Source organism: Corylus avellana, chromosome ca4 (genome assembly GCF_901000735.1).
Source record: "Corylus avellana chromosome ca4, CavTom2PMs-1.0".
NCBI lineage: Eukaryota > Viridiplantae > Streptophyta > Magnoliopsida > Fagales > Betulaceae > Corylus > Corylus avellana.
In genome coordinates, this window is record NC_081544.1 from 10,394,933 (window position 1) to 10,467,021 (window position 72,089).

At 37.0% G+C, this 72,089-nt stretch overlaps 3 protein-coding genes across 3 annotated transcripts; all 3 read left to right on the plus strand.

Moving 5' to 3' along the window:
- The first annotated feature begins 7,727 nt into the window (after positions 1–7,727).
- Positions 7,728–8,918, plus strand: LOC132178042 (uncharacterized mitochondrial protein AtMg00810-like). The gene is made up of 2 exons (XM_059590506.1): positions 7,728–7,874; positions 8,238–8,918. Exons 1-2 carry the CDS (start codon positions 7,728–7,730, stop codon positions 8,916–8,918), a joined length of 828 nt encoding a protein of 275 aa, XP_059446489.1.
- Positions 8,919–30,348: 21,430 nt separating this feature from the next.
- Positions 30,349–31,902, plus strand: LOC132179282 (7-deoxyloganetin glucosyltransferase-like). The gene is made up of 2 exons (XM_059591983.1): positions 30,349–30,886; positions 30,962–31,902. Exons 1-2 carry the CDS (start codon positions 30,370–30,372, stop codon positions 31,900–31,902), a joined length of 1,458 nt encoding a protein of 485 aa, XP_059447966.1. The 5' UTR covers positions 30,349–30,369.
- A 1,478-nt stretch (positions 31,903–33,380) lies between these two features.
- LOC132179003 (uncharacterized) lies at positions 33,381–41,040 on the plus strand. The gene is made up of 4 exons (XM_059591609.1): positions 33,381–34,345; positions 37,837–37,975; positions 38,048–39,247; positions 40,423–41,040. The coding sequence occupies exons 1-4, from the start codon at positions 33,504–33,506 to the stop codon at positions 40,825–40,827; spliced, it is 2,586 nt and encodes an 861-aa protein (XP_059447592.1). The 5' UTR covers positions 33,381–33,503; the 3' UTR covers positions 40,828–41,040.
- Positions 41,041–72,089: the final 31,049 nt, after the last annotated feature.

Genomic DNA, 72,089 nt, shown 5'->3' on the forward strand with positions numbered 1-72,089 from the left:
TTCTTTTTTTTTTTTTTTTTTTCTTTTTTTGAGTTTTATGAACTCCATCGCTTGTGAAGGATTTGTTATAATGGGATAAGACTGGGTTACCATGTGCAAAATATTTAATTACTTTCTTAATCGACACAAGCACCTTTCTATACAATGATTCATCAAAAGAGTAAACCAATTATTTATATAGATCTGACTATGATTGTTATGCTAAAATCTTATGATCAATATTTTTAAAAAATAAATAAGTTTATATGATTAATCTCACGAAAGGTAGATACAGAACTCTTCCATGTGTGTACTAGCTAGCAAATTTAAATTAATGGGGGTGGGATGCTTCCAAGTGAAATTTCTTGCTAAATTCAATGAGGCTTCATGTTTCCCATTGGTGTGTATATAAATTTTGCATTACTTTAAAAAATGGCATAGCCTAGCTTCACATGCAAATGAATAAATAAATGCATGATTACTTTTTATAAATAATAGGAGTGATCATCACACGGGCATACACGAACAGTCATACACACTCATATAATTTAATATTTTAATTAAAAAAAAAAAAAAAAAATAAACACAGGTGTGCATAACACTCATAATAACGTATATCATCGCTCCAAATAATATATTTTATGAGTGCAGGTGCATTAATGTATTCCAGCTCCCATACTGTATACGTGGCCCACACACTGACAGATCATGTGGTGGGACAGAGCTTGAGACGGGTCTCAACTAATCAATTCCCAAGCAGCATAACTTTTGTCATTGGGATTCATTGCACCTTATTATTATGTCTATGTACGTGATTGGTAAACAGTATGATGAATGTGATACCGAAGAATTAGATGTTCAATGTTAATTTGAATTAGACATTATTCAGTTAGTTATAGTGAGGGTATTTTTGTTTCATTAAAAAATAAAAACACATAATATATTTTTAAGTATAACTAACTGGATATTATCTCATTCATTTAAACATTTAAACTAGGGAGCATCCTGTTCTACAAATAAGATTGATTTGCCTATTCATTCATGACCACAAAATCATATATTGATTTTAAAAGAAAATTATAATTATTACACAAAATTCTTTAATTTTAAAAGAAATGCATATATATATATATATATATAAGCTACAATATTTTGTTAGGGATACTCTGATAAATCTCAATTATTCTGTAAGACATTTTGATTTAAATTGAATAAGGTTGTTTATTCACTAATATATTTATGACTTATGAGCATTAGGCATATAACATATTTTACATGTAAATGGTCCATATATTGTATTAAATATGGTTTATGGTTTAAGTAATGAGATTATCACATAATATATCTTAAACCAAAAGCCTTGTAGTTTACAATTTAATGTTCATAGTCAGCAATGAAATTGGACATTTCATTTGATGCTGTAAGACATCAATTGTGATGATCTATTTTGATCTTGTAAAGTAGTAATTTCGGATTGATGTGTTAGTGCAGATACAATACACTAATCGAACCGCTGGAGTTATCATTCCTTTAGAACACTGTCATTAGTAATGACGTGAAACTTTGAGACGTCTTATGACATTAATTCTAAATCTTGAGAAGATCTTGGACTCAAATGTAAAGTAAAGATCAAGCATTTTGGGAACTCCATCTTCAAGGAGGAATTCAAGTGTTTTAAGTACATCAAAGAAATAAGAAATTTCATAATAAGATAAATTTAATGGAATGATTATTCTTAGTCTTTGGCCAAGGCATTTTGTAAGATAAATTTAACACTAACTTGTGCCAAGTCATGAGATGACCAGTGTCACAACCATATTGAAACTGATTATATTCTTCTTTGGTTCTCTCTTCAAGTAGTCGAAAGCCTATAAATAAATAGAGGAATCTGTGAGGCATAATATGTACTCTCACTCACAATTAGAGAATTGATTTTTCATTCTCTTGATGACCCACTCTCCTTTGATCATCTTCAATCATTGAAGAGAAAATTCAAAGTTATTTAAGAATCCTAGATACAGTTGTGTGGTTGAAGGAAGAAGAAGAAAAAGATTTTTTTGTTTTTTTTGCTCTTAATTATCCAATGAGTGGTCGATTGCTACGTGTAAATGCTTCTCTTGTTTTTTTTTTTTTTTTTTAGTTAATAATTTTTTTTGGTTACTTGAGTTTTAATGTTTTTATTTTTTTTTCTAAATTTTAAAACATGATAAAACCAGTACCTTAGGTTTTGAAAAAGGTAGAATCCCCACCTCCGTTAATTTCCATCAATCCCCCTACTAACAGAAATTCACGTCATCACCACGTAATATCGCAACGCATGCCCACTTTTTTTTTGAAAAAAAAATCCACGGTAAATCCACGTCGGTTCGGTATAACATTAAACTTAAACAAAATATTAAAATAATTGAAAAATGTTAAATGCACAACTATTTTGTCCAACTTTGGGTCAACTTTTATCTTATTTTTTAATTTAAAAAAATAACAAAATAAAAAATAAAAAAAGGTTATGAAGCAATAATTTTTATTTTGGTATTTTTTAAAAAATAAAAACTATATTTTGCTTTAAAATCTTTTTCTTATTTTTTAATTTAAAAAATAAGAAATTAAAGTTGGCTCCAAGTTGGAAAAGTCCAGTTGGTGAGTAGGGGAAAGGTAAGGGCATTTATGATGGCTTTGCCGTTTTCGATTCAAAATGAAAAACTAAAATCTATTTTTGCTATTTTAATTAACTAATTTTCGAAATCTTATTCCTCAGCTTATCTAAATTTTTCAATATTTTATGAAAATAATATGTTTTTTTTTTTTTATCATTTTAATTAAAACTCATCTCCATCAAAAACACCGAATTAAGCAAAATGAGTAACCAAACTCATAACCTTTTCAACCTTTTTAAATTGAGTTGACTTAAGCCCCCTGATCCTAATGCAGTTCTCAAAAATATTGCAAAAGAAGAACAGAAAGATACTCAGAAATCCATACACAAAACCCACAAAAGCACCTAAAGCCACGACAAAAATGGAAAACAGAGGTAGAAAAAGAAAACCCAAAAGAAATCATTTCATGGGTCTATCAATTGAACCTACAAATTCCATGGGTATCGACAATAAGGCAACCAAATTTTCACCCATTAATACAAGAAGCAAAACAGAGGAAAGACTTTGAAAGAGAGAGAAATTACAGTACCGAAACAGATGTTCTTTTTTTTTTTTTTATGATCGTAGCTTCGTGTTGGTGGCGGAGGGCTGGACTGCAAACCTCTCGTTGGCCACCCCAACAGGACCAATCTGTCCCCTTTCAATTTCCAATCTTTTCGCTTGGTTTGCCTTGAGCCTCTTGATCAAAATCTTCCCTTTCAATTTTCCAACTCGAAGTCGTCGATGATCGCAACAACGCTTAAATAATTGAGATCAACTACCAACCGTCCAAGTGAGCATAATAGTATTGTTGACTCAAGTCCTCAAAAATCCCTCCCTTTAACATTTAACATGAGACTCTCCTTGACCGAAACCTAAAACTGTGGTCTTGATATTATTTGTTGGATTATGCTTTTGATCATTTTATTTAAAAATTAACTGGTATAGGATAAAGAAAGTCAAATTCTTTTATAATATTCAAAATTACACCTTATAAGACATATTCTAAGTGAGCAAAGCAGTATTATTAAACCTCAACAGAAATATGAACTTTATTATGGCAATAAATAAATAAACCAACCAATAAATAAAAAATATATTATTCTAAGATAATTTTCAAAATTCCGTATGTAAACAAGTATTTGATAACTCAGATGCTACTTGCTACCCTGTTCGTCTCTGTCCCCATAAGCACCTGTCCCCCTCACAAGTGGTTTTCCCTTTTCTGGTCCACACCATAAGGCGATAATTCAAGGACCGTATTGCATTTAATGGCCGGCCATGCACTGGAACGACTTGTAAACTGTTCGGTAGCGACAAGTCGTCCACGTTTGTAGGATGCACGTTGCGACGACTTGACTATTTGCCCCAGCAGCCTTAGCAAATTTTAGTCACCAAAATAATTAAAAGCATAAGTTTCTCTATTTTAACTACCTACCTTTTTAAAGCAACCTTAGCACTATCACTATTTTAAATATCAAATTTCACCATTTCATTTAAATATCCTTTTTCAAATACTTATTTATATATATTTTTTACTTTTTCAAAGAATATGAAATGAGAGAAAAAATTTATATTATTTTTTATTTATTTGGTGTGTGGAATAGTATTCACTAAAGATAGTGAGTACTGTTCACTCACCATTTATTTTGGGTTAAAATAGTGAGGCTCAAAATGAAGGATTTGTTAAAGCATTTCACGCTTTCATAGGATCGAGCGTAGGTCGAGTGTGCTCGAGCACAGGCTTGAGCACAATACTTGAGAAGGTTGCAGTTCAAGTGCTGCGCTTGATCACAGTCTCGAGTGCAGTACTAGAGAAGTTTGACACTCAAGTGCGATCGATCACAGGATCGGTTGCAATACCCGAGAAGAAAGTTAAGAATCAGGTTAATCTGCGCTCGAGCGTAAGCCTGATGCGATCGAGCGCAGATAGGCATACAAGGCAATCTCATAGCTGCAGAAAAGCTGAAACTCAATATGGAAAGATTCTCTATATCCCTCAACCTCCTATGACAGCATGTAAAGTAGGTTTGTGAGTATTAGCTGGCTATGATCAAATCGTTTCTAAAAGGAAAAAAGTTCAAGTATTGAAAGACTTGGAGACCAAGCTGGCCAATGAGAAGATCTCCTTTTCCTTGTAGTATTTGATTTGTTGTAGATTCTGATTTTAGGGTTAGCTGTGTCTTATGTCCAATTGTATATATATTACACCAATGTAATTGTAAAAGTTATCAACTTTGAATATACCTTTTACAAAGTTATTCATAGTATCAGAGCCACACTAGGCTAACGCCAATTCCAAAAGTTTTATATTTTCAATGGCCTCAAACACTGAATCATTCACACCACCAAATACCACTCTAAACTCCATTGTTAAGCTTGATGCTGGGAATTATACCAGCTGGGTAACGCAGATACACCCTATTTTGCGCACCTATGACCTTATGGGCATCATTGATGACTCAAAAAAAGTCCTCCAAAGATGACTACAGATGATCAAGGAAAGGAGATACTCAATTCAGAATACCTTACCTGGAACAAGAAGGATCAATACCTGCTTTGTGTCATAACAGCCTCTCTTTTAGAAAAGGTACTAGCCATGGTCTATGGTCTCAACACATCAAACCAGGCGTGGACAGCCTTTACCACTAAGTTTGCCTCAAAATCCAAATCCAGAATTTCAATTCTCAAAAAGCAACTCCAAAGTCTATCACAAGGACCCAAGTCATGTTCAGATTATATGCAATCTACAAAACTCATTACAAATCAACTTGGAGCTGTAGGTAACCCTATCTTTGAAGAAGAGTTAATCTTTTCTATCCTTAATGGATTGAATTCCAACTTTACTCACTTTATCACAACCTACAAGTTGCACACTAGAGCTAATGAGTTTAGCTATGAAGATTTTCAAGATGAACTAATTAGTCATGAGATGTTGCTGAACCAACACCAAAACCACACTCCAGATCAGTCCACCTTTGCACTCACAGCAAACAGATCCTGCCAACAGTTTAGAGGAAGACCCCATATGCATTCCAGATTTCCATAGAAAAAATTTTCTCCAAGGACTGCCCATGGGTTCTCCACACCAAGACCATCCTTTCAACAATACAACCGTGGGCCTTCACAGTATCATAAAGGACCTCTTCAAGGTCATTCTACCTTCACCAACCGTGGCTCCACTACACACAATCAAGGGAACTCCTTCAACAGACAACAACCTCAAAATCCTCTGATGCAAGGTAGCAACTTTTCTCATGGTTCAAGAGCCCATGCCAGATTTGTGGTAGGTCAAGCCATCTGGCCATTAACTGTTACCATAGGATGGACTATTCCTTTCAAGGTAGAAATCCACCTACACAACTTGCAGCAATGGTTGCCCAAACCAATTCTACCATATGAAGAGCAACAATGGCTAGTGGATAGTCGAGCCAATGCCCACATTACTAATCAACTAGAGAACCTGCAGATTCAGTAGCCCTTTCAACAAACAGAGTAGGTGGCAGTAGGCAATGGGATTGGTCTACAAATAGAGAACACTAGTTTAACTCTCTTACACTCTCCTACTTCATTTCAACTCAAAAATATATTTCATTGTCCCCAAGCTTCTACTAATCTGATTTCTATACAAAAGTTTTGCCATGACAATTCTTGCTATTTTATCCTAACCTATTCTCATTATTATATCAAGGACCTACTGACCCATGCAACACTCTTGGAGGGGAGGAGTGAAAATGGCCTATATCCACTTCGGCTAGGAAGGAATCTTCTCAAAGGCATCAAGACTTTTACAGCTTTGATAGGAATAAGAACCACAACTCTAGTGTAGCATTTTAGGTTAGGTCATCCATCACTTGATGTTGTTAACCATGTTGTTAAGGGTAAATCCCTTCCCGTTTCCAAGTTTGATTTCAATAAAACTTCTGCTTGTGCTTCTTGTCAATTAGGCAAGAGCAAAAAGCAGCCATTTTCTACTTCTACTCATGTATCTATTCAACCTTTAGAGCTAATTCACACTGACATTTGGACCTCTCCAGTGCAGTCCATTAGTGGCTATAAATATCATGTTATCTTTGTTGATGATTACTCACGTTTCACCTAAATTTACCCCCTATATAACAAATCTGGAGTGTTTGAGAATTTTGTTAAGTTTAAGCTTCTTACAGAAAATCAATTCTCCTCTAAAATCAAACAAATTCAATCAGATAGAGGAGGAGAATACACCTCAACTCAGTTTCAAACCTTTCTCGCTAATCATGTCATACTTCATAGAAAATCTTGTCCTTATACATCTCAACAAAATGGACTTGCAAAACGCAAATTGAGACACATACTAGAAACTGGACTCACACTTCTAGCTCACTCTCACCTGTCCAATAAATACTAGGTTGATGCTTTTCTAACTGTTGTCTATATCATTAATAGGTTACCCACTCCTACTTTAGATCACAAGTCACCCTATTTCAAGCTCTATCATAGAGAACCTGATTATGAAAAACTTAGGGTTTTTGGTTGTCTCTGCTATCCACTTCTTCAACCCTATGGTTTGCACAAGTTAGAGTATAGGTCCAAACCATGCATTTTCCTAGGATACAATTATGTTGGCTACAAGTGTTTGGATCCTGTTACTAACAAAGCTTATTTGTCTAGACATGTCATATTTGATGAAGATTCTTTCCCTGCCAAGGATCAAGCTACTACACACCTTTCATCCAAGATAAATGCTCAAGGTGAAGCTCCTTTCCCTCTCTCTATGTTCCTTTTTCACTACCTAGTGCATTGCCTGTTAGTACTAATCCTAATGCAGCTACCATCCCTTTTGAGCCTGTTTCACCCCCTAGTTCACCACCTAGTTCATCACCTAGTTCAGCCCCCACTCTTAGTTCCACACCAAATTCAACTGAAAATCCCATTGCCCTACCTATAGGATCACCAAATGTCATCCTTACAGCATCATCTCCTTTACTACCCACCCACTCCATGATCACCAGGTCCAGAATAGGCTCCCTACGACCCAAAGCCTTCCCAGACTTTTAGCTCTACCATACTAGTGTCTCTAATTGTGAACCAGGAACCTATAAGCAAGCTGCCACTGACTCTAGATGGATGGAAGTAATGCAGCAAGAGTATGATGCCTTGATCTCGAATGGAACATGGACTCTCTGTCCAAGACCTCTCCACCACAATGTAATTTGTAACAAATGGGTGTTCAAGATTAAGAGAAAGGCTGATGGCACAGTGGAAAGGTTCAAAGCTAGGCTAGTAGCTAAGGGCTTTAATCAGCAGAGTTGAATAGACTATACAGAGACTTTTAGTCCAGTTATTAAACCCTCAACCACAAGAGTTGTCCTTACACTTGTAGTACATTTTGACTGGGTCATTCGGCAACTAGATTTCTCAAATGCCTTCTTGCAGGGTCATCTAAGTGAAGATGTTTTTATGGAACAACCCCCAGGGTTTATAGACAAGTCACATCCTAATCAGATATGCAAACTACACAAGGCTATATATGGCCTCAAGCAAGCACCAAGAGCTTGGTATACTAGGCTATCTATCTTTTTGCTTGAGCTAGGCTTTCAAGGCTCTTTGGTTGATACATCTTTATTTATCTATCTTCATGGTTAGATTCAGATCTACGTGTTGGTTTATGTGGATGATATTATCATCACAGGCACTCATCCTCATATAATCACTAATATTATTGTTAAACTGCAATCTGAATTTCCACTAAAAGACCTTGGTCCTTTGAGCTACTTTCTTGGTATACAGGTTACTAGAGATGCATCTGGTCTACACATTTGTCAAACCAAGTACATCACAGAGTTACTACACAAGACACAAATGAATGGAGCCAAACCCTCAAAATCTCCCTGCACCCTTGGATCCAAACTCTCCAGATTAGATGGTGAGACATTGTCAGATCCTACACCTTATAGACAAGGGGTTGGGGCACTACAGAAATACACACTTACCAGACCAAAAATAGCCTATTCAATCAACCAATTGTGTCAACATATGCATGCACCATCAACCACTCACTGGACTACTGCCAAACGAGTACTGAGATATCTCCAAGGCACAACTGATCATGGACTTTACTACAACAAGGGCAATCTCCAACTCAATGCTTTTTGTGACTCTGATTGGGCAGGATGTCCGGATGATCGCAGGTCTACCATGGGGTTTACTGCATTCTTAGGAGAATGTCTAATAGCCTGGAGTGCCAAGAAGCAGGCTGTAGTCTCCAGGTCAAGCACTGAAGCTGAATACCGCTCTCTTTCCATCACCACTGCAGAATTGTTTTAGATATGCATGTTGTTCAAACAACTTAGAATTTGTCTTACAATACCTCCAGTCTTGTGGTGTGATAATATTGGAGCATTAGCCTTGCCATCCAATCCTGTGTTCCATGTTAGAACTAAACACATTGAGGTAGACTATCACTTTCTTAGAGAGAAAGTACTCAATGGTGATAACTTGATTAAGTTCATCTCCACAAATGATCAAATTGTTAATATTCTTACGAAAGGTTTGCCCTCAGCTCGATTCATCATTCTTAAGAACAAGTTGTTGGTGTTAAAGCATGTCGCAGCTCTCATGGGATCGAGCGTAGGTCGAGTGCGCTTGAGCGCAAGCTCAAGCACAGTACCAAAGAAGGTTGCAGTTCAAGTGCTGCGCTCGATCATAGTCTCAAGCGTAGTACCAAAGAAGTTTGACACTCAAGTGTGATCGATCGCAGGATCAGTCGCAGTACCCGAGAAGAAAGTTAAGAATCAGGTTAATCTGCGCTCGAGCACAAGCCTGATGTGATCGAGCGCAGATAGGCGTACAAGGCAATCTCACAACTGCAGGAAAGTTGAAACTCAATATGGAAAGATTCTCTATATCCTTCAACCTCCTATGATAGCATGTAAAGTAGGTTTGGGAGTATTAGCTGGCTGTGATCAAATCATTTGTAAAATGAAAGAAGTTCAAGTATTAAAAGACTTGGAGACCAAGCTAGCCAATGATAAGATCTCATTTTCCTTGTAGTAAATTGATTTGTTGTAGATTCTAATTTTAGGGCTAGCCGTGTCTTATGTCCAGTTGTATATATATTACACCAATGTAATTGTAAAAGTTATCAATTTTGAATATACCTTTTACAAAGTTTTTCAGGATTTTAGTCACTTTTGTTGAATTGCCTCACCAAAAAAACCAAAAAAAAAAAAAATGGTTTTGATGAGGCTGCAATGAATGATCTTAGGCGCCTAAAAGTGCCTTCCCATTTTTCAACGGATTATAAATTGGATTGTAAAAAAAAAAAAAAAATTAACTGTGTCATTTGTTTTTTCACTGTCGAATTATAATTCTCTCCAATTTATTTGAACAATGGATATCTAGTTAGTTCAATTTGAGAGGTATTTTTTTTTATTCCCTCAAAAACTTAAAAGACAAAAATACTCTTCAAATATAACTAATTGAATACTGTCTAGTTTATTTGAACGGAAGAGAATCCAATTGCAGCAACGTGAATTTGCAACTTTGTAATGCATTCTATTGGCAATCAATAAATCAGAACCATTTTTCAAGGCAAACAATGAACAAATGAACCAACCACTTTAATTTAATACATTCGCACCATTTATTTAAGACTCAGTTTAGAATTGGCATAAAATTGATTTCAGCTTGTCTTTTTCTTGGCAATTTGTAATCCAAAAGCCTTCACTTTCGATCTTTGTTTTCTTTCTATGGATTGTTCTCTTGTTCATAAAATATTTCTTATCGAGTCAGACTCTGAAGAAGAGTTGGATATAATTGCAAAACATGTTATGAAAAAAGAAATATCAACATCACATAGTCGTTCCAAAAAAAAATAATAATAATAAAAAAAAAAACCTAATTTACAATCAAACCCAACCAAAGATGAAACAAGAAATAAATAATGGCAATTTGAAGCAAGCGTGCTATACTTGAAGAAAGTTGTGGATGGTTGACAACAGACAGAAGAAAAGAACAATTCTCTCTTTGTGGCTTCTCTCTTGACTCGCTCCATGGTTGTTTGACGAAAAGAAAAATGGAAGGGAAGAAAAAGTAAAAGGGGAGGGGATGAAACTTATGGAGGGAAAATAAATAAAAAATGAGAGAAAAAATAAATAAAAAATAGAACTTGTGCCATTGAAATAAAATAATCTGAAAAAATAAATAACTTTTGTTTTTGGTGTCTTTATATTTGGAGCGGGTGCCTAACATATGTTAAATTTAATTTTGGATAAAAAATTTGATAAATAATACTTTTTGTAGATTTTGTTAAAATTTTAGAAATAAAAAGTTGGAAGGTCTAACTACCAAAATCTTTCGCCACACCGTTCACTCTTCTTTTTCTAAGATATGTCTAATAAAAAGGATAAAAGCTCATTACCCAATATGATTATGCCTTCATTTTTTTTTTTTTTTTTTTTTTTTCACTTAAGTTTCAATTCGTATTGTAAATGATATTTTCTTTATGGCTAAAAGCAAAAATAGTACTTCCTTCTATAAATTGATGGTCCACTTCAATCCAATAAAAGACATGACAAGCGGCAATGTGTAATAATAAAAATTAAAAAAATATACAGAATATTAAAAATATTAAATAATTAAAAAATTAAAATTAAAAAAAAAAAAAAAAAAAAAAAAAAAAAAAGAAGAAGAAGAAGAAGAAGAAGAAGAAGAAGCTAAGGGCCACTCATTTGGGCAGAGGGCCAACCACCCCTAAAAAGCAAAATGGAGGTGATCGAAACCACCTATAGGCCTTGGTGGTGGCTCAACTATAATATTACATTATATTAGATAATGTTTTATGCACACCTCTAATTTATTATTTATTTTTCTAGAAAATAATGTATGGTAATGTTGGGAGAATACATAGTACTATTAAGGCTATAATATAATATGTTGGAACATTAATTAGGTTTCGCTTATTTGGTGTAAAATATTTTTCGTGTGTTTTGGTGTTTGCTCCGATAATAAATAATAGTTAAATACAAAAATCTTATGGAGTACCATCCATATTTTCTTAATTTTCATTAAATACTTTTTCTCCATTGCCTGTTTTGTGGAGCTACCCGGCTGCGAAGGCTATATGAAGTATGTGTGGTAGTAAAATCTATAAAAGAAGCATCGATAATGAGGAATTTGTGTTTATCTTGGTGGAGCTTTTTCAATTTCTGAGTAAGGAGGATATAGACCTCATGGCAGTGGTTGCAAGAATGTTATGGCTTCGATGGAATGCCCTTTTTTATGGGAAAAATGTTAGTCATTCTACAACAGTGATAGGGTATGCCTCAGAATCTTCGGAGACATTTCAATTAGCGAAGTCTCAGACAGATGTTGAGACTGAAAAATAAAAGAAAAATGGGTATTGGTGTGGTAGTTAGAAATGGTGTGGGAGAGGTGATGGCAACTTTCCTAGCACCAAAAGATTACAACATCGCCTGATATTACAGAGGCAACTGCGGCATTAAGGGCCATTAACTTTTTTCAGGAATTGGGTTTTTACATGGTGATTCTGGAAGTTGATGCCCTCCAAGTGGTGCAGACACTTAATAAAGATTGTAGAAGCTGAAGCCAATATGGACATCTTATTGAGGACGCTCGAGGAGTTTTAACTTGTTTGCTGTTGGAAATAATTTTGGATGATACACAAATTCTCATTCATATAAAATAATTACAATTTGAAATTAACAATAAAATAAATAAAATACAAGAGATGAAAAGTAGAGTATAGAAAGATCTCACAATATGCTATAGAATCACGCAAGAGTGTTGTCCTTAAAGGTTGATTTGTGCCTCCCGAAGTATATAACTCGGTACAATCGGATCTCTTGACACACAACCTTTCAGGATTAGACTATAGCATCTACCTTCGTTAAGAACATACTTTTAAGAACGAAGACTAATTTAGAACATCCCAAATCTTTTCTTGAAGAATAACAATTCAGTAATTGAAAACATAGAAGTAACATATATATATATATATATATATACACACCTTTTTTGTGACACACACAAACAAGAAAGTTGGCTTAATATATATAAAGGAAGCCCACGTTTTTTTCTATCCAAAAGTCTAGAAAGACTTTAGGACCAAATGGTCAAAATGGTTAAAGAAAACCCATAAAAGCTTTAAGCATACGTAGAATAAATAAGTAGGAACTTAATGAATCATCGTAGAGTTAGACTCTTTTAACCAAACTCACAAGTTGACCAAACTTATCACCCTCATAACTTTCTCCTAAAAAAAATAATCAAATCAATCAAATCAAAGAAATTTGGCGTGTTCCTGATGGATACCACCTATATGAGTGTAGAGATGCTATCTCCTATGAGACTTGGGTAGGTCTCTAGAGCAATGTTGGAAGGTTAACTATGTTTGACGGCATGGTTAATCGTATTAGTTTTTTACATATTTTCCATGTTGGAAAATATATTCCTTATTAGACTAGAAAATAAAAACAGAAAAGAAATGGAGATTTACTCCTTATTAGTTTCTACTTGAGCCCTAAGAAAGGAATATATCATTCCCATCCCCTAATAACACTCTTGTCCTCAAGGTGGAAATTGCTACAAGATGTATTCTTTGCCCTTTTCATCTCCATCATCATCTTTCCCCAAACATGCCTCTATCATAAAGAGATGTTTGCAACGATGACTTGGGCTGTATTTGTCATTGCACTTGAAACAAAGCCCATTTTCCTGCCTCTCATATAGTTCCTCGATGGTTAATTTCTTAATTAGCAAAGCTTGTCGTGGTTGGAGATGGTTATTTGGGGTTGGCAACAAGTCACATGGTGTCACCCTCCTTAAGGCTTCATTCCTAACTTCATAGACTCTTGCCAAACCAATGGCTGACAAGAGATTATTTGTCCTTCCTGCTAGTACCTCCGCATTTATAGATTCCTCCAACCCACTAACAAAGCAACTAACCTGTTGAACTGGAGATAATGTACCTACTTTGGAGAGTAAGGATTCAAATTTGACTTGGTACTCCTTGATACTCCCTTCTAGCTGCAATTTTGTCAATTCCCCAAATGGATCATAGAACTGATTTGGCCTGAAGCGAACAAATAAGCCCTCCTTAAATTCTGCCCAAGTTATCTCCCGCCCTTCTCGCAATGAAATTTGGTACCACAATTCTGCTTTTCCTTCTAGGTGAAAAGAAGCTACTGATGTCTTTTCTTCTTCTCGAGTCCCATGGAACCTAAAAAACAGTTTAGCTCGACAAAAATCCAATTTGACATGTCGGTGAGTGAAGGGTGGTCATTCTCTAGTTTTGATGTGAGATTTTTCTCCCTCAATCTCACAATTTTTTTTTCCTGTGAGGTCTCACATTGTTCGAGCTGGGTCACTCGGTCGTCCATCTCTTCTTGTTGTTAATGGCGCAAAAATTGTCTTGTAGTAAGGCGTCGGGTCACAGAAAAATCCATGTAAGCAGTGGATTTTTTCTTGAACCTCCCTATGTTGATGCAAGTGAGTGGGCGATGCAAGAGAATAATAATAATAATAAAGTATATTATTATTTATGCTTTAGTTTTCATTTTTCCATAAGGATTGGGTTTTTCCTTTCCTATTAGGATTGTTTTCTTATTAAGATTTGTTTTCATTTTCCTATAAGGTTTGTTTTTCATTTTCCTTGTTAATTTAGGAGGTGCCTAGCCTATATAAATGCATCTAGTTTTTGTTATTTTTCAATTTAGTTTATACTATAAATTAAATTTAAGTCTCTTTGTTTGCTTATTTGGGGCACTTAGGAATTTTCTCTTCTCCGTTTCTTATTTTCTCTCTTCTTGAATTTCCTTTTCTATCTTCAATTCTTAGTTTATATTGCTTTTATACGCTGCCAGAACAATCTTAGTTCTGCTTGGCATCAGTTGGTATCAGCTTGGCATCTTCTTGTGGTGAATTTTTCATCAGATTTTATGGCTGGTGGTCGGCGTGGGCAGGTTCTGAATGAGGAAGTTCCTTACCATGAACGCAATGTATGAGACGTGACGATTGAAGATTTGGAGAGGCAGGTTGCGGAGTTAACCCAGTGTCTAGTGGCGCAAAACTTGGAGAGGGATTGCAAGATGGATGATCACGGTTCAAAATCCAATTTTGAGAACCCATATCACAATCATGTTTTGGTCAGGAACAACGCGTTCGAGATTGGCGGCATGGAGACTTAGGCTTCAAAATTGAGCTTACAGAATTTGTAGGCACTTTGCAAGCCGAAGGCTTCATTGATTGGTTGTATGAGGTAGAGAGGATCTTTGATTATAAGGAGGTTCTAGATCGTATGAAGGTGAAGCTTGTCGCCATTATGTTCTGGGTCGGGAACAACGTGTTCGAGATTGGCGGCATGGAGACTTAGGCTTCAAAATTGAGCTTACAGAATTTGTAGGCACTTTGCAAGCCGAAGGCTTCATTGATTGGTTGTATGAGGTAGAGAGGATCTTTGATTATAAGGAGGTTCTAGATCGTATGAAGGTGAAGCTTGTCGCCATCAGACTAAAGGGTCGTGCATCCGCTTGGTGTGAGCAACTAAAGAGATCGCGAGATAGACAAGGCAAGCCAAAGATTTGTGATTGGGAGAAGATGAAGAAGAAGATGAAGGGATACACGCAGACGTTATTTCAGTGGCTTCATACGCTGAGACAAGGTGCAAGATCTGTTGATGATTAAATTGAAGAGTTCTACCAGTTAGTTGCTTGGAACGACTTGTCAGAGACTAAGGAGTAGTTGGTGGCATTGTTTCTAGGCGGTTTGCGGCAGTTCCTACAAGACGTCCTTAGTCTCCACTCAATTTGGACAGTTTATGAAGCCCACCAACGTGCCTTGACTTTAAAAAAGCAGCAAGCCAGGAATACTACTAGATCTACACCAAGAGGAGATCAAAATACACGAGGAACCCGTCCTCAAGAGCCTTGTCCTAATCCTCAGTCTACGCAAGGTTAAAGTTCCCATTCCAACATCTGTTGTTTTAGATGTGGGGTGCTCGGTCATCGATCGATAGATTGCCAAAAATTTGCTAGCAGAACGGGTAAGAATCTCTTGATTGAGGATGAGACAGTAGAAGAGCAAGTCGACATCGGAGATCCTGTTTTTAATGAAGGTAATGACGGGGATATTTTGTATGGAGATAGGAATGAAACTCTTGTTGTCAGAAAAAGCTTGCTTACTCCAAAAGATGATTATGAAGAAGACTGGTTAAGAATCAATATTTTTCATACCACATGCACAATCGCAAAGCAAGTTTGCAAGCTTATTATTGACAGTGGGAGTTGTGAGAATGTGGTGTCAGCGGAAGCAATTAAGAAGCTTTAGCTGAAGACTGATCGCCATCCAAAAGCATACAAATTGTCATGGTTGAAAAAAAGGGAGTGAGGTAACAGTAGATAAGAGGTGTTTGATCTCTTTTTCAATTGGTAGAAAATATTTTGATAATGCATGGTGCGATGTAGTGTCTATGGATGCATGTCATTTATTATTAGGCAGGCCTTGGCAATATGATCGAGGTGTTATCTATGATGGGCGACAGAATACCTATACCTTGAGCATCAATAGAAAGAAGGTGGTGCTAGCACCTCAACGAGAAGGAGTCATTCATGCACTAGTGATTGAAAAGGGCACTAATCTCCTATCAATGTCTTGATTCCTGGAGGAAGCAGAAGAAAAGGGAATTGTATATGCCTTGATGCCATGTGAAGAAGGTGCCAACGTAGATGATGAAGTGTTAGTAGAGTTACAAGAGGTGCTTACAGAGTTTGATGATTTAATGCCAAAGAATCTATCCCCTGGTTTACCACCCATGAGGGATATATAGCACCTCATTGACCTCGTGTCGGGGTCAAGCTTGCCAAATCAACCAGCTTTTTGCCTTAGCCCTAAGGAATCTGAAGGCCAAGTGACAGAGTTGCTAAAAAGAGCTTACATCCGTGAGAGCATGAGTCCATATGCAGTTCTTGCTCTCTTAGTTCCAAAGAAGGATGGGTCATGGCGTATGTGTGTCGATAGCCAAGCCATCACTCGAATCACGGTGAAGTATAGATTCCTGATTCCTCGCTTAGATGACATGCTAGATCAGTTAGCATGTTCTAAAGTTTTTTCCAAAATTGACCTTAGAAGGGGGTATCACCAGATCAGAATCTGGCCTAAAGATGAGTGGAAAACAACGTTCACAAAGCATCATGGGTTGTACGAGTGGATTGTCATGCTTCTGGGCCATCCAACGCTCTCAGTACATTGATGAGGTTCATGCATCTGGTGTTGGCCTTACATGGGAAAGTTCGTTGTTGTGTACTTTGACTATATTCTCATCTCTAGCTCCTCGCAGGAGACATACCTAAAACACCTCAGAGAGGTTCTTGACACACTACGAAAAGACTATCTATATGTCAATCGGAAGAAGTGTTCCTTTCTTACTACCACTGTCACTTTCCTTGGATATGTTGTGTCTATTGATGGTGTTCATGTAGATTAGTCTAAGGTGACAGAAATTCTAGAATGGCCAACACCCAAGAGTCTACATGAGTTTTCACGGATTGGTGTCATTCTATCGATGGGTCATCTGAAATTTCAATACATTGATTGCACCAATCACGAAGTGCTTAAAGGGTTGGACTTTCCAGTGGACTGAAGAAGCTGATGCAAGCTTTCAATTGGTGAAAAAGAATGACAGAAGCACCTGTTCTCGCTCTTCCAGACTTCGAGAAGATTTTTGAAGTTAATTGTGATGCATCTAGCATTGGCTTTGGTGGTTCCCTAAGCCAAGAAGGACGTCCAATTGCCTTTTTCAGTGAAAAATTGTCGGGGTCCAAGAAGAACTATTCCACCTATGACTTGGAGTTTTATGCCATTGTACAATCTTTAAAACATTGGCATCGTTACTTGGTGCAGAAGGAGTTCATCCTTATCACTGATCATGAGGCCCTTAAGTATATCAATGGCCAACAGAAGCTTAGTCGCAGACATGCCAAATGGGTTGCTTACCTTCAGGAGTTCACTTTTTCTTTACGGCACCAATCAGGGAATTTGAATCGAGTTGTTGATACTTTGAGTATGAGGGTTGCACTCCCTACTACTATGCATACCAAAGTTGTGGGTTTTGACACTTTCCAAGAGTTGTATATGAAAGATCCTTCATTCAAGAAGATATTTGCTAAGTTGTCTGTAGGGAAGCGTCATGATAATGTTACTCTTAATGGTTATATATTTCGAGGTTTACAACTATGCATTCCAGATAGTTCGTTGAGGGAGCAAATAATACGAGAGTTGAATGGAGAAGGTCACTTTGGGCGAGACAAAACATTGGCCTTGGTCTCATTAGACTATTATTGGCCCAAGCTAACTAGTGTTGTAACACGTTACGTGGAACGATGTTTTATTTGTCAAAGGTCTAAGGGGACCCTCACAAATGCGGGTATATACACCCCATTACCAGTGCCCAATGGCCCATGGCTTGACGTCAGCATGGATTTTGTTTTGGGGTTACCTCGCACTCAGAGGAGCATGGATTATATTCTTGTGATGGTTGATTGATTTTCCAAGATGGCCCATTTTGTAACTTACAGGAAGACGATGGACGCCGCCCGAATTGCTCACTTGTATTTTCAGGAGATTGTTCGCTTGCACGGGGTTTCAAGATCTATTACATCGGACCAAGATATAAAATTCATGAGCCATTTTTGGAAGAGTGAGTGGGAAAAGATGGGGACCAAGGTCAATTTTAGCAGTTACCACCCCCAAACAAATGGTCAAATTGAGGTGGTAAACTGAAGCTTGGGAAATCTTTTAAGGTGTTTAGCTGGAAATAAGCCAAAGTAGTGGGACATGGCTTTGGCATAGGTAGAGTTTGCTTACAACCAGTCCAAGAATAGAACGACTTAGTTGAGCCCTTTTGAGATCGTGTATGGGCAAAACCCATCAGAAGTGCTTGACCTAGCACCTATTCCCCGTATTGATCAATTGAGTATTAAGGCTAATGAGATGACGAATTAACTCTGAGGAGTTCATGACCAGGTCAAGAAAGTGATAGAAGATAGCAATGTCAAGTACAAAGCACAATTCGATAGCCATAGACGCAAGGTAACTTTTGAGGTTGGTGATTTAGTTTGTGCTGTACTCACACATGATTGTTTCCCTGTCGATAAGTATAACAAGCTACGGGAGAGGAAGATTGGGCCTTGTGAGATTTTGCAGAAGATAAATGATAATGCATACCGACTACATCTTTCAAGTCATTTAATGATCTCCGATGTGTTCAATGTGAAGCATTTGACTCCATATTTTGTTGATGCGGACAAAGACGACTTGAAGACGAGGGAGAGTTATGTCCAACCCGAGGAGACTAATGCAGGAGAATAATAATAATAATAAAGTATATTTATTATTTATGCTTTAGTTTTCATTTTTCAGTAAGGATTGTGTTTTCCTTTCCTATTAGGATTTGTTTTCTTTTCCAATTAGGTTTGTTTTTCCTTTTCCTTGTTAATTTAGGAGGTGCCTAGCCTATATAAAGGCATCTAGTCTTAATTATTTTTCAATTCAGTTTATATTATCAATTAAATTTAAGTCTTTTAGAATTATTTCCATGTTCGCTTATTTGGGGCACTTAGGAATTTTATTTTTCCTATTTGTTATTTTCTCTCTTCCTGAATTCCCTTTTCTACCTTCAATTCTTAGTTTCTGTTGTTTTTATAAGCTGTCATAACAATATTAGTTGTGCCCGGCGTCAGTGGGACAACAACGTGTTGTTTGGAGAGAATTATGGCTGGATCCCAAGTTGTTGTTGGACGCTGCAGTTACTTGAAAGCTTCAAGAGAATGGTTTGTTAGAGGGAAACCAAACCTCTACCATAGCTCTGATACCACTTGATGCGAACTAACTAATAACAAAACATAGGAAAAGATAAATCGGCTACTTCAAGAGTGTCATGATCTCCAATGGTGAAGACCTAATTGTAAATTGTATTCTAAAACAATAATCAAATCATACTTGTTTATTGATAGCTTCTCCTTTAAATATAAGAATAGTTACACAGAGCAATAGAAGACCTAATTTGACTAAGACTATGATTCTATTTTATTTCATACTAAGACCTTTCCATATTGGATTTAGATTTGTAAAGAATCAAAATCAACCTAGGACTGTGAGATTTACTCTCCTTATTCGACTTGGAAAATATATTCCTTATTTGACTAGAAAATAAAGACAGAAACTAAATAGAGATTTACTCCTTATTAGTTTCTACTTGAGCCCTAAGAAAGGAATATACCATATTATTTTTATTTATTTTTTTAATCTCAGGGAAGCTTCTCTTAATGTTATTGAACTTCCATTGTTTTTGCAGTTACCCTCCTTAAAGTTAAAAAACCCTCAATTTAGAATATTAAACTTTTAAAGGTTTTCAGTTTTATCCATTTCGTTAGTGTTTGAGGTTAAATTAGAGAGCAAAGGGTGAGGGTTTATACTCTTGTAAAATTTATAAAATTACAAAATTACCTTAATATATATATTTTTTTTTAAAAAGGCGAAAACTTCACTTTAGACCCTGAACTATCGCCGTTTTGAGAAGACCCCCAATTTCAAAACTCTTCATTTAACCCCTAAACTTTCAATTTGATTCAATTAACCTCCTCGATTAGATTCGATTAGAGCTGGCAAAACGTGTTGGCATGTTGGGTTCATGTCAACCCGTTTATGACACGATCTTGTTTATGCCAAACCCGAACGCGATACGTTTAACTAAATGTGTCAAACACCCAAACCTGAACATGACACGTTTTCTTAACGGGTAACACGACATGACACGTGTAACCCGTTTAGATAAACGTGTTGTGTCAGGTTGACACGACACGACCCGTGAACATGTTTAATTTAGATGTTAATAGGTTCCAACCCAACACGACCCATGAACATGTTTAAAGTCATTTTAATGTTTATAGCCAAACCAAAATGGCAAAATTTTAGTGATCCAAATAATTAACTAAGTTTAGGTAGCTTAGTTAGAGGGTTAATTTGGGTTTTGGGTCGCTAGGAATAACTGGAAGGGTATTTCGAGAATTTCAGACTGTACGTACGCCCCAATAGTATTGTACATATGCTCTTGTCTTTAGTGAGGATGTACGCAGGGGGACTACCATATGTACACTCTTGTCTTTAGTGAGGATGTATGCAGGGGGACCACCGTACGTACACTCTTGTCTTTAGTTAGGACATATGCAGGGGACCACCGTATGTATGCTAACTTTTGGATAACCCCTAGTTAATACCCGTATGTACGATGTAGCCTTTGGTCCGCTGGGTAAACAATACCATACGTACGCTACTTCTCAGAAAAACTCTTCAGCGCTCACAATTTTTCTCACTTATAAATACCCCTTACTCCCTCGCCCTTTATGACCCATTTCCGGCCTTGTGCTCTCTGGAAATCCTATGTGAGTGTTTTGTGAGTTTTGTGTGTTCTTGGAAAATGAGAGGTAATTCTTGGAGGTTTCGCTTCAAGGAGGTCATATTCTAAAGCCTAGCTTGTTGCTTAGTTGTTATGCTGTTTAAGTGTTTTTCATAGTTAGCTTAATTGGTAGTTTGTAGCTTCTAGTTATGTTGTTGTCCTTAATCTTAGTTTAAGCATGTGTTAGCATTTAATTCTTGTTGGGCATATTTCCTTTTGTAAGGAGATGTTGTTTTGAGCTAGGAGATCCTAGGAATCCTTTTGGTAGCTTTGAAACTAGTTTGGGAGGATAGGAGGATGGTTGAACCAAATGAGGCTCTACCTGAACCTTCTAGGTGGACGTACGGCCACGAGACTGAACATACAAGCCATTTGGGTGGATGTACGGCCACGAACCCGGACGTACAATTAGAAGTGTTCCAGGGAACACCACTTTGGTCAGTCGTCCGATAGACTCTATTTTCATGTTTTAGCTTCATTTTAGTTGGATTTAGAACTAATGATAGGTCTTTTCTCAATAATTCAAGGTTATGGAGCCTCAAGGGGATTTTATGGAGGAGTCTTACGACCTAGGTGAGTACAAAATCACATGGATGCTTGTCGTTACCTTTCCCGCGTTGCACGTCTATTTTATATATATCAAACATGCATTTTTGCAACTCTCATGAAATACATTTTAGAACTACTGTGAACCCTCTTTTGCGAAAACACATGTTGATTAACAAGATAATGATAAAACTTGTAAAACCATGCATATAAAAGATGGATAAGATTAATTGTATCGTATAACATGGTACACCGGTATGTGTGGGATAACGGCCATGGGCTTACTATATATGTTAACTTTATGGTCAAATATGTGTGTGTGTGGGCTTTGGATCCAATAGTTTCGTGACCGGCGCAGCCATTCCCAAATGGTTGGTCATTATAGGACATATATTATTAGTGGTGTGGGCCACCCGAGGTCGGACTCGGTCATGCCACTAATGTTATAGACGGTAGCGTTCAATGGTCGAGGCAGTGACATTGTATTATAGGTCCCTCAGGACAGCGCCAACCTTATTGAGAAGATGTAATATCTCGAGTAGACCATATTGTTGAACTATGACATGATTCTTATATGCATATATTATATCTATATTGCATTCCTGATAAACTATCATCTCATAATGATGCATGTCCTTTATGAACAATTGAGTTCACCATTTAATGACGAGTACGTCATGTGCATTTATACTCACTAAGTCGTCGGACTTACCCTTGTATTATTTTATTTTATTTTATTTTATTTTTATATGTACAACTATGTTGTTATAGATGGTTTAGCAGAAGATAGATATCACAAAGCATTCGGTTATTTTGGAGGACTTGATCCAGGTGACGCTTAAAGACTTATTGCGAGCTTAGGCGGGTACTCATGGTAACTAGTACTTTTGAATTATGCTGTAGACTTAAGAGCTTTGATGCATGCTTACATATTAAGGTATAGCATGAATCCCTTGTAAAGATGACTTGTATAGTGTGATTTTAGCTACTTTGATATTCTTTCGTAGATGCTCTGGTTGTAACGATTAATTTTTATAGAACTTTAATACTTTTCGCTGCTAAGTATCCTCTCTTTTCTAGGAGTAGAGGTCCTTGAGTTTTATCCCGTGAGGGATGAGACTAGGAGACGAACTGTGGAGTTAATTAATTTCTGGGGCGTTACAAAAATTCTAGCAACCAAGCAAAAAAAATAAAAATATATACAGGTCAAACATGTCAACCCACGAACCTGCGAGTTGACACGACCTGACACGTTTATTAAACGTTTCATAAACAGGTGACCTGTTTATGACTCGAACCTATTTAACCTAAACCCTAACCCTAAAATAACATGTCGTGTTCAAGTGTCGTGGGTTAAATTACCAGCCCTAGATTCATTTGTTAACTCCTAACATAAATGCAAAAAAAGATGAAAATATCCTTCGTTTTTTTTTTAAAAAAGGAAAAACATGGGTTAGCCCAGACCCACGCTAGGTCTCGGCCAAAGCCTCATCGTGGTTTAGGTTGTGACCCACATTGGGTCACAACTGCGACCTAGCGTGGGTCACAACCTAACCCACACGTGGTCACAACTTGACCCGCTCTGGTAACGATCGCGACGCAGCGTGGGTCAGAAGACCCACACGGGTCACGGTCGTGACCCAGCGTGGGTCTTTGGCTGAGACCTGCCTGGATCACTAGGTGACCTGTCATGGGTCAATTTTTTTTAAAATAATTTTATTATTATTATTTTTTTAATTTTTAATTTGAAATTAAGGGTAAATTTGAAATTTTATAAAAAATTCAAGGGTATAAATATTATTTTATCACTTTTAAATTTTGAAATTTTAAAAATATAAAATGGCCCCCCAAACTACCAGCCATTTGTAATTTAGCCCCCCAATGTTCAAAATGTAATAAAGTAGCCCCTCAAACTACCAATTAGTTGCAATTTGGCCACTCTGTTAGTTAACACCGTCAAAATGGATGAAAAATGCAAAAAAACGTCGTTTTGTTGATGTTAAGTTACTAAAATACCCTTTTTTAAAAATTAAAAAAAAAAATTTAAAAACAAATCCAACTAAACATTGTCGTTTTGCTTTAAAAAAATCTATTGCAGGACAACATATCATACTTCCATCCATACTGTTTCTCACTTCGTTTTCTTCGTCTTCTTCATTCTAGTTCGTCACTTCCAGCTCAAAACCTTCTCCTCTCTGGGTCACAGCTCGTCAACGATGGTTTTAAAAATTAGGAGTTTTATGAAATAAGTTTCTTAGGGTTTGTTTGTGAATCGTGGCCGTTCAGTCTCTCGATTTCAGGTATCTCTCTATCCATCTCTTCTATCTCTCATCTCTTGCCCTATATCTGTATTTCTATCTCTCATCTCTCTGTTTCTGTTTTCATTTTTCCCTTTTTGTATTTCTATCTCTCATCTCTCGGTTTGTTTTGGAAAAAGATAGGGTTTCATTTGATGTGTTTTGTGATTTGGTACTTATTTCTTTGTAGGTCTTATATTGACATGTATTGTGATTTAGATTCGTTATTTCGGTCTCTGTTTCATATTGATTTCGGGTGATAGTGGTTGATGAAGCTCAAATCAATTTGGGTATTTGTTTCGGTGATTGAAGGGTTGATTAGGTGTTCTTGTTCAGTTGTAGTTGATTAATTGATTGCAAATTTTGGGGTTTGATTTTGGAGGTTTTGTGGTTGAATTGAAATGTTCTGGGCTGTCAAACCAATTGGGTTTCGAGAGGAGTTTTGATTTTGTGATTTTTGGGGGATGGCCGAAAACCTCAAATCTTCAGCCATAATGCTATGGGAGAGATTGGAGAGGATATTGATATGGGAATAGAACTCTGAGTTCGTACACTCCAATCAAGAAGATAAATGATTTCAGCATCTGATGGTACACTCCAATCAGTTGATTAAATATTTACAAAAAACAAAAAGAAAAAAAAAGTAGATTAAAAAGATAAGTCAAAGAAGAAGGATTAAAAGTCCAATTAGTTGACGAAAAATTCAAAGAAGTAGAAAAATGGTTTCAGCATCTGATGGAACACTGCAATCAGTTGATCAAATTCTTATGAAAAAAAAAGGGTTTATCAAAAAGATAAGTCATTATTATTATTATTATTATTATTATTATTATTATTATTATTTTGGGTACTCAGTCGTGACTAGTGTGCTAAGAGTCCCATTGCAAAAGAATAGTCATTTGTCAAATCCAAATCTTCTCAGAACCCCAACAAGATGAAAAAGAAGTAAGAAGTTACTATTTTTTCTTGTATTTATTTATTTATTCTTCATGTGTAATGTAGGAACAATTTTGCAATGCTTGAAGTTTATTCCACCTCACTTGCTTGGTTTTGTTGTCAAGAATGATAGAAGATAGAAGTGAAATTGCATTCATGAGCATTGCCATTTTGTTATGTTTTCACATTTCTTAAAGAGTTTTTTGTACTCTCTCTTTTAAATGAGATTGAGAACATTCAAGTAGTGTATTTTGAGGGGATTTTTTTTTTAGTAGGTTTGTTGTCAATTTTGACCGTATAAAGTTTGATTTTGTCAATTTAGTTCATAGACTTTTAGATTACATTTATTGTGATCCCTCCCTCCTCTTCAATGTCAATATTCAACACTAAAAGCAAATATTTTCATTTTTTTTTCCAGTTTATATTTTTAACCACAAAAAGGGAGAGTGATAAAGCATAGAAGTGAAATTGGATTTTCTCAGGACCATATCATGTTTCACATGTGCTTTTCTTATTTTATCCAACTGTACATCAAAATTAAGAAAAATATTCAATTGCGGCTGCGAGGGAGTGGCAATGGGGGCTTTATGCTTAAATTCTTAATAGGTCAACATTTATTCAGTTTCTGTCACCCACAGTATCTTATGAAGTTTTTTCATTAGTGTGTGATTGTCCTTAACCGAGTTCATCCTTATCCTGTTTACTTGAAACTTTAACTTTAAGTTCTTGTGGTGCATGGAAGGATAGTATATGAGGAGCAAAATGTAAATTTGTTGTTTACATCTTAGAATAGGGGAACCTTTATTCTTTCCATAAAGATTATAGATAGGTACTGTTCTAGTTTTTGAGTTTAGAAGCTGGATGTTTTATTCAGGTTCTTTAAATATATAGAACGAACAATTGGTGACTAATTCTCATTTATGAAATATGCAGAACGAAGGTGATCATGGTTGTGTGATTATTTTATCTGGGTTGACGAAGAAGCTATGCTCCCTGTATCATAGTTCAATGCCCAAATAGCTGACACTACAAAAAAAAACCATATTTACTAATGCTTGATATAGGGGCATGTTAATTAAACGCCTTCATATGGGGGTGTTTTACAGTGCGAACGACCCTAAAAAAAATTAGAGACGCTTGCCCAATAAAATGCCTCCAATAATAATAGGTGTTACAGCAAAGCACGCCCCAATTTTGCAAGCGCCCCAATATATTGTTGTCATATTGTTGATAAGGTGTGTTAGTGTCTTTACTTGTGATTTTCAGAACATGATTGGTTAAGCATTCTAAGCCAAGGCCCACTTCTTCATATTTTGTTGCCTTCATAACACAATACATGTAGCAACGAACAAGAAAAAGGAAATGCAATGCTGTTTTGTGTTTGGTTCAACTTATGGAATATGAAAAGAGTACCAAACTTCTGAACAAACGATTTATGCCTATACTAATTTAGTTTCTTGTTCTTTTTCTTGACTCAGGGGGTGAAGAGGTGCTTGAATGAAGGAGGAATTGGATTTATGATGGCTCCAAGATATCACCCAGCAATGAAGACTGTTAGCCCCGTGAGGAAAAAGCTGAAAGTGAAAACTGTGTTCAACATCTACCTACCCAATGTTGAATCCAGCAAGAGTACCCTGTTATTTGTTTCTGCAAGTTCCATTAGCAATAAAACTCTTGGTGGCTGCATGGGTGATCGTATGCATGATTAATAATCCAAGCTTTATGGCTTTGGCTGTATACTATTTCCTTAGATTCTTGGGTCTATGAAAATTGCTTTGATCCTTTTGGTTTGATGATTGCAGAAATCAAAAAAAGATGCATCAATTAAAAGGCATATGAGGTTTTGTTTTATAGTGAGAGTGGCTTGTATTGTGAGGTTTGGTTTTAGAGTGAGAGTTTTGAATGTAATTATAAGACTTGTATTTTGTAAGGAATTGTAATTTATTGGGAGCAATTGAGATTGTATTTGAATAAATTTTTGATTCAAAATATATATTATGGGATTATATGGTATTGAATTTGGACTTATTATCTATTTTTCAAACAGGGGAAAAAAAAAACACAATGAAAAGGCATATGAGAAAAAAAAATATATATATATATATATATGTTATGGGATTGCAGTGAAAACTACCCCATATATGCCGTTAAGATTTTGGTCGGCTCAGATTTAATCTATGCTTTTTTAACTCAAAAACTCACGCCATTCCAAACAACAAACGTCTCTATTTTTCCGTGATATTTTCTTCCATCAAACAAAGTAACCCTCTATTTGCGAAACGTCTCCTTTGATTTGCAATGGGAATTGTTGGCATTCTGTGGTTTCCAATCAGAGATAGAGCAAAACATGTCTTACTCTTCTAGTCTCTCTTTCCCTTATATTTGTGAGATTTTTATTATATATATATATATATATATATATATATATATATATAAAGATTGTTCTTTACCGCCTTTTAGCATATCCAAAAAAACCGATTGTTGCTTTCACAAGGTAAATGTGTTTACTATTAACCATATATATTACACATTGAACATGACAAAGTGTTGCTCTCACAATCACTTTCTTTGGATCTAATATTTTTGCCAATCTGGTTTCTTCTTTTTTTTCTTGTCAGCCTCCATTACTGCAATTGCCTTATCCACGATTGGTACAATAATTTTACCTCTTCAGGCAGCAGTTGATGTACATGCAGTAGTTAGCCCCAATTGTGGTTGAGGAGGCTGAGAAGATTCAATTGGTTGAGCAGACCTTTCTGGTTGCGATGTCCCATGTTCCTGCGTCAACAAGTGTGTGCTCACATTAACCAACCATCAAATTCAAAATAAAATAAAATAAAATAAACACTTAGTATATGAAGTACTCACAGTAGTACTAGCATTGCTCACACTAGCATTGCTTTGAGACTGTGTGGACTGTGTTTGAGGAGGTCCATATAACCGTACTGTGTTGACAGTACCCTGAAACTATGTAAAATTAAAATACTAACTTTCATTCAAAAGTAAGAATTTGATCAAATGATTGGAGTGTTCCATTAGATGCTGAAACCATTTTTCTACCTCTTTGAATTTTTCGTCAACTAATTGGACTTTTAATCTTTCTTCTTTGGCTTATCTTTTTAATCTACCTTTTTTTTTTGTAAGTATTTGATCAACTGATTGGAGTGTACCATCAGATGCTGAAATCATTTATCTTCTTGATTGGAGTATACGAACTCAGAGTTCTATTCCCATATCAATATCCTCTCCAATCTCTCTCATAGCATTATGGCTGAAGATTTGAGGTTTTTGGCCATCCCCCAAAAATCACAAAATCAAAACTCCTCTCGAAACCCAATTGGTTTGACAGCCCAGAACATTTCAATTCAACCACAAAACCTCCAAAATCAAACCCCAAAATTTGCAATCAATTAATCAACTACAACTGAACAAGAACACCTAATCAACCCTTCAATCACCGAAACAAATACCCAAATTGATTTGAGCTTCATCAACCACAATCACCCGAAATCAATATGAAACAGAGACCGAAATAATGAATCTAAATCACAATACATGTCAATATAAGACCTACAAAGAAATAAGTACCAAATCACAAAACACATCAAATGAAACCCTATCTTCTTCCAAAACAAACCGAGAGATGAGAGATAGAAATACCAAAAGGGAAAAATGAAAACAGAAATAGAGAGATGAGAGATAGAAATACAGATATAGGGCGAGAGATGAGAGATAGAAGAGATGGATAGAGAGATACCTGGAATCGAGAGACTGAACGGCCGCGATTCACAAACAAACCCTACGAAACTTATTTCGTAAAACCCCTAATTTTTAAAACCATCGTTGACGAGCTGTGAGAGGGAGAGGAGAAGGTTTTGAGCTGGAAGTGATGAACTGGAATGAAGAAGACGAAGAAAACAAAGTGAGAAACATTATGGACGGAAGTATGATATGTTGTCGTGCAATAGATTTTTTTAAAGCAAAATGACAATGTTTAGTTGGATTTGTTTTTAATTTTTTTTTTTTTTTAAAAAAAAGAGTATTTTAGTAACTTAACATCAACAAAACGATGTCGTTTTGCATTTTCCATCCATTTTGACGGTGTTAACTAACGGAGTGGCCAAATTGCAACTAATTGGTAGTTTAAAGGGTTACTTTATTACATTTTGAATATTTGGGGGCTAAATTATAAATGGCTGGTAGTTTGGGAGGCCATTTTATATTTTTTCCTTTTTTTTTTTTTAATAATTTGAGGGTCTTCTCAAAACGTACATAGCTTATGTCTCTAAAGTGAAGTTTACTCTTAGAAAAAATAACAAAAATATTTTGCATTTATTGTGTTTCATTATTGTACGCCGAAAAAACAAATTACGTTTATAGACAATTTTTCTATAAGCCGGTAGCTGATACATTAACGGAGTTTTACAATGTGCCGGCATATATATATATATATATATATATATATATATAGCCACCAATTTATCGGCCGTTTTTTATAACGTTTCTCCGGTCCCAGTTGATTGGTCTAGATAATCTTTTCGGTATACAGGTGGTAAATAGAAACGTAAAAAAATGCGGACAACGCACAAATTCATACCATGAGTTATGGACAAAGTTTTCAAAAAATTTTATTCAATCTACTGTATAAAAATGATATATGAATCTCACATATTTTTTTTAATAATAGGGACAAAATTAAAATAAATTTAATTAAAAACTTATGTACATTTTATAGATTATTAAAAAAATAAACACATGTCATTTTTATAAATTATATTAAAAAAAATTCTTTCCACCTAATTTAAAACAAAACTTTACTTATAAGTTATTGACCGCAGAGTATATGATTATTCGACGCCCACTTTATCACACTTAATCACTTCGGGCCGTGATACGAAGAATGCCGGTGTGCATGACTGTTCATGCACGCAAGGCTTTTTTTTTTTTTTTTTAAAAAAAAAATAATTATAATAATAAAATATTATATTTTATTATTTTAAAATATAAATCAACCCGGCGTTCATCCGTGATGTTTAACATCACCCAGTCACTTCTCATCAACTTCATCATATTAAACTTCCCACAGATAATGTTGTGAAAAACATAGATTCAGTGAACATACGCATTTTATCACCAAATATTTAAACAAACGTCAAGATGCTCTAACACAGTAACACGTGGTCAAAAGCATGCGTCAGTAACCCATTATTGAGCTTTTCCATTGACTATTAGCCCCGTTGTAATTATTATTAATTTCTTTAATCCAAAAAAAATATTAACTGCTTTTGTTTTATGTCATCGTCCTTGTTATTTGTTTTGTCCGGCGTGCATCTTGGGCAGATATCGCGGGCTAGGGAAAAGAAAACAAAGACGAAGAAGAAGACTAAGAAAAAGAAGAAGAAAAGCTTAATTTGTTATATATGCTCAACAGTTTGGCTACAAAAGGCCTGGAAAAACCCAGCTTTCTCCATAAGAAGTCAGATTTTTCTTCCCTGTTTGTTTGTGAGTCCGTGAGAGAGAGAGAGAAATGAGTTCCATTTCCGAAGCTATTAAACCCCATGTTGTTTGCGTTCCATACCCGCTTCAGGGTCACATAAACCCAATGCTCAAGCTAGCCAAAATCCTCCACCATAAAGGCTTTCATGTTACTTTTGTCAACACCCATTACAACCATAGACGTTTAATCAAGTCTCAAGGCCCCGACTCTCTCGACGGCTTGTCCGACTTCCGCTTTGAAACCATCTCCGACGGCCTCCCGCCTTCGGACCCCGATGTCAGCCAAGACATCCCCGCTCTTTGCGATTCCACCTCAAAGACATGCCTCATCCCACTCCGCAACCTCCTCTACAAACTCAACGACGCTTCCTCTTCCAACGCGCCGCCTGTGACGTGTATCATCTCCGATGGTTCCATGACATTCACTCTTGAAGCTGCCGAAGAATTTGGAATTCCAAATGTTCTTTTCTGGACGCCTAGCGCCTGCGGCTCCTTGGCCTATTTGCATTGCCGCCATCTTGTTGAACGAGGTTTAACTCCCCTCAAAGGTAACACGCTAACATTACTATTAACTATCCGGTTATACGCCAGCGTTTAATAGCTTGTTTTCATTTGATTCACAGATGCAAGCTATCTAACAAATATTGGGTATTTAGAAACCGCAATCGATTGGATTCCCGGGATGAAAAACATCCGTCTGAAGGATTTTCCAAATTTCATTAGAACTACAGATGAGAACGACGCCATGCTCCACTTCAGCTTGCGTGAAGCGGAGAGGGCTTCAAGAGCTTCAGCTGTCATTTTCAACACGTTCGACCCATTTGAACATGATGCTTTGGGTGGTCTCTTGTCTTTGCAGCTTCCTCGCATCTACACCGTCGGTCCACTTCCATTGCTGGCTGACCAGATCAAAGATCAGCGGCTAAAATCAATAGCCTCCAATTTATGGAAAGAAGAGCCAGGGTGTGTGGATTGGCTGAATTCAAAACAACCCAACTCCGTAGTGTATGTGAATTTCGGCAGCATAACTGTCATGACGCCGCAACAACTCATTGAGTTTGCTTGGGGACTCGCCGACACCAAGAAACCCTTCTTGTGGATTATAAGGCCTAATCTTGTTGCCGGCGATTTGGCAGTTCTTCCTACTGAGTTTCTTACAAAAACGAAAGATAGAGGCATGTTGGCAAGTTGGTGTCCTCAAGAAGAAATCCTCAAGCACCCCTCGATTGGAGGCTTTTTGACGCATAGTGGGTGGAATTCAACGCTCGAAAGCGTGTGTGGTGGAGTGCCAATCATCTCCTGGCCCTTCTTTGCTGACCAACAAATAAACTGCCTGTATTCTTGCACCGAATGGGGCATTGGGATGGAGATAGATAATGATGTTAAGAGAGATGATGTTGAGAAGCTTGTGAGGGAGTTGATGGAGGGTGATAAAGGTAAAGAAATGAAGAGGAAGGTAATGGAGTGGAAGATGAAGGCAGAAGAGGCTGCCAAGCCTGGTGGTTCTTCTTACCAGAACTTGGACAAGTTGATTGCTGATGTTCTCCTAGCTGGAAATGTTTAAACCAAACAGAAGAAGCAAATCTTCGCTTCAATTAAAGTTATGTTTAAATTAATTCCTTTGTATAATTGTATCTATCTTGTACAGATGATAAATTCAATACAATTATAAATACAATAATTATTAGTACTTTCAAGACACAGACAGAATTAAATGTTTATTGAGAAACTCTAATGAGTAATGCTATAAGTCTTCCTAGAGTCATCCAAAATGTGATGTGACTTTTAAAATTACTGTTGAATTTGAGGTGTGATTTATTGACTTTTGATCTATTGTTAATTTTAAAAGCCACATCACATTTGAGATGAATCTAAGAAAACTCTAAGAAGACTTATAATATTACTTAACTGTAATTACTCTTAGGCTAACTTCAATTAAATTTATAAAATATCTCAACACGACCCGAATTTAACATGCGATTACAAATTGCTACTCATAATTACAAATCCTAACCACCCCATGGTAAATCATTTACTGAAAAATAATTCCTCCTAAACTTAAGGAGAAACTCACTCAATTGCATTTTCGATGGTATCCTCAAACGTTCATTTCTCAAATTATTATAAATCCCACTTATTCAAATTGTACTTTATTTATCCAATTTTACCGTAAACCATTGCAATAACTTAAAAGGAATTTTACAAAAATATCAAAAATCCTCCTTATCATCGAGTTTAAAATATCCAAATATATTAGGGCGAAAATTTGAGTGTTACAATAATTGTTAGAGTTTGTCTTTTTGGATTGTTAACATTTATGTCCACATTTTTTTTTTTTTTTTTTAAGAAAACTTAATGAAATCTCATTCAAGAAGAAATTAAAGTGAGGGGATTATAGTTCTTTCTTAAAGTGAAGCAAAGGTCACTAGTTCGAATCCTTCCTCTCCCTTTTTGTGTAGACATGTCAAAAAAAAAAAAAAATAATAGTAATAATACCATAGATACAGCTAGGGATATTACCCACCCAAGTCCTATTTATGAAAGTGTCAACTGCTAATTTAGCCAATATATGAGCTGCCATGTTCGCCATACAATTCACGTGATGACAACTCCAGCTAGGTAAAGGCTATAGCACCCTCCAGATATCTTCAATTATATGTCTATACTTGCTCCAATTCCTCTCGGGGGAATTTATTCCATTCACAATAACCTGTGCATCCCCCTCTAGAATTATGTATGACAGACCCAATTCCTTGCCAAAAACTTATTAAACTTGGTATACTCATTTTTTGGGTATATAAGTAGTTGCGGTTAGCGGTTATGGACTAAAACTGCTAATCGCAATCGTCTAAGGCTGTTATTGAATTTTAGATTATACGGTTAGCGGTTTCGGGGCGATTATAACCGCCCTGTTTGTACACACACCTCTACTGTTTTTTTTTTTTTATTTTTTATTTTTTATTATTATTATTTTATTTATTATTTTTTAATTTAATAAAAATACGAAGGAAAGAACTCCGACACCTCTTCCTTCCCTTCATCACCCCCCATGCGAACTAATTTTCCAATTAGTCTGGCTCCACAGTGGGTGGACACATTTCCTGGCTCTTTAATCTTCAACACTCTCGCACAGACGCACAAGCACAGTTTTCACCACCGGCGGAAATGGCGACAGTGTCTGCAACGGCACCGCCACAACCAGCAGGCGCAATAAGCCTTGACTCCGTCGGTCACATCGACATGTCTACACTCTCCCAGACGGAGCTCCAAGCCCTCTCTCTCTGCTCGCCCTCTGCCTTTGATCTCCACCACTCCCACCTCCTCGCCCCCAAAATCGACCGCTCGCTCTTCAACGAATCCGCTGGCTCTCGCCGACAGACCTACTCCCGGCCCTCCAATTCCAACCCATCCGCCGGCCACCGCCGCCGCGTCGCCGGCCTCCTCCCCACCCCAAAGCCCCCTCCCGTCCCCTCCGACGACCCCGAACGTGTAGAGAACCGCCTCATCATCGACCACCTCAAGAATTTCATCGACAAGGACCCCCGGTTCGATCACTTCGACCTAACCCTGCCCTCATTGTCGTCCCTCTTTGTTGACACGAATCGCGAGGAGGCGGAGCGAGAGAATGCGGTGAGTTTTGCTGTGGATAGGAAGAGGAAGAGAGGGAGGAAGCCGAGAGTAAAGGTTCTGCATTTGGAGGAGGGGTATGGGAGGGGTGTAATGGAGATTGTGAATAGGGACGGTGCGGCAGTGGATCTTACGGCATTGGCAACTGCTGAAGACCCGTATGGGGAGGAATTGAGGAGGAGGACTGTTGGGATGGAGAGTGAGGAGGAGTTGCTGGGGTTTATGAGGGAATTGGGTGGGCAGTGGGGGAGTAGGAGGAAGAAGAGGAAGATTGTGGACGCGGGAGTGTTCGGGAGTGCCTTGCCGGTCGGATGGAAGCTCTTGCTGGGGATCAAGAGGCGAGATGGCCGTGCCTCCATTTACTGCCGCAGATATATAAGGTGGTTTCCCTGGTTTTGTTTTGAATTTTGGTTTATCTGTCTGTTTGATTGATTCCTGGGTAAATGGAGCGCTCTAAGTTAGTTCTCTGTGTTCCAAAAATTATTTGGCAATGGTTCTGAAAGTCTAGAACGTTGAGGTTGTTATTCTAGTTCAATGTTGAAATGTTTTACATGATAAATTTGGAATGGTTTGCATGATGATGAGCATGTGAATACATTTTCGTAGAAGAAAATGAAATGTATAAGTTCTGTGTCTTTTGGATGATGAAGCTATTAGGGAACTTCTTCGTTTTCTTTTGTAAATCTTTCAGAATGTAGTTGCAGTGGTTGACCTGTGATTCAGTGAACAGAATGTTATAATTCCGCTGGGGTCTGTAAGTAAAACTATATTTACTTATCAAGAAAATATATAATTGTGTAACTCTTCAGAAGTGTGTTATGATGATTACTATATCAAAGCTCTGCGAAGATGGGTTCCATAAAGAATGTTAAGAATGTACGTCATACCTATAAGATAGACAAAACTGTACTTTCTTTTGCTCCTCTTTCAAAAAAAGTTGAGGTTTATTAGCATGAATGTGACACCCCAAAAAGTTAGTATCGCATTGAGTGGAAGGATTGTGAAGGTGTTTTATGGATTCCAAGTCTTATATTGGTTTTTTATTAGGTGAGACTAAGCTATATAAGTGATTTTAAGGGACTACAACTGTATCTTCAACTATTTCTTTTAGATATCACGGCGATGTGGCTAGTGCTTTCATTAGGTGGTGAAAAAAGGTATCAAAACCAGGTTATTAACATCATGTGGACTTGGAGTATTGCAGCGTGATGTGGGCCCTATTGAGGGATGTTAGGAATTGTAATGGGAAGATTGTGTGATAGTGAAAATCATGGAGTAATTCCTAGAAGAACATCATGAATGTGGGGTGTAGTAGCCTAGTGGGTAGTTATTATCCTTGTTTACAGTGGTGCTACATGGGTAGTTAGCATTTAGTTGTTATGTTATGTTAGTGCGTAGTTATGTGTTATGGGTCAATATGTATTATCGGTGGTTACTAGATGTGTTACGTGAGTAGTGGTTTGTAAGCCTAGTATAAGACAAGAGTCGAGAGGTTGGTTGGGGTATTGAATTTGTAATTTGACTTGTGTCTTTGTGGTTTATCTCCAACCCTTAAGTGGAGTTCATTATCTATCAATTATCTACCTATTTATGTTCAATTTATTGTGGGTTCCTACCAACTTGGTATTAGATCATGGCCACCAACAAGGATCATCTCGAGAAATTAGAGTTGGAAATGCAAGAGCTGAAAGAAGGAATGCAAAAGATGAGTGTAGAGTCACAGTCTAATTTTCGTGAGCTTAGAGAGTTATTCTAGTATCGCGAGAGGGACGAGTCATCTGCAACAAAGGATAAGGGGTAAATTCAGATACCAAAGGAAAATTCTTCCGGGCATTCGAATGGATCCAAGGGGTCGGGTGGTTTTGCTAAGCTGGATTTTCCCCATTATTCGAGAGATGATCCCACAGTTTGGTTAAACCAGGTAGTTCAATATTTTGACTACAAACAGACATTGGAGGATCAAAGGATGTCGTTGGCTGCCTTTAATTTAGAAAGTGAAGCCAATAATGGTGGCAATGGATGAAAAAGGTGTATAAGGAGGAATGGTTGCCATTACGTGGGAGGTTTTTGAATGAGAGTTATTGATCTGATTTGGTCCTACCAAAGTCGAGGATTATGATAAAACACTCTCTAGGATACAACAAGATGGGACGTTGTGGGAATATCAACAAGAATTTGAGCATTTGGCAAACCGAGTGGATGGGTGGCCTCAAAAGGCACTTGTAGGAACATTCCTTGGAGGGTTAAAACAGGAAATTGTGTTTGCCGTTAGGATGTTCAAGCTGAAGACCCTCCATGATGCCATTGAGCTAGCATGGATGAGAGATGATAATCTCTCTAAAGACCAGAGGGTTGCACGAGATGAAGGGACAAAGCAATAATAAGCTGACACCATGCAACAACCGACATCCAGTGCACCTGCTGCGCGAATGTATTCCCCTGGGATGCTAAGAAGCTCTCATGGGAAGAGATGCAGAAACGAAGAGAGAAAGGCTTGTGTTTCGGGTGTAATGAGAGGTTTATGCCGGGACACCAGTGCCAAAAACCCCAAGTGCTTTTCATTGAAGCTTGTACAAAGAATGAGATGCATCATGATTTCGAAGAAAGTGATGCAGAAATGGTGGGAGGCATAATGAGGAAGAACCGCTCATCTCCTTGAACTAACAACAATAGTTTTTCGACTTACAACCTTGTGGACAATGTTCCTCTTCAAGGGAGGGCAAATGATAGTGAAAATCATGGAGTAATTCCTAGAACATCAAGGACGTGGGGTGTAGTAGCCTCATGGGTAGTTATTATCCTTGTTTACGTTAATGCTACATGGGTAGTTAGTATTTAGTTGTTATGTTATGTTAGTGGGTATATGTGTTATGGGTTGGTATGTATTATTGGTGGTTACTAGATGTGTTACGTGATTAGTGGTTTGTAAGCCTAGTATAAGACAAGAGTCGAGAGGTTGGTTGGGGTATTGAATTTCTAATTTGACTTGTGTCTTTGTGGTTTGTCTCCAACTCTTAAGTGAAGTTCATTATCTATCAAATATCTACCTATTTCTGTTCAATTTATTGTGGGTTCCTACCATTGTGACACCTCAAAAAGTTAGTCCCAAATTAGGTGGGTGGATTATAAAGGTGTTGCATGAGTGCTAAGTTTCACATTGATTTCTTGTTAGGTGATTGAACTATATAAGTGATTTTAGGAAGTTCCATTTGTAACTTCGAATAATTCTTTTAGGGTATAGTGCAGATTTGGCTACTTATTTTTGTGAGTCATGACAATGAAACTGTGAACATGTCATGGAATAATCTAGATATTTTGTTTCTAACAAGTATCAGATAAATACATGATGGATTAGTGATACGTATCTCTGGCGAATAATCTCAATTCAAGTGATTGTATTTCCATCTGTTGTCGATTGCTCCAATACGTCATGGACTTTTTGATGTTGTGAATCCTATCATTTATTATAATATATTTTAAGACGGGAATTTGTAATTGTGTGAATATACATTAATCTGGCACTACTGCTATTGGGACGTCCTTATTCTTTGCAATTACAGGTTTTCCCACTGACGGCAGACATCATGGTTTGAAATAATGAGCACCCTATATATTCTAAAAGTTAGGATACTTTAGTTTTGACTTCTTGCACTTTTCTGGCAATGAAATGATTTGCATGCTCTCTATATATCATGACTTAGTCATATTAATCAGCAACGATTGTTGATTTCGCACCTGTGCCATGCGTGTTTAGACTCAAAACCTTAAAAGAATTTCTAACTGTTAACCTTGTTATATCCTTCTATTTACTTGTATGTTTGTTCTCTCACTGTGCTGGGCCTTACATGTTCTCCAAATTGATAAATTCCAGCCCTACTGGACTACAGTTTATATCCTGCAAGGAAGCTGCTTCATATTTGCTGTCCTTTTTCGGTCTTAGTGATGCACAATGCCCTAGTAGTCAGAAGGGTGAAAACAATCAACAGGACTACAGACTGAATTCTGAAAATGTAAGTAAATATATGGCCAGCTGTTTGGTATATTTTAATGGTGTTCAATAAGGTTTATGGGCTGTGCAACAGCTTGCAGGCTTTACCCCAAAGTACAGAGACAGGCAAGAAGTCATTTCGAGTTCAACCCCACCTACAATTCCTATATCTAGTGAACAGGGGAAGGAAACAACCTTGTTGGGAATGGAAAATCTTGCAGATGTCCAAATACATGATCTATTTGAATGTCACAAGTGCAGCATGACGTTTGATGAGAAGGATTCATATCTGCAGCACCTCTTATCCTTTCACCAGAGGACTACGAGGAGGTATAGACTGGGTTCTTCTGTAGGGGATGGAGTGATAATTAAAGATGGAAAGTATGAATGCCAGTTTTGCCATAAGGTATTTCTAGAAAGGCGCCGCTACAATGGTCACGTGGGGATACACGTGAGGAACTATGTGAGGAGGGTTGAAGAATTGCCTGGTCCAACAACTCTTGAAAAGAGAATTGAGTCTCCAACGAGGGATGATGTGCCTTTAAGGATATCTAAAATGGATGCTTTGATTGAAATTGCTCAGAATTCTATTTTAGAGAGTTCTACTCTTAGAACTAATGATGAACCCAATGGTGATTCCACTCCTGATGGACTGAATGTTCCTTCTACTCAAGAAATGCCTGCTGCCAATTCTGATCATGAAATGAATCTTGGTTCTCCCCTTAGTGGACAGGAAATGGATGATGGCATGACTGACATAACTCTGTATCAAGATTTAAGCCAGCAAGATGGTGAGCACATGATCACTGATGAAAATATGGAGAAGACTGATGATTCTAATGAAGTGCTAGATTCTAAGAGAGACTCTTGTTTGGATGCTGCAACTGTTCTACCTTCTAATGAGCAAAATGGTAATACATCTGAAGCTCTTTGTGAAAAAGATGGTTTGGCATTTGTCGATGATAGAGGCAAATCTGGGGTTCAGCAGGAGGTAGTTTCTGAAGGTCATTTACTTGCTCAATTTGGCAATAATTTGGTGTGTGATGTCACGGATGATATAAATTTGGTTTGCACTAGCACTTCAGAGCATCCCAAGCTTGGTGAAGTTAATGATAATAGTGAGCTAAAAGTTGGCTTTGATGGTGGCAATGATGGGCCAGCCAATAATATTGTGACAGAAACTGAACAGAAAACTTCTGAAGAAAATTTACTCCAGTGTGGGGTTTCTGATTCCTTAATCTCCCCAGAGCAACCTTTGCAATATTTCCCAATATTCAGCGCAACCTCAGATAAGGTATGGAGGCATTGTTGTTCGATTTTCTTACCTTCTGGTTTACAGTTGATTGAAAGCCTTGAGAGTTTTTCAGCAACTAATAAAATGATTATTACCTCTGTGTTTTGCCCAACTTCCTTTCACCTTTTCTATTAATTTAAAAGTATACTCTACCTTACATTTGTTATGGGCTTCTTGTTGAAGATGTTGACTCATAGTCGTCTAGTTGTGCAGTAGATGTGTTGAGTCTTGGGGAATCCCAGGAAGTTAGTAGATTGTTCTTTGTATTTGATTGTTGTTGATTAATTAGTTTGTCCTTGAACTGTTAGCCTGGTGCCTGTGAGACTGTTTTGTGTAAGACAGATATTTGGTTTCACATCCACCAGATTCAATGGTGGATTTAAAAAAAAGATGGACAAGAGATGTATAGGAAAATGACACTAAACACATCTCTTTTTGTAGTCACTTTCTGTGTGTTCGAATGGTTTTATGGTGAGAAGTTATTCACTTGAACCAGAAAAAACAAGAAAAAGAGGACAATGATTCCTCTTTAAGGGTCTGTTTGGTTTCGTGGTTTCAAAATATGTGACTTGAAAGAAAATAAAAATTTTAAATGCAGTTAATAAAAACACGATTTTTCGTGTTTTTTAAAAATGTCATTAGGCATTTTGTAAAATCGCAGTTAGGTCTTTTAAGTTGCAGTTTGATTTTTAAAATCGTGCATTTTTAAAAATGCACTTCCTCATGATTTGAAAATGTGGATTTTTCCATGTTTTTTAAACACACTCCCAATCAGGGCACTTACCACGATTATTTTAAAAAAACACATTTTTGACTGCGAAATTGTTGGCCAAGCGGACTCTTAAGTCATTGCAAAGTAATAATAATACATGGGCTATACAAAGATTTCATTTAATACAAGTGGTTTGCCAAATTGCTTGTTGCATATACTTCTTAACCTACATTGGTATATCATAAATAAGGCCATAGGATTCATTCTGATTTTCATGTTCTGTATGTGAACTTGTTTGACATTTCAATGAAAGCCTACATCTTTATTTGTGCCGAATTGACTGATACAGTGCAAATTTTTGATGGCGCAGTTTTTATTTTACCTGCCCAAAGTTTGTGATAATGATTTTTAGTTGCTCCCCTTCTATATCACAAAATTAAGTATTCTCTTATTTTATTTTCAGGGAGAAGAACAGTTAGGCAGTGTTGCCCAAAGGCACGACAATGTAACTGGGTTTGAGGAACTTAGGTTGGATGAAATAGAACCTCTTAAGTATGGTTCTGTGAGTGCACAAGAATCTCTTTCCATTCAAGAGGTACCCATGGATTTGACATACAATGCAGAGATGGAAGGGGCATATGCTTCCTCCGTCCAGTTTGAGTCGGAAGAAGTCATGTTAAATATGGCTGCTGGAAATCAGCTTACAACTGTTTGTGTATGGTGTGGAGTAGAGTTCAACCATGAGGCTGTTGATGCCGAAATACAGCCGGATTCTGTTGGTTTTATGTGTCCAACCTGCAAGGCAAAAATCTCCGGGCATCTTAATGTACTAGACAGTGGTTTACCATTGAATCCTCATCATCTTTGATAAAGTTATGTCTTTTTCAATTGTCTGGGGATAAGTTTTGCATGATATCGGATAAATTCCATTTTTGTAGGATAGACTCTTTGTATTTGGGATGTTTCTGTCATATATTGCTTGGTTGTTGTACTTGTCAGGTTATGTTTTTCAGGTAACCTATATAATTTACACTTGTAGTTTGGCTTGAATTTGATTAGTAAACCTGCAATTTTTCTTGTACTTGTTGTGTGTACTCTCATGTGTATTGTCATCAGTCTCAGTCGCAATATGAAGAGAAATCCTAAAAACAAAAAAAGGCACTTTCTATTAAGTAATATACCTTGAGCCAGTATGAGAAGAAAACTGTCTAGTAGTACATTTGAAAGGAAACTGGGTTTTTAGGTAACTTATAATTTACCTTTGGAATTCAACTATTAAGTTGGTGTTTGGCAGATTGATGAAAACTCCAACTTTAAAGAGAAATCCATGGATTTATTTTCACCCCTAAATTGCCAAATTGCACATACAGTGGAAGTCTTTCGTTGGCTTTACAACTGTTGATGCTAACTTCAGCATGATTAACTGATTATCTGAGATAGTATGTATCCTTTGATAATCTGGCATGAGGAAAATCCCTCAAATACTAAAATATCTTATTGAGAAATGTAAAGTAAAGGGTACCAAATCTTTTACCAAGAAATGGGTGTTAAAAATAAGTTGGAGATTATTCATTGAAGAGAATCAAAATAATTAATCAGGAGAAAAGCTACAAGTCTCAATGAATAATCTTCACAACATTTTGGTACCATCCCTTGGTAAAAAATTTTGTTACTCATCATTTCTCTACCCGAATTAAGCCTAATATTATCAATTAATTCCATTCTTGCATTGATCTTCTCTATTAAAATATTTCAGCGCCATTAATTCAAAATATGATAAATCAGATTTACCGATTTTCTTGCATTAGTTTGCAAGGTCATTTTTGTTTTTTTTTTAATGGAAAACTTGAGTTATGAGGCACTTCAAGGAAAATCATGTAATTAAATTAGTTACTCGAAAAGAGGTAGTGAACAAAATGACAACATATGGACTTTGCTTCAACTACGGAATAATTTTATAGAGGGGTAATATGTAATAAATAAGTACGTCAAGGGGATTAATTTATTTAAATTGAAAATACAAATTAGAGTGCAATCACAATTGTTTAGTGGAATTAATTGTAATTAGTAGTGTTGTGTGACGTACCTGGGATGACAAGGGTCATGGGCCTATTGAAACTAACTGTATATTTTCCTTTAGGTCTATTTTTGAGCCGATGTAAATTGACCCCCTGTTTTTTTTTTTTTTTTTTTTTAATATGTTTACACAAGAGGGGAGAGGGGAGATTCGAACTAGTGACATTCGCTTCATGAAACGTGGTCCCTAGTTGATTAAGCTACCCCATGAGGACAAATTGACTATTTATTTGGGCCTCAATTATGTATTTATTTATTTGAATTGTTTTATTTTATAAACATTGGCCTAAGAATTTAATTTCTAAGGATTAGTTTGGTTTGCTGAATATAACCTAGTCATTTTAAGTCATAAAAAAGAATATCTAATGGATGAATTAATTTCTCAAGAACATCACGAACAAAAAATCACGTTGGAATCAGTGTTCAACCTAGAAGAAGATTTTCATCAAGATTTATACAATCATATGCCCCATGCTTAGGAGATGCCGAATTATCATGTAAGTAACACAAACTTGTAGTTTAATTTTAATCTAGCCATATTTATCTTAAAGAAAAAAGTTCCTAGGATTCGTCTTTCCACTGTTGCACCATAGGATCCCAACATTTCATTATGGGTTGCTAAGGTAAAAAGTAGAGAAATAACTGAAAAAGAAAAGACAAGCTTATTAGTTCATCTGTCAGCGGATATATAATCTCAAAAATCTCTAAAAAAAAAAAACTTATAGGCTGTAAAATCTCTTGCTAACCCAGTGTTATTCCCAAGAACTTGTACATATATTAATGTCGAATCACTAACGCCAAGTTCTAAGATCTTTTGCAAATTCAGCTTCCAGAACTAGAATCCAATTTTCATAGCTCTTATTCAATCGTCATGGGCAAAAGCAATTACGTCATTGTCAATTTCACCATCCCTGGAGATGTTACTGTTATTATCACTTCATTAATTTGACAATAATCATCTGCATGATTCCATTTCCACTCTCTTTTTGGGGCATCAGCGCATCAGAACATTGGGGTATGTTCGCAATGCAGGATAGGATGGTTATTTTATTAAAAAAAGTATATATATATATTGTAAATTTCTTAATGGAGAAAAATTCCCTTTTATTTCTTGAAGTTTCAGGAGTTTTTCAATTCGAACTCCAATGTTTAAAAATTGGCAATGTACCCCTTAATGTTTCAAAAATTTTCAATTCAGATCCTCCGTTACTAAATCATCTCACGTTCATTTCACGTGAGATTTTGATGCCCTCTACTCCAATTTTATTCTCATTAAAACTTATAAAATTACGTAATTACCCTTATTAAAACCTATAAAATTGAGGATAATTATATAATTTTATAAGTTTTAATGAGGGCAAAATTGAAATAGAGGGCATCAAAATCTCACGTGAGACTCACATGAGATGATTTCCATCTAATTAGACGAAAATTAACGGAGGGTCTGAATTGAAATTTTTTAAAATATTAGAGAGTACATTGCTAATTTTTAAACATTAGAGTTCGAATTGAAAAAGTTTTAAAAGTTTACGGGTAAAGTAAATTTAACCTTCTTAATGCAATTTCAAATGGATACAGTGACTACTGTCTCCATTTGAAAGAGATGGAAGTCGGCGGCCACCTGCATCTCTTCGCACAAGGTAAAAGTGATTGATCCTGATTCCTGAGGCCACCCATCTTTCCAGTTGAAATTCCTAGTTGCCCACGTACGTATAAGTATTCGCCGGCCCCTGCAAGCACAATCTACTACTTCATGTCAGAAAACACCCAGCCCTAATATATATATAATATATATATATATATATATATATATATATATATTTTGTTTTTTTGGAGTGTTATGGTTTTACCTATAGGCTAAGGCAGTATCTTAGATTTGCCCCACTTTGCGTGTCCGTTGCGAACCAAGCGTAGAGGCCCAACCAAGATTCATCAGGCTACTCTCTGGTCCAATACTCTGCACCACTCAAAGTATTGAACATTGAGTCACAGGCTTCTCCCGTGTGGCTAGCCCCAGTGGCGGACCTACAGCTTGTGTTGGGGGGACGAATGTCCCCCCAAAATCTTTCCAAATTTTCTTCAATTGCCTTAAAAATCTACCCATTTTATAAATTTGTTCCTCCAAAATGATATTTTGTCCCCCCAAAATAATATATGTATCCCCTTTTAATTTTTTTTTTCTTAGTTTTGTTCCCCCAAAATAATATATGTGTCCATTTTAATTATTTTTTATAGTTTTGCTCCCCCAAAAAAATAATATTTGTTTTTCCTTTATTTATTTATTTTTTTTAATTTTTTTTTTTAAAAAAAACTTTGTCCCCTCCTTCAATATAAAAAACCTAAAATACCCAATTCATTTAGTTTCCATTTATATTCTAGTTCGCTTCTAATTAAAAACTCAATTGGATTTAGGACTTTGATTGAATATGTGAATGGAAAAAGTAAAATGGTTTTGGATCTTTGAGTAGCTTCTAACCAACAACCAAAAAACAAAAAAAACCAACAATCAGTTTTTTGAATAGTTATTTTGACGTCATTTAGGTTTATAATATTTGTTTTGACATCACAAATTAAATGGTTTAATCATTTATGATTGCACCATTGTTTGACTCGACTTTTAGCATTTCTCTTCTTGTTATTTGGGGCTTGTGGGGATTGTTACAAAAAATAGTTAACACTCAAAGGTACTTTTTTTCTTAGACCCTATAAATCGTGTTTAATTTATTTTGCTAGTTTTTTTTTAAAAAAATTTTATTTTTATTCTAAGCTATTTTGCTAGTTTTTTTATATTATTATGTATTTATGATGCCATGAGATTAGATGTAACACTTCTATGCTTTTATTTTATACAAACATACATATAAAGAGATTATGTGTATCTATATGCTTTTGTATACGAGTCCGTCCATTTCCCCAACCCAAAAAAAAAAAAAAATTTCCGTCCCCCCATACCTCAAATCCTAGTTCCGCCCCTGGCTAGCCCCAAGGGGCAGGTAGCACCTGAGAAGCTTCGAACTTGAGACTTCAAAGGATAATATCTCTAGAAACTTTAAGCATCCACAACTAGGCTAACCCCTTGGGATTAAGACCGAGGAACTTTCGAACTCAATATACACTCATTTTGTTTCGGAAGACTCAGCCCTTTGTATTGTTTAGTTCTTATACTTAAAAAAAAAAAAAAGAAAAAAGAAAAAGACTCCAACATTCTTGCTGTGCGCAATCTACGTACAACTTATTGGAATAGACTCATGCTTTTGACTAACCAATGTATATCTTGTTATCCCCACCCCACCCTCACTGGATTAAAATTCGATCTTCTTCGCACTAAGCACAGTCCTATGTTCATGTTAATGGTGCATAGGGGATCACACTATTCTAAGTGTGGTCATCTCCACACCTTATTAATCCTATAGAAAGGTAACACTACAAATATCAACATTTTGGGAAAATTATATTTTCCTCTCAAAGTTTGGGGTGATTTGCAATTCGATCTCTAAAATTTCAATTTTGGCAATCCACTCTCCAAAGTTCCATTTTTTTTTTTCCAATTAGACCAATTATAACCAAAACTTTCCATATTACCCTTAATTTTTTATTTTTTTTATAAAAAATTAAAAAAACTTCTTTGGCCATCTGGCCATTTTTGCACCCCAATTTTTTTTTTTTTTTTAATAAAAAATAAAAATTAGGGGCAATATGGAAATTTTGGGATAATATTGGTAGAATTGCAAAAATTTGGAACTTTGGAGGGGTGGATTGCCAAAATTAAAACTTTGAAAGTTGAATTGCAAATCGCCCCAAACTTTGGGGGGATAAAATGTAATTTTTCCCAGCATTTTTAAAGACTGACCTGTAGTGACGTTTTTAGACCAAAAAATGTTACTGCTAGTAATTAGTGACGTGTGGGTGACATGGCACGTCAAAAATCATGTAGTCCACAATGGGAATTAGTGACGTTTTAATTGACCACACGTCACCAATTGGTGACGTGTGGAATTCCACACATTACCAATCTAAAGGTGACATGCCAATCATGACACATCACCAATTGGTGACGTGTTAAGATTGGCATGTCACCAAAAAAGGTGACGTGTTGTACTTGCCACGTCACCTAAAAAATGTGACGTGTCAAATGTAGCACGTCACCCTCACAAGGTCAATTTTGACACGTCACTAATTGGTGACGTGTCTAAATTTGCATGTCACCTCCTGAAGGTGACGTGCTGCATTTGACAGGTCACCAAATTGACATGTCACTAAATTGTGTAATTTCTAAATTTTTTTTTTCTCGCAATATTTATTTTTTGAATTTCTCAGGGCGTTTTACCCAAATTTTGGAGTTGCGCCACCCAGTGGCGGATCTAGGAATTGGAGTTACCAGGGGCGTAAATTTTTTTTTTTTTTCTCTTTATGTATTATATATATTTTTTATAATACAGTAAATACAATCAAAAAATAAATTATACCATAATATATGTATCACAAATCAAATCAAACTCATCAAATTACCCAACAAAAACAAAAAAAAACAAAAATCAAAGTAACTATTAAAAATCTTCATCTAACGACATCACAAACACATAATAATTTAAACTACTTACGAAATAAACTAAGCACAATTAAATGACTACTAGTGTCTAAGAAAAATGAGTACTTTTAGTGGGCTATTAGCATACGGCTATTTCTTTTAGAAAAGCCTCAAATCTCAAAACATAAATTACATTAGAGTCTAAGCCTACATAAAAGAGACTAGAGTCTAAATTTAGCCAAAAAAAAAAAAAAACCACATTTATCTATAAACTATGACCAAAAATACTAAAAAAATTCACCCACTATCTTTTTTTAATAATAAACTATTATCTACTCTCTCTCCACTAATAAAATATAATTTTATTCTTTCTCTTTAATAAAAAATAGCCTCATTTCAGATATTTCTCCATATAATGACCATTTGAACGACAAAAAAGAAGGCCTAAGGTGCCCTGGTATTTTTTTTTTACCAGGGGCACCCTTAAAATTTTTTTGAAAATACTTAATAAATTTTTTTTAAAAAAAAATTTACCAGGGGCGCCTGCCCCCAGGTCGCCCCTGTGTAAATCCGCCACTGGCGCCACCTGATATATGAGTTACATATCTACTACAACTACATTAACTATCCATCTATCTATCGATCCATCAAATGCAACTATCAATTATCCATCAACTATCACAAATAATCCATTACAAAAAAAAAAAAAAAATCATTACAACAAACATTCAAAACTATCCATTGTCACAAATAAATCCAAGTATACATCAACAATGTCACTATCCATCAACAACATATAAAAAATATACAAGTTCACTAATAAAACATCAAAACACTTAAAAATTGACCTACAACACCAGCATGGCCGCCCGACTTCTCCGCAACAACTGCAAATGATAAAACCAACAATGAGCAAACATGATAACATTTTATCAAGTCTAGGTCACTATGCATTGAGCAATGTTAAAGTATATGAAGGTCATCGTAATCAACAACTTCAAGGTTTATAAACGGTGCATAAACCACAACTTTAACCTATCTACACCACCAACATGTATAACATAACAAGTAACCATACCTTTAATGCCCCATAAAAACACCTGTTTTAAAAAGGATTAAAAATGTGGTTAATGATTTCATAAAACATGGTTTTATAACAAAAAACCTAAACCCTTGTAAGTAACCCAACTCCTTGAGTCTTTTAAGGTAAAACCTAGACCCCACCCCTTTCTGACCATACGTACGCCCAATAGTACAGTATGTACACACCTGTCTTTAGTGAGGACGTACGCCAGGTGATCACCCGTACGTACGCACCTGTCTTTAGTGAGGACGTATGCTAGAGAACACCCATACGTAAGCACTTGTCTTTAGTGAGAACGTACGTCGGGGGACAGCCATACGTACGCTGACTAGTCTTTGACTCAGTGGGCAATACACCAGGACGTACACCTGAACTCTTTTACCCAATGTGTAATAGTACTGTACGTACATCCCTAGTACCGTACGTACGTTGCTTTTCAGAACAGTCTGTAGTGCTCACAACTTTTTCCCACCTATAAATACCCCCTTCCCCTCGACCCTTATGCTCCATTCTCGCCCCCAGGCTCTCTGAAAACCTCTTGTATGAGTGTCTGTGTGAGTTTTGTGAGTTAGAGAGGGAGAAGGAATAGAGTTTTGTGTTCTTGCCACCTTCCAAGGTAATCCCCTTACCCCTTTCCGTGATCTTTTATTGTCAATACTAGTATTTCATGTTTTGAAGATGTTTTGGTAAAGCTTTCACATATATTTCTTTGCAAAAGCCAAGTATGTTTTGAAAGAGTTTTAAATCCTTCTTTTATTGCTTTGAGTTGCGTGATAGCATGATAATTGCCTTGCATGTGTTTGCTTAACAACCTAGAACGAGATATATCAGCCCTTGGATTGAATAGAAGCCTAAAAATACAGTTTGGAGCTTTTGCTTAGAATACCTAACTCATTGACCCAACGTATGCTCTCAAGGCCATACATACAACCAGGAGGTCAGGTGTTTGCCCTTTAGCTCCACTTGTGCAACTTTGGTTCCAGCAACCTTTTTGTTAGATGTGGCTTAGTACCATACTCATAGAAGTCCTCTAGTGCTGCGCATAACGATATGTCGTATTTCGTTATAGCAGGGTTTTTTGCAATGTCGAAGGACTCGAGCGAGCAGATGAGGTAAGTAAACACTTACGAACACTTTCTTTAAAAACGTGAGATATGTCAGTTGATTGACCACGCGTATGATATGAGAATATCTACTTTTTGTAATAACTTGGTAACGGCTTTAATAACTAGTTGATAAGATGCATCGTATGACATGGTATACCGGTATATGCGGAATAATGGCTATGGGCTTACTATATAGATTTCATTGTATGATCAATGTGTGTGTGTGTGGGCCTTGGATCCAATGGCTTTTGTGATTGGCATAGCCATTGCCAAATTGTTGGTCATTATAGGACTTACATCACTAGTAGCGTGGGCCACCTGAGGTCAGACTCGGTTGGGCTGCTAGTGGTGGATGGTAGCGTACAATGGCCGGGGCACCGACGTTGTATTACAAGTCCCTCGGGACAACACCAACCTTGCTAAGAAGGAGTAATATCTCGGGTAGACCATACATGAGAGTTATGACCTATAAAGCACTAGTTTTTCTACATTAAAATACTTGGGCAATTGCCGCCGGGAGTACACCACCCTTTATTTAACCAAACGACATTTTCAAGGTGTATTAATGGAGACAACACCTCCTTTCGAAGTTTATCAAACTACATGTTCATTTCTGCTTAATAATAATGATCTCATGTCATACCTAATTGTGAGGTTTACTTACTAAGTTATTAGACTTACACAGTTATTACTCTTATAGGGAACATGCTTTTAGAACTCAAGAGTGGTGCGGTTGCCACTATGGACTTTGCTTAGGATTCTCATGCTGTTATCAGGTATACTTTGCATTATTATTAGTTGCTTCATGTCTTTAATTTCGAGGAATATACTTGTCCTGGTAATGGTTAATAGTTTCTCAGATTTATTTCACCTTTCTATGTATTAACTCTACTAATGCTTAGAGAGGCGACTCCTCATTTAACCACAAGTTGGTTTAACTGGGGTAATTGCCAGTAACCTTGCCAGGCTGGCCAAGGCTAGTTTTGGGGGCATTATAATACCAAACATAACATATAGTTCAAAAAACTGTAACCATACCAAACATGACGCATTAGAAAATGTAGATTTACAGTTGTAGTCATATGATTACATAAATATAGTGGTACACATATACTTACAGTTATGCTAAACCACGGGAAAAATGTGTTGATCAACGGGACAGTTTTAGAGCCTGTATCACGGGTTCGGTTACAGTGTGATCTTCGTCCTTAGTTTCTAATGGTATGTCCTCTACACATATTACGTTGCAAATGTGTTATATACATGCATATTTGGTGGAAAGATATACACAATATGCGATTATCAAACAATTACTAACTGTTAAAATGATCGACATGGAAGATGATCGTGTTATTGAAAGAAAAAAAAGAAAGAAGAGAAAATTAAACTTTACCCCCCTCTCCAAAGTTTGGTGCAATTTTCAATTCGACCTCCAATGTTTCAATTTTTGCAATGCACCCCCCCAAACTTCCAAATTTTTCAAATTCGACTAATCCGTTAGTCAAAGCCCTTTTGACTGATGGAACAGTGATCATGTGACTCGGACGTGATCACTATTGGCATTTTGTTCCCCAAAATGCCCCCCTAAAATCCTCCCTTTCTCTCTCCTCAATCTCTTCCACTCCAACTCCGTTTCTTCTTAACGAGTGGGTCGCTGTCTGTAACGCCCCCAAAACTGACCTTGGCCAGCCTGGCAGGGTTATTGGCAATTATCCCACTTAGACCAATTGGTGGTTAAATGAGAAATCGCCCCTCTAAGCATTATTAGAGTTAATGCATAGGAAGGTGAAATAAATCTAAGAAAACTATAATAATTACAGTACAAGTATATTCCACAAATAAAGACATGGAGCAACCAATCAATAATAAAAGGCAAACCTGATCATGTAAAAAATAATAAAAAAAAAACAAAAAAAAAAAACCTGATAACTGTATGAAGAATCTTAATATAAAAGCTGTAGTGGCAATCATGCCACTCCTGGAAAAGAGTAATAACAATGTAAGTCTATTAACTTAGTAAGTAAATCTCACAGTTAGGAGCTCATTACTAAGTATAAATAAACGTGCAGTTTTGGTAAACATTTAAAAGAGGTGTTGTCTCCGTTAATAAACCTTGAAAATATCGTTTGGTTTGATAAAAGGTGGTGTATTCCCGGCGGCAAGCGCCTAAGTATTTTAATGAATAAAAGTTAATGGTTTATAGGTCATAACTCTCATGTATGGTCTACTCAAGATATTACCCCTTTTCAGCAGGGTTGGCGCTATCCCGAGGGACTTGTAATACAATGCCGGTGCCCCGACCATTGTATGTTGCCGTCTATGATTCTATAATACTCGTGGCACGACCGCATCCAACTTGGGGTGGCCCACACCACTAATGATGTCCGTCCTGTAGTGACCAACTATTAGGGAATCGCTGCGCCGGTTACGAAAATCATTGGATCCAAAGCCCATATAACAACACACACATTTGACCATAGATTGAAGTCTATATAGTAAGCCCATGGCCATTATTCCTCACGTACCGGTGTACCATGTCATACGATGCATCTTATTAACCAATTATTAAAGCAGTTACCAAGTTATTACAAAAATGCAGACATGCTCATATCATACGCATGGTCAGTCAAGTAACACATCCCACGTTTTTAAGGAAAGTGTTCGTAAGTGTTTACTTACCTCGTACGCTTGCTTAGGTCCTCTGACATCACGAGCTCTTGCTATAACAAAACACCGTTCATCGTTATAAGTAGCACTAGAGAACTCTAAGAGGTTCCATCTAACTAAAAAGGGCTGCTAAAGCCTTTGGACCACACTTTGGGCTAAGGGGGCGTGTGACCTGCTCTCTAGGTGAGCGCTTGTCCCTAGGGTGAGCGTTCATCCAGGGAGCTAGGGTTTGGCCAGAAGCCTTTAAAATGGGTCCTAGGCTTCAATCTAAAGCTATGGGTTGGTGCTTCTCTTCCTAGGCTCTAAAATAAACATGCACATCACAAGAAAACACAACACAAGGGATCAAAGAGGTGTTTAAAAGCCTTTGAAAACATTTCTCTTTCTTTTTAAGAAATAGGCACATCCTAGTGCAAAACATATTATCAAGCAACTTTAAAAGGAAACAAGTGGTTTGGAAATCCTTTTCGAAATCATTCTTGTTTCATGAAGAAAGGCACAAAGACTTGTTATAGCATTTTAAAACTTGAAACTTTAAAGAGGATGGTCATAACACTTCGAAAAGCTTAGAACTTCTAGATATTAATAACTAAGCTATTGAAAATCAAGAAGCTAGCAACAACCTACAAAGAGGGTGTAGGGGTTACCTTAACAAGCAAGCTTTCTATGAATTCCTCCTCCTTCTCCAAGGATACTCACAAAATTATTATGGCAGAGTTTCTCTAGGCTTCTGAGGTGAGAAAACTCGAATGGAGTGGGGGGTATTTACAGGGGAAGAAGCTGGGGGTAAAATAGGAAAACTTCTGAAAAGGGGCGAGTGCTTGTGTGTACTATAGTGTCGAGCACTCTTGTACTATAGCTCAGAGGAGGTCAAAGTTGCAGGTGGCACGCACGGGTAAAAACCAACGGTTTAAAAATTGTCAACTAGCACTCGTGTGGTCCCCAGTTGAGCGCTCGTGTACTGTTCACAAAAGGAAAAACGAGTTCAGAGTACGATTTCACAAGGGTGGCGTGGGCTTCAAACTAGCGCTTGTTGTCGTCCCCTGGACGAGCACTCTTCCAGTGATGGTGGTCTTGGGCTTTTGCTTGCTAAAAGGCCCTAAGGGCTTAGGCCGATTAAGGAAGGTCTAGGGTTTTCTGTTTGGGCTGCTTTAGAAGGCTAATAACTTGATGAGTAAGGAGTTAAAACTATTTTTAAAATGATTTAAAAAGTCAGGGTATTACACTATCAGGAACGGACGTGGTGGGGATTTTGAGGGTCCCATTGATAGACATGGCGATGACGGGGACATGCCAAAGGCGGCGATGATGGCTGGCTCGGCATACTCGAACAACCACCAGATGGTCTCCTTGTTGAACTTGTGGCCTAGATCCCTGGTCAACTGGAAGATCTGATCTGCGTAGGTGGTGGGCATTCGGATCCTCCGCTCGCGACCCTCCACTTTCGTGTGATGGTTCGTCAGCACTCTCTTCGAGAGCACAACCACCTTTCCATCCATCCACATCAGAATCCCCACCGGTACTTGCACTGCCACCATCGCATGTGATATTTCCTCCGTGGTCCGCTCTTCTTTCAGTGCAAAATTTGTTGCCGCTTCCATTGGTGGGGATGGTATGGATTCAGTGGTTATGGCGGGTCCCTCTTTGCTGTGAAGGCTACTCAGTTCCGCTTCTTGCACGCCCTTGATTATGAGATCAAGACTTCTTCTAGCCTCATCTTCTTTGAGCTCTCATTTCTGAATCGCAGCCATCTGTGCTCTTCGGAGAGAACTACTAACTACAAGACCAAAACCCAGTAAAGAACGAACACAAACCAGAAAGAATTACACGCAAATTTCCACAAAAATTGAATGTTTCCTCACAAATCAATGGAATTGTGGCTCAGTATCTATTTCTCTGCTTCGCTCACGCGTTAGCTAGTGGAGATGGAGTGGAAAAGATTGAGGAGAGAGAGAGAGAGAGAGAGAGAGAGAGAGAGAGGGTTTTAGGGGGCATTTTGGGGAACAAAATGTCAACAGTGATCATGTGTGAGTCACATGGTCACTGTTTCGTCAGTCAAAATGGCTTTGACTGACGGATAGGTCGAATTGCAAAAATTTGGAAGTTTGGGGGGTGCATTGCAAAAATTGAAACATTAGAGGTTGAATTGAAAATCCCCCCAAACTTATGGGGGACAAAGTGTAATAAAAAAAAAAAAAAGGAAAAAGTATATAGCGTTACCTGGTCAACTCCCAACTGAGGATCTCACCTCATAATGCCTGGGGACTCGGTGTCTAACACAGCCTTAAGTTGAATCAACCCGCAGCTCACTTGCACCAAGGACTCAAGCATACAAAAACGGGACTTATATTCCTCCATTTGTGCAGCCATCTGCTCTTGCTGTGCAGCTATCTGTGCAGCCATCTGTGCCCTATGTTGTTCCATTTCAACTTCTAGTGCTTTTTCAATTAGTTGTTCAACCTCTGTGTGTTGAGGGTTCTGTGAGCATGCTCCAGACGCTCTATAATATAAATGGGCGGTGCCGCGAACTGGTAGAATCCTAGGTCCAACACCTCGAACCCGACCAGCATATTCTAGCTTATTTTCCGTAGCCTTGGCAAACGCGTGGTCCGATGCCCACCGTATTGTCCTCTGGGTGACGCTTGAGCTTGCTGTACTATTTATGGGCATTAGCTCCCTCATTCTCTCTTGTAGGGTACATAAAAAGTATCCTATAACGTCCTCAGAATTAGCCTTGGCTAATCTGGCAAGTTTACTGGCAATTACCCCAATTAAGCCAACTTGTGGCTAAATGAGGAATCGCCCTTCTAAGCATTATCAGAGTTAATGGATAGGAAGGTGATATAAATCTGAGTGTACTATCTAATCATAAAGTGGACAAGCATATTCCTCAAAATTAAGACATGGAACAACTAATAACAACAATACACAAGCCTATTGACTGAAAGCAGGTTCTAAGCAAGGTCCGTAGTGGCAGCCGAGCCACTCTTGGGTTCTAGTGACAAACATCCTAAAAGGGGTAATAACATCGTAAGTCTAATGAATTAGTAAGTAAACCTCACAATTAGGTAAAATATCAGTCCAGTTAAGCATAAATTAATGCGTAGCTTAGTAAACATTCGAAAGGAGGTGTTGTCTCCATTAATACACCATAAAATAGCATTTTGGTTTTCAAAAGTGTGGTGTACTACCGGCAGCAATCGCCTAAGTATTTTAATGCAGGAAGAATATTGCCTTTATAGGTCATAACTCTCATTTATGGTAGACTCGAGATATTACCACTTCTTAGCAGGGTTGGCGCTGTCCCAAGGGACCTGTAATACAATGCCAGTGCCCCAGCCATTGTATGCCACTATATATAACACTAGTGGCACGACCGAGTCTAACCTCGGGTGGCCCACACCGTTAATGATGTCCGTCCTATAGTGATCGCCCGTTAACACTGCGCCAGTTACAAAACAAGATCCAATGCCCATATAACAACACACACATTTGACCATAAAATGAAGTCTATATAATAAGCCCATGGCCATTATACCGCACGTACCAGTGTACCATGTCATATGATGCATCTTATTAATCAATTGATAAAGTAGTTACCAAGTTATTATGAAAAGTAGACATGGTCATATGATACTCGTGGTCAGTAAACTGACATATCGCATGTTTTTAAGGAAAGAGTTTGTAAGTGTTTACTTACCTCGTAAGATCGCTTGAATCCTCCAACATTGCTAAATCCTACTATAACGCAATACGACATGCCGTTATGCCCAGTTCTAGAGGACCCTTACAAGTAGAATAATAAGCCCTATCTAACAAAAGGATTGTTAGGCTCTAAAATACATATGAGTGGTGCCCTAAGGGCCGGTGCCTAGGTTTCTGACCATATGTTCGAGCTCGAGGGCGTATGTCTGGTCAATAAGTTAGGTCATCCGTCTAAAGCTCCAAACTGTGTTTTTTGAGGCTTTTATAAAATCTATAGGCTATTATATCTACTTCTAGGCTATGGGATAAACACATTCAATGCAAGAAATCTCAACATCATGCAATACAAGGAATGAAAGAAGCTTTCGAAACTATTTTGAAAACATCTCTTGTTTTATAAGGAAAAGAGTAAAGAGCTTAACATAACATATTTTGAAACTCACAACACTTAAGAAAGCAATAAAAATAGTAGTGAAAGCATATAATGGGCAAGGGGTTACCTTGGAAATTGGCAAATGCTTCCTTCCTTCTCAAATCACAAAACTCACAAAGATATTCACTCAAGGGGTTTTAGAGGGCCGGGAGGCGAGAAATATGTTTGAAGGGCTATGGGAGGTTGGGTATTTATAGGCCAGAAAAGCTGAGGTTGCCACCAACTACTCTGAAAAGTAGTGGACGTCCAATACTATTAGGGCATACGTCCAATACTATTTACTCAACGGTCCAAAGGGTGCATCATATGTACATGTATTATCCAGTGGTTTTCCAAAAAGTAGCATACGTCTAGTGGTCCCCAGGCGTACGTCCTTGTACTTTTTGCAGGCATACGTATGGTGGTCCCCCTGCGTACATCCTCTATGTTGTCTCCAAATATCTACCTGAATTAGTAGGTAAATAATGGTACGTTTTACCTGCAAGTGCATAAGGTCAACATAGTAGTATATGGTGCAAGTTCAGGATCATTCCCATGAGGATTGCTGAATTTTGCTTAAAAATAAATTCCTTAAGTAAAACAAAGATTGATTGTTTAAGTGATGATAATAAAAGGTAGGGTTTTGATATCCACCACTAATTATATTTAGCTAATATGTCAATATGCCAATGCTTTGATTATGTTATGCATATCTAATGTTTGTCAACCTAAGGGCATGGCATATACTTCTTAAGCTATAGATTTCCCTAAGCAACGAGTTAGGCATGGCGTATACTCTAACTCTTTTCTTTTCTAAGGGATTTAGCATGGTGTCTAAGTTGTTCCTTAGGAAAGCATATACTTTATAGAAATCGACAAACACATGAGGCCTAGGGCATGGGCGTATACTTCCAGTTCCCCATGTTGATTAACCCAAGAACCGCGGTGTGGATTCTTTTGTTACTTTTATTAAACCCAAGACTCGGCCATCCAAATTGATTTAACTAACTAGTCCATACCACATGCATATGTTGATCAGGCACACATATATGAAAAATTCATGCAAGCAGGTATTAATCAAGTTAAATAGCACAACAAGATCATTACAAAGGCGCCAATATTGAAATATTAACTAAACATAACTAGGGCTTCAATCTAGCCCTACTAAATAAATTAGCTACACATAAAGTTGATGTTAAACATCTTCATGAAATAAAAGAAAAGAAAGGAAAAGAAAGGAAAAGAATAAACCCGAAACTTGAACTAGAAGAGCTCCAATTCTTCTCCTTCTCAAAGTCCCTTACTCTAGAGACTTAAAGGTCTATTTATAGGCTTTAGAAGTCCTTGAGAAGCTTGTAAATCTAGGAATTTCGTAGGGTTTGAAAAACCTATTACAATTGGGAGTTGGAAAACCCTAATATGGAAAGAATGACAATCCGGCTGCAGCTTTGATGTATCTCCTACGCACGGGTGCGATCGATCGACCTCTTCTATTGTGCGCTCGTGGCCTGCTTCATGCTTCTTCTTCTGGTACTGTGCTCGATCGCAGTGTCAGGGGCTCCCATTTTTTCCATTTTCTCTCTTTGAGCCCAAATCTTCCAAATTTACTTCATTTTCTTCCAAAAGCCTACAAAAGTATGGAAAACACAAAAGGGAATTAAAATGACCTAATTAACTAAAACCAAAGGATTAAAACATGCAAGTTAAGGGCTGAAAATGTGAATATTTTAGCACTTAACACACCCCCAAGCTTACATATAGCTAGTCCCTTAGCATTACAAAGCTAACAATTAAATGGAAAACTAAAAACAAAAGGATAAATCCATCTTTCGTGAGATGTACGATTGCATTTAGCATATACAACAAGCCTTTTAAACCTCTAGGAGTTCCCTAGAGGATGAGTGAAGTCTCATGAGGGTTTTCGAGAAATATTACCCACAAACATCATACACAATTCATGTTATTTCAAAAATTAAAGCATCACTTCAAGATCATGATTTTCATTCATTAGCGAGTTTAAAAAGATGAACTCCATCTTCACAATGAATTGGAATCTCAAAGTTCAATTACTTACAAAGGACATGATAAAACATCACAAGTTTGAAAACAGTGAAAAGTGAACTAACACAAAATTATGAGGCTTTCAAGTATTTCCAATGTGCAATGTTTCCACATCTTAAAGTTCACTGAAATCCCTATTAGAATGAACAACAATGACATTTTTTTTTTCTTTTCTTCTTCTTCGTCCGGTTGTGCAATGCTTGATTTCCTTAAGCTTTCTAATTGACCCATGTAGTGAGTGTTAAGTCAATGACTCCCAAACCAGATGGTTTTAGGGCATTAGGTGTACAGATACCCCTAAGGACCTACTAATTCGAGTCAAAAAGGCTACAAAACCAAACTAACCTTGACATTGATCAAATCCAAATTTTTCACCTTTTGACGTGAACACTCAATGCTTTGAGGCAAGAGGTCCAGTTACTCAGTGAAAGGCCATCAATGATCATTTATTTCACAAATTTTTTTTTTAATTTTTTTTTATCACATATGTATATGCCAAAGTATCCATCTAATAAATCATCCATTTCACCCAAGACATAGAAACACACACATCAGACTTCATGTCATACCACACAAATTACGTGCTAATGTGCTTGTGTAAGATTAGATCAAACATGTGAATTCTCAACTGTCCTATGCAAGTAACCAAATTGAAAAACTCAATTATCAAGTCATGTGTTTAAAATTTTAAGCTCACTGATGAACTCAAGGCAAAATTCTTTTAGATCAACTTAAAATTTTAGGGCAAACATGAACATGCAATTTTTTTTTTTTTTTTTTTGATTTTTCACAAATAAAATAAAACTGGGACAAAATGTGTGTAAAGTATCCCCCATACCCCCAAACTTAAATGACACATTGTCCCCAATGTGTCTAAGTAAAGGAAAGAGTGTACCCGGGAGATGGACGAAATAGTCTTGGAAAGCATGGCTCATTGCACACCCCCAAACTTGAATTGAGGCACGCTTGTCCCTGCAAAACAAGAAAACACAAAAACAAGTAAAAATGAACAAAACTAAAGATAAATAAAAAGATTAACTGAAAACACATTTAAAAAAAAAAGAAAAGAAAATAAAAGGATAAACTATGGGGTGCCTCCCATGAGCGCTAAGTTTTACGTCTTCAGCCAGACAGTAGTCCCTGCTTAGTGTTGTCCAGAAGTAGATGCTCTAAAAGGTGGTGGTAAACGGCTAATCATGGTTCGCATCAATTCTTCCAAGGCAGCTAGTTGTTGATCCATTAAAGCTTTATCTTCCCGAGCTTCCCTTCTTTGATCAACCAATTCTCTTCGAAGGCCTGCCATCTCTTCACTAAGGGAGGGGTACTGTGCGGCTTGAAAAATGATTGGGGCCTCTTCCTCCTCTGCCACTGCCGGCTTAGCTGCCGGTTTATCTTTGACCATTGGCTCGGCCTCACTCCCTTCTTCACCAGCTGCTGGTGCTGGGAGTATCTGGGACATATGGGAGCAGCTCTTATTTCATTGGTGAATGCCAAATATAGGAGTAGTAGTAACTGGCTCGCCTGCTGCGGTGCCCTTGATGCCTTTTTTCCAAAGAATATACGTGATGAGGTATGGGAAAGGCAACCCCCATAAATAAGTGGACTCTGCTCCCCCAATGTGCACTCTATTCCAAAATTTATGTATTTGGTTCCAAATGATGTCGAGAACGGAGTACCAATCATCTTTGTGGAAGGCGTAGAGGGTTTGTAGAAATTGATCACGCCTCTGAGTTTTGTGTCCCAAGAGGAAAGCATTGCGGTGCAATATTGAGTCCACAAACCAAAGCCTTTGAGGTAGCTTGGATCGGCTGCCAGCATTATGGTGGGCATCGGCATATTGCCCTTGGCACATGTCCTCAATGATTTCCGCCACATAGAATCGGTGCGGTTGCTCAGCAAGATGTGCGGCTTCTGGAGGTTGCTCATCATTGCATTGAAGGGCTGCTACAATGTCGGCCCTTGTCACGTCAATGGCTTGGCCGTGCACCTTGGAAGAGAGAGCGGCCAAATTGTTGCAGTCATGGGAAAGGTTGGCATAGAATTCAACTACCAACCTCCGATAGGTGGTGGAGGTGACTAATTTGAATTGCTTCTTGAGTTCCCTTCGCTTAAACTCGGCGACCGCCCATTGAGTCGCCTCATGGTTTTGAAAGTCTTCGCAAATGGCGAAGGTAGTCTCAAATAGTAGCTCCCGCTCTTCAAAAATGGGCGGGGGAGAAATAGCTTGAGCCTCGGACCCCCAAGAGGATGAAGCACGGGTTCTTGGCTTGTTGAGCTTGATTGGGGACTTTTGTCGAACAGTTGGTGTGCACTGGAGAGGGTCAACTTTGCAATACAATGCAACACCGCTCAAATCCCCCTGTAAAAACATAAAAAAACCAACATAGAGCGACAATGTGGGTGGATAAACACCCACACTGTGCTAAAAATTGAAAAGAAAAGTGAAGATGAGGGTGGTCGGAGTTGGGTTGTTGATGGGAAGATGTGTGTAAGGATGATGGCCGTGGGGCAAAATGGGGCCGTGCAAGTGTTGGTGCGGTGCGGTGGTGGTGGTTAAAGTGGTGGAAAATGGTGGTAGTGTGGTAGCATTGGAGGTGGCCGGAGTTAGGTGTTTGGGTAGCTTGTATGGCGTCGGGAGAGTGTGAGGGGGATTAGGGGGAAAGTGACCTAAAATATGTCACATGCCCTGCTGTCCGAGTGTGCTCGATCGCACGCGTGGTGCGTTCGATCGCATTCGGGCAAGGGTGTGCGTGTGTGGGTGAGGTGCGCTCGATTGCACCCAAGGTGCATTCGATCGCATTGACAGAATGTGTAGAGCCAACATTCGGTTACTACACTCGATCGCATGCTGGCTGCGATCGATCGTAGTAACAAAAAGTAAAAACAAATTTTTTTTTTTTTTTTGAATGCATAATGTACAATAATGAAAAAGAAGCACACAGGATAAGTGAGATACATGTAAAGTAAAGAAATTGATATGATGAAAAACAAGAAGAAAAAAAAATGTACCGCCTTTAATGGCCTCAATACCACTGTTTTGAGTAGATGCGTTTGAGCTCCTGGATTGCTCAAACACTTCTACTTGTGACTGTAATGTCTTCTAGTGTGAAGAGCTGCACTTGAGCTCTACAGAATTTGGCTCAAGTGCCCTTGGTGGTGCAGGAACAGGGCCTCTGAGAACTGTGGCTGCTTTCAGCTGCTGGTGACTCTCTAGGTTAGGTATTGTTTGAGCTGAAAATTCTCCCTGCTTCCTCTCACTCAGCTCCTTTGCCATCTGGCCCATTTGCACTTCCAGTCTTTGAATGGCTTGATCGGTCTTTATATTGAATTATTTTTGATCAGCCGTGAATTGCTATTGTAAAGTCACCAGGTTGTGTATCATATTCTCCAGTTGGTTCATCTTTGACTCTTGAGTTGGTTGGCTTGCTTGTTGGGGCCCCTTCTGCTATCCTTGATTATTACTCCAAGAGAAATTTGGATGGTTGCGCCATCCTAGATTGTAAGTGTTGGAATATGGATTGTTCTTGTGGGGGTAATTGTTTGGTCCCACATAATTTTCCACTTCTTGCTCTGCAAATGGAGATAAAGGACACATCTCAGTGGTGTGATCTAGATGGGAACAAATAGCACATACCTGGATTGGTGTGTCCTGTTGCAGAGGTGAGATTTTCTGAGCAGTCATGGCCTTGACAATCAGGTCCAACTTATTTTCTACAGCAGCCATTTGATTGGGCGATCCCCCACTGAGGTTAACTTCATACATGCCCTTGCTTTTGACCCTTCTCCTTCCTCTTGAGCAGAATTGCTGGGAATGCTCAGTTAATATCTCAAAAAGTTCCATTGCTTCCTCACTACTTTTCTCCATAAGTGTTCCTCCACAAGCTGAATCAACCATCCCTTTGTTAGTATCATCTAAACCTTCATAGAAAATTTGTACCTGATCATCTTGAGGGATGTTGTGATGTGTGCACTTTAGAAACAAGGAATTGAAGTGATCACAGGCCTCAAAGAACAAATCTCCATCTCGTTGTTGGCACAATTGAAGTGCCTTTTAAGTTGTTTTGTTTTTTGAGTTGGGAAAAACATCTTCAGAAACTTTGTGGTTAATTCCTCCCAAGTATGGATAGAATCTGCAGGCAAGGAGTTGTACCACAGTTTAGCATTATCTTTTAAAGAGAAAGGGAAAAGGACTAACCTAAGTCTCTCTGGAGTTAGGCCTTGGATATGTTGCAACTTGCATAAATCAAAGAATTCTTTAAGATGCCAGTTGGGATCCTCAGTAGCTGTGCCTCTGAAGTGAGTCAATGCATTAAGGATTTGAGGAGAAATATAATAGCTGCCTTCCACCTCCGGTTGATATGCTATGCAGGAAGGTTGATGGAGGTTTGCTGGAACGAATGCCTGCGTGGTGGATTTGCCTCTAATGGTCTTGGCCCAATTGGATTCTCTTGCAAATCTTCCATCTCAATTTCTTCCTCTTCTTCTTTGTTTCTAGGTCGTTGTCGAATTGTCTGCTCAATTTCAGGATCAAGTGGAATAACGGTTGAGTCTTAAGATCGACGACCTTGCATCAACTGAATTGCTTCTTTAGTCAAGCAGCTTCAGCACTGCTGGTCTGGAAGCTCCTTGGAACTTTGCTCGATCGCAGGTTGGTGCGTTCGATGGCAATGCGCTCGATTGTACTCGGCTGACGATTGATCACAAGCACAGAATGCTAATCCGCAACCTGAAACAGAAAACAGAAAAGTTGGGGAAAACAAAAAATCTTTTTGATTTTTGATAACAACTAAATTTAAAATTGAAAATTAAAATAACACAACTAAAGGAAAATAATTCTAAACAAAATTCGCCGCAATCCCTGGCAATGGCGCCAAAAACTTGTTGTCCAAATATCTACCTAAATTAATAGGTAAATAATTGTACGTTTTACCTGCAAGTGCACAAGGTCAACATAATAGTATATGGTGCAAGTACATGATCATTCCCATAAGGATTGCTGAATTTTGTTTAAAAATAAATTCCTTAAGTAAAACAAAGATTGATTGTTTAAATGATGATAATAAAAGGTAGGGCTTTGATATCCACCACTAATTATATTCAGCTAATATAACAATATGTCAATGCTTTGATCATGTTATGCATATCTAATGTTTGTCAACCTATGGGCATGGCATATACTCCTTAAGCTATAGATTTTCCTAAGCAACGAGTTAGGCATGGCGTATACTCTAACTCTTTTCTTTTCTAAGGGATTTAGCATGGTGTATACTAAGTTGTTCCTTAGGAAACCATATACTCAATGGAAATCGACAAACACATGAGGCCTAGGGCATCAGCGTATACTCCGAATTCCCCATATTGATTAACCCAAGAACCGCGGTGTGGATTCTTTTGTTACTTTTATTAAACCCAGGACTCGGCCATCCAAATTGATTTAACTAACTAGTTCATACCACATGCATATGTTGATCAGGCACACACATATGAGGAATTCATGCAAGCAGGTATTAATCAAGTTAAATAGTACAACAAGATCATTACAAAGGCGCCAATATTGAAATATTAACTAAGCATAACTAGGGCTTCAATCTAGCCCTACTAAATATATTAGCTACACATAAAGTTGATGTTAAACATCTTCATTAAATAAAAGAAAAGAAAAGAAAAGAAAGGAAAAGAAGAAACCCGAAACTTGAATTAGAAGAGCTCCAATTCTTCTCCTTCTCAAAGTCCCTTACTCTAGAGACTTAAAGGTCTATTTATAGGCTTTAGAAGTCCTTGACAAACTAGTAAACCTAGGAATTTTGTAGGGTTTCAAAACCTATTACAATTGGGAGTTGGAAAACCCTAATATGGAAAGAATGACAATCTGGCCGCAGCTTTGATGTGTCTCCTGCGCACGGGTGCGATCGATCGTAACCCGTGTGCGCTTGATCGCAGGTCTGCGATCGAACCTCTTCTATTGTGTGCTCGAGCGCTCGTGGCCTGCTTCATGCTTTGTCTTCTGGTACTGTGATCGATTGCAGTGTCAGGGGGCTCCCAGTTTTCCTATTTGCTCTCTTTCCACCCAAATCTTCCAGATTTACTTTATTTTCTTCCAACAGCCTACAAAAGTATGGAAAACACAAAAAAGGAATTAAAATGACCTAATTAACTAAAACCAAAGGATTAAAACATGCAAGTTAAGGGCTGAAAATGTGAATATTTTTGCACTTAACATCGAACTTTCTAGAAGTGCTTCCTTTTCTTCCAAAAACCTATAAAACAAAGAAAATACAAAAAGGAAATAAAATTGCACAAACTAACAAAACTAAGGAATTAACAAATATAAATTAAGGGGCTAAAATACATATATTTTAGCACTCATCAATGGTGTGCTCTCCTCTGAACAGGTAGAGAATGGGTTAAAATTACTTTTTAGAATTGTCAGCGAACATTCGGTACTATAGGGGCAAACGTTCGCGTACTATTACACAATGGATAAAAGGGTTAAAGCATACATTTGGGTATTACCCTTGGCTCAAAGACTTGTCATCAAACGCTCGTGGTGGTTCCCCTAGTGTACGTTCACACTCTAGGTCAAAGGCGTACATTTGGGTGGTCCTCCTAGCGTACGTTCGATCAAGGAGTGGGTGTCTTTGGTTTTGGTTAAAAAGGGCTCAAGAAGTTGGTCTTCTTATAAGGGTTTTGGGTCTTTGGGTTGTAAAACCATTTTAAGAAAATATTAGTCACTTTGTAGTAAATGATTAGCCTTTTAAAACTTGTGTTTTATCGGGGTATTACAAAAGTGCTTTCAATTGTTTTTTACCAAACGGGTACTTTTTTCTTCAAACAGACTGTTTATGTATTAAACTCACTTTTAGGCCCCTAAGACGCACACCCAAGCAGGCCCTAAGGCTGGCTTGTCAAAGTGGCCTACATGCTAAAAACTGTTAAACTTAGTAAATATCTTTGGCCCAATAATTTAGAATAAGGGATCACTTATCAATCCTTTCCATCCATTTTGTGAATAGTATTCAAAGAAGAGAGGCTCAATTGATGACTTAAAATGATATTAAAAAAATGTTTTTCTTATCTTTGCATTTTTTGAACGGAAGAAAACTTTTATTCAACATAAATTTTGGAAGAATAGAAGGATTGTGTTCTACCTCTAATCACCAAATAATCAGTATAAATCTAAGCCATTGAGTAAATTAAAGCATGCATAGGGGAATTAAAAAATCATCACAAAACACAACACAAAGTTTGTTTACAAAGTGGAAAACCCTTTGAACCAATCAAAGGTAAATACCACTCCGGGGCAACCAAACCCAGGAAATCACTATATGAAGATTCAGTTTACAAACTATAGACGATACTCACAACCCTGGGGAACCTCTAGACTATGTAAGAACGACAAGCTCCAAGCTCGTCTCCAACCTGACCATCTTCATGGAGTGAATCTCCTTACCGACCCTTTGGAAGACTCTTTCACAAAGTAGCAAACGAAACCTTTGTGCAACGAAACGAACAAACAATAACCAAGCAATAGAAAAGGACAGCTTGAAGCTTTATCACGTCCTCTCTTGTAAAAACAACTCTCGAGACACAGAGCTTGAAGAGAACTTTTGAGATTGCACATAAAAAATTCTCCCAAAGAGTTTGCAGTGAATAGTGACAAGAAAATCCTTTTGTAGGGAAGGCATTTTACGCTTTATGTCTTAACGGGACTCACTTCTCGTTAAGACGGGATGAACAAAACTTCTCAGATTTGAGATCTGAAAATATCCACATCTTAACGAGAAAGGAGTGCCATCATGGCAGGAAGAACAAATGACTCATCCTCGTCATGTGTCCCATCCTAATGATCCATCTGACGAGAAAACATGGAGTCCAACTTTGGTCCCATTACATGCCCGTCCTAACAAGGCTTTTGACGAGTAAACAGTAGGTATCAGCTTCAGTCTTGTTACTGTTGGGAATATGTATGCAAATCAAAAATTTGCGCAGCGAAAAAATAAACATATTCCTAAGCCAGGAAAACATTATAAACAACATATGAAGAACATATGCTATTTCAATAAATAGCAAGAACAGATTACTTACTTGAAGATCAATGGCCACTCTTTGGCTATGGGGAAAAAAAAAAAAAAAAAAAAAACTTGTTTGCTTCTCTTATCCAAAAACAAGATCCTCTCAATCAATGTTGAGACCTCTAGATCTTCTCACTAATGACTGACGGTAACCAAGAGAGTGTGGGCTCTCGCTTAGCTCTTCAAATCTTAAACTTTTGTTCTTTGTGAGTTAACACAGGAACTTATAATTTTCAGAGTACTAAAAATTATATATCAAGCAAAACTTGCTATGAGAGAATAGGATGGAATGATTTGAAAGCTCTAGGCGCTTCTCCTTTTATAGGCTTAGCAGGGGGTAGAGTTTCAGATCTTAGCAATGTGGGACAAGGAGCAGATAGGCAGAATCCTAGTCATACTAGTAGAGAGGGACCGCTAGGGAGATAAAACCCTAGCTCCCCTCTACTTAAGTTAACGCATGGGCATGAGAGAGATTCTCCCTGAGCCATGCATTCCCCTGCCTGGGGACTGGGCCTAGGATTAAATCCCAGACCCTTCTCCTTTATGTCCAATGTTTATCTTTTTGGGCTTCTTGGTTTTATCCAAGCCCAACTTTGTTTAATTAATACATGCCTCTTGGGCCTCTTGGTTTTAACCAAGCCACAATTGCATTAATTCTCTAGCCCATGTTTTAATTAAATAAAAACATTCAGCCCTATAGATTTAAAAGGCCTAACCATGGTTAACTAACATCAGCTTCGTAAGGGACCTAAAAGGAAAAATAATTATTGGCTTAAATATATTCGTAATATATCTCCCAGACATTCGTTACGCAACAATATTTAATCACAATTAATTCCACTAAAAGATTGTGATTGCACTCCAATAAATATTTTAACTGAATAATTAATCCCTTTGACTCACTTAATATTAACTTATAATTCCTCCATGAAACACTCCGTAGCAGAATTAAGACTAAGTATACTGCCACTTAATTCTCTGTCTCTTATTCCTTGAGTAACCGGTTTTCATGACATTCTCATATATGCTTAAGACATATATATTTTGGTGCGTTGACCAAAAAGCTATGGCCAGAGTCTCTGAGAAAAAATCCATAAAACCTAAAACAATGGGATGTTTCTTATCTCTTTGTTTGCCGACAAAGGATTTGGATTCCTTCTTGGAAAAAGCTTTCCCACAATATTGCATGCAATTGCCCAATGTATCGAGACATTGTTGATGAATGATAGGTCTCACTCATTGACACATCAAAGCAACCTACATACAACATCTAAGTCTACAATTCCCTAAGGATTTAGAATCATAGTTGTAAGTGGTCTTTAAGGAGTTATTGTCTTTCCTTGTGGACAGTATTTTACTAAAAAAACAACTCCTTGGACCATTTAGTGCCTTAGGATCTCAGCACCTAACACATCAATCTCGGAGACGCCACCCGCTTGATCAAGGTAAATCAGTAAGATTCGATGTGTAACAGTTTTACTCAAAATGGAATTGCCTCAATTCCATTTATCAACTATGAACATTCTATTTTAAAGATACAAGGATTATGACCTTGTGTGATAACAAAGTTACTCACACCCATATCCATATTCAATGTCATCCAGGCACCTTTCACATGCACAATATAATATGATGAACATTTCTGGTAAGAAGCATGTGAAGATATTTTATATGTCATATGCCCAAAAACAATTTTATCAGTGAATAAAACCTTTATTCATTACAAACATCTGAAAGTCAACATGGATATAAAATCATTGGGATTTTGGGCATAATCCCAATAGTTACATGCCTGTCATGACGTGGTTTATGACGGGAAAACAGAGAGCACTTCTTCAAGTCCTGTCATAAGCCCGTCATGACGTACTTCCTAATGGGAAAACAGAGAACACTTCCCAACCCTTGAAAACCTAACTCATTTTTCCCAAGGTTTTACAAAAAAATAAATTACATGATTTTTCATTGAATTAGGCCAAACCTAAACCTAAATTAAGATCTTCATCCCAAACATCATCCAAGACGAGTAAAAATCTCTTATTCTTTAACTTTTCTTTCAACTTGGTTTGCAACTCATTTAAAGTACTCAACTTTTCGTCAATTTTAACACCAGATTCCGCAAGAATTTCTCTTATTAATCTAGTAACATTAAAATCCTCAAACACGCAAACCCACATTCTCAATCCAAAATGCTTAGCTACAAGTTTATCATCGCATGCCAACTTAGCAATGGTTGTCTTCCCCAACCCTCCTACACCAACAATAGGAATTACATTGACATTTCTGTTAGCATCTGGGTGCAACAAAAGATCTATTATCTTTTTTTTGTCATTCTCCCTACCAATGACTTCTGATGGACGAACAAATGAGTGGGTCATGTCCCTTCTCACACACATTACATGTCTATCTTCAACTCGTTCTACGAGATTAAATTTATCCTTATCAGCTACAATGTTGTCTAACCTCTCCCCAGTGTTCTTGAATTTGTGACCCAGTTGAAAATGAAATGCAAGGGCACTACAACATGAAAAGCAATCACATACCTCCTTGCTAGAGCACCCATGTGTTCTGACCACTTGCTTCCTTAGAACTTCGCACTCAACTCCATCCAGCACATCCTCGACATCATAAAATGTCTTTGAGCAGCCTTAGCCAAATGCTCAGCGCATGATTGCTAGATTGCTTCTCTTGATCGAGCATCCAAGAGCATGGCTTTAATGGTTGTCATGGTGCCCTGAACGTCTATCAGATTGCCTTTCATGTCCAATACCAAGCGGAGCTCTTCATGAACAAGGTATCCTAGCTTCCCCAAGTATTTTCTCCGATGGTACAGGCAAATTCAGCCATGTTTGTTGACTTGGTGGAGAGGCCAGAAGTTATTGGTTGCTTGTTTCTTTGCTAAAATGGGATGAGTGTTGGGGGTTTGTGGGTTGTGAAGATGGTGAACTAATTATCAAGCATTTTATAGGTAGTCGATCTATTGGCTCCATGTGTTTCACGAAGTATGCAGCTTGGTTAATTCGAGTATATATTCCTTTTTCTATTTCATAAAAATGCAATCAAAAGCTTTGGAGTGTAAGTGGGTGCTTCTTTATTCTCCTTTTGTCCCAATTATTCTTTTGTACGTATTTTTTCCTATTTATTATCATATTCTTTTTCTTTATTTGGAAGGTGCTTTTTATGTTTTGATTTGAATTTCTATTTTTTGATACGATAGAAAGTTGAAAGGTTTTTTTAGCATGAATCATGCACACTTGAGAAGGTGTTTTTTGTGTGTCTATTTAAAAATTTATAGAAATTTCCACTTTTTTTTTATCATTTTTTTTTTTTTTTAATCAAAGTGGGACAGAGGGAAAAGGGGAAAAATCATACTTGAGTTATAATAAAGAGAATTGGTCTTTTATTTTAGGCTCTCTTGGGCTTTTTGAGCTATTATATATAATAGTGGGTCTTGGACCTTAGACCCTAAGCTTATTTTCTATACCTATCAAACACAAATTATCAGATCACTTGATGCATTCACTTTCAGAATTCTAAAACGGTATAGAAATAATCAATGTAGAATGCCTGGAAATGGGGGAAACCAACCAAGTGACCAAGCTGCCGGTATTCTTCTTCAGTCCTGTGCTTGCCCTTTGCCCAGTAGATCGACATGACAAAAATGTCTCCACTACAAAAAAAATTCGATTTCAGTGACGTTTTTACAGTAACCATTTTTTGAATGTGTTAATTTTTAACATGTCACTGAACTTTAACACGTCACTTTTTAGTGATGTGTTAAAAATTAACATGTCACTAAAGTTAAAATCCATTAAATTAAAACCAAAAAAAAATTAAAATTTAAAAAAATTATGATGTGTGGAACTATGACACATCACCAACATGGTCACGTGTCATAGTGACGTGTCGTAGTGACACGTCACCAATTGGTGACGTGTCATAGTTCCACATGTCATCACAATGGTGATGTGTCACCGTGACATCATCATTGTGGTGATGTGCCATTGTGGCACGTCACAATGACACGTCACTAATGGGTAGTAAAATTAATTATTTTAATTAAATCCATGATGCTAAATGCATTTTAATTATACTAAATGCATTTTTAACTATCATTAATTAACAATATGTCAATGTATATTAATTATTATGTGTTTCACAAATAAATATTAAGTACCAAAATTAAATTGGTATACAATATATAATTATATCAATGATTATAATCTTTGTGAATTAATCTTTGTAATTTCAATTGAAATGTCAGGGAAAAAACAAATAACTCACACACAAACAAAAAAAAAAAAAATGTCAGGGAAAATATAATCATGGGCATGTTGCTAGTCAAACAAGCAGGATAATCGGAATTCATAACAATTATATGTGTAATTTTAGTAATTTGAACAGGTAAGACTAGAAACTTTATATGAGGTTGTTTAATTTGGTTACTTATTTAGACATTTGAGTTTTATATTATATGTTTAAATTGCTTGAAATTCAGATAAGTAATTGTTGTGAATTCTAATTTAGAATAATCGGCTCGACTATAAACCCCGTATGAAGCAAGAGCAACTCATCTGTTTTACGAAAGTAAATTAAAAAAACAGTTCAAACTAAAACCTTAAAAACAAAAAGAATGTTATATGTTACATTTTTATGTCACAACTATCTTACAATATTGACATAGTAATCTCGATCAACTATATTTTTTTAACAAATATTAATTCAAGGGTTGGTTTACATTGTCAAATATTGTAGAATAAAAATGTAATTTCCAATTACTTTATAAACAAACCATATCATGGAAGGAAAATATGTTGATTTAAGGTTGTCCTATTAAACTAGGGGAAATGCTAGGTACTCAATCTCCTAATGTTCTTTTGATCCTGAGTGGATATTATTTTATAAAAAATAAAAAAAGAAAGTTGTTATTTTTTCTCTCACTTAGCTTTTATAAATAATAAATATACCTAAGATATATTATAAATTATAATCTTACATTGACTGCATATTGAAAAATATAAATGTACATATAAGATCGATACTTAATCATGTTTTTCAGTGAATTCAAATACTTAATAATATTATTCATGTACAATGATAATGTGATTTGTAATATTCAATTTATTTTTAAAAAATGATTATGGCTATCACATTTTCATTGTGGGATAATTATAAAATAAAAATGTGGTTTGTAGTGTTAGAATATATGAAAAATATATTATATTTTTCATATATTCGAAAAATATTCAAATCCAATTATGGCATGAACAAATCACCTCAAAAATAAAAAGGGAAGAGGTAAAAAGTGCAAAAATCTATCATTTTCAAACAAGAAATGGAGAAATTATTTTTTCTCCTAGTCAAGGAAAGAAAAGATATATGTATGTCTTAGGAAACTTTAACTTCTTAGGATATAAGCCATATAGCCTTAGTGTCCATATAGATACCGGAGCTACAATCTGTAGTTGCTGATGGAATGCATTTCTGTCTGGAAAATGGATGTTAATGAAGAGCCCCATTGCTGTCAAAGGGATAGATGGTAAAGAAACAAAGATATAATACAAAGCAAAGAATGTTGCAATTTGGATGAGCAATAAAAAATTTGTTATTCCAAAGATACTTTGTTTCCCAAGTATGCACGGTGATTTTCTAATAGGAAATAATTTTATAAGTAATTATTTATCTATGCAAGTTCATCATAAATTTGTGGCCTTAACACTAAAAAAGGAGTTCGTAAATATCCCAATACTTGAGCAACACAAGTATAAATGTATATCAGACTTCGCACCAGCAAAACGTGGTGAGTGTCATATTCATACAATTACAATTACTACTTTAGATTCGTCACATTGGATCTACAAAATTATTGAGGAAACTTTTAGTGAAGATCCTTTAAAACTATGGTACCTTGATTCTGCAGTTTAAAATTAAAAGATCATAATGTCATAATTAAAGTTAAACCTATGATCTATACAAAGAAGGCTTAGGAAAGTCCTAGAAGCCCTATTAAACCTAAATAATTCGGAAGTCTGTCTTCCAATCAAAATAGAAGTTTGAAATTGGAATAGGATTCATCCATATTTGTGACCTTTTATTGCAGGGCGATTTTAGCATAGTAAATGTACGAAGTAGGAAAAGTCTATTTCACAACGAATTGTATTATTTTTAGTTAGCTTTCCAATGTCACTTGAATCACTTCAATCTAATATTTGAGCGGAAAATTATGGTCAAAATACTGAGACGTGTACAGAATCTGAATTTGAATCAAATCCGAAATCTTATCAAATATGATCTTTTATCCAATTTAATCTGATTTAACCTTTTTCTTGGATTTGGTTAAACTTAACCACATCATCTAGGTCTTCTCAAAGTATGGTTTCTTCCAAACTTTGCATTTTTTCCTTTAAAGCTGTAGTTTTTCT

Excerpts from the sequence above, each read along its gene's own strand:
- LOC132179003 (XM_059591609.1), top strand. The coding sequence starts at position 33,504 with ATGGCGACAGTGTCTGCAACGGCACCGCCACAACCAGCAGGCGCAATA. Across the intron at positions 34,346-37,836 it reads TACTGCCGCAGATATATAAG|CCCTACTGGACTACAGTTTA; the intron begins GTGGTTTCCCTG and ends GATAAATTCCAG. Across the intron at positions 37,976-38,047 it reads ACAGACTGAATTCTGAAAAT|CTTGCAGGCTTTACCCCAAA; the intron begins GTAAGTAAATAT and ends GCTGTGCAACAG.
- LOC132179282 (XM_059591983.1), top strand. The coding sequence starts at position 30,370 with ATGAGTTCCATTTCCGAAGCTATTAAACCCCATGTTGTTTGCGTTCCA. Across the intron at positions 30,887-30,961 it reads AGGTTTAACTCCCCTCAAAG|ATGCAAGCTATCTAACAAAT; the intron begins GTAACACGCTAA and ends TTTGATTCACAG.
- LOC132178042 (XM_059590506.1), top strand. The coding sequence starts at position 7,728 with ATGCAGCAAGAGTATGATGCCTTGATCTCGAATGGAACATGGACTCTC. Across the intron at positions 7,875-8,237 it reads AAAGGTTCAAAGCTAGGCTA|ATTCAGATCTACGTGTTGGT; the intron begins GTAGCTAAGGGC and ends CTTCATGGTTAG.